The following is a 71,316-nucleotide window of genomic DNA, read 5'->3' on the forward strand; positions in this document are numbered from 1 at the left end:
GATAAACATGTATGATGCTCCTTTGTATGACATTATGATGATGATGAGTGAGTTATTAAGAGTGAATCTGGTATGTGTTTGATGTGATTTCATGGATTTCGTTAAAAGATTTTGTAGTGGTGTTCAATAGTACAATTTATTGATGTAGAATTGCTCCAAAATGGGAAATGATTTAAACCCTCTTAATACCCATCTAGTCTTTAGTACGTCGATGGTCATGTATTGACCATAGATATTTAACGGATTAACCTTGATGTGTGATAGTTTGATGGAGTGGTAGATTGATGTGGACGAATTGTTTCACCACACACAGGACAAGTCCTCCAAGAATACAAGGTCAAGAATACATATATCCAAATGGAAGTTTAGGAAAAATAATTGTATGACTTAGGATTAACTGTTTATATCCCTAAAGACATCAATTCATATATCCAGATAGAAATTTAGGAAAAATAGTTGTATGACCTAGGAATAATTTAATTGTTTCTATCTGTTGTATGTCCAATTCTATAAACATGGTATATCTTGGTACACTAATGAAGTGCAAGGAAGTGATGTTGAAATTCAGAATTAGATAGTTAGAGTTTTAATTTGGTGTAATAGTTATCTTTAAAGTATAAAAGTAACTGTATGAATATTTTCAAATTACTCTTACAAAGGTAAAATATAACTGCAATATTATATACTTATGTATTTATTCTCAATGAAAAGTTTATCCTCTCATTTCTTAATATATGATCTCTCTTGTAGTATACTATTAAACCGGATGTAAGAATGTGAAATTTTGTTATTATTTTTTACAAAATAATAAAAATAATAATAAAACAAATCACCAAATTAAAAAATAAACAAATATCATAAATCTTATTTAAACCTTTTTTTCTTAGCATTTATACAAATAAAACTAAACATTATGCTCTCGTACACTAAAATGACTCATTCAGCATAAGCATATATCAATTGTTTCTATTAATGCTTACATTATTTGTTTTTTAAAGTAACCAATTTGTCTTGAATTTGTATTTTTCCAAAACTAACACAAACATAATAAAATATATGCTTAAAGTTGTTCTTAAACATTTTTTTTTCTTTAATTTTTATAGTGGTCCTTCTCATTTTAATATACTTATTACTTTCGCTAATGTAACCAAGCTGAAAAAAAATATTGATAAAATAATTTCAACATCCAAAAAGCCTAACATAAAAGAATGTATTTCACAAAAATACCTATTTTGATTAAAAATAATAAAGATGTTTTGGAAAATAAAAGTATTAATTCTAAAGAAATTCTAGATTGAAAAGATAAATCTAATAATCCAAAAGTTAATCATGCCCAAAACAAAACAACATGGCCATCCAAAATCTCAAATGTACTCGGTGAACCATAAATTCCAATGTTTGGGGGTATTCTTTCAACTTGGTCTCCACCAAAACTTACTCATGAATAATGTGTACCACTCCAAGACAATCCACAAACATAGCAAAATTCATGGCCACATCTGCAAAACAAAGGAATTATCATGTAAAAAGGTCATATATTGTTGTAATTGAATTTCATTTAAATCTGCATGATATATGTGTACATCCATCAATTCTTTCTACGTAAATTTTGCATTTTGAAGAATAAAAAGTATTAATCCTAAAGAAATTCTAGATTGAAAAGACAAATCTGAAAATAATCACTGAATAAACTACTAATGGTTCGGATAAGCTTAATAATCCAAATTTGAACATACTGTAAAGAACAATTATGAAAATCCAAAATCTCAAATGTACTTACTGAACAATAGATTCCAATCTGGGGGGATTCTTTCAACCTAACGATCTACACATGAATAATGTGTACCACTCCAAGACAATCCACAAGCATAGCAAAATTCATGGCCACATCTGCAAAACAAAGGAACCATCATGTAAAAGGGTCATATATTGTTGTAATTGAATTACATTTAAAAGAGGAAATAATAATAAACATACATTCAAAATGCAAAAGAAAACTCTCATGAAAGAAAATAATTATTTAACACTACTAACTATAATTGGACAATCTTTTACAAGATTAAAATGGTCGTAACTACCATTTTTCTAACATATCATCGATCAACAAACATCCTTCAACACTCAACAAACATCCTTCAACACTCTACAAACATAGTCAAGATTCTCAAGTTCAGTATCAACATAGGGATAACACGAAAAAATCAATAATCCAAATTCCTAGAAAATGTTCTACTTTCATAAGATAAAAGAGTGGTTTGAAATATGTAAAACACAAACCTGCATGAAATACGTGTACATCCATCAATTCTTTCTACGTAAATTTTGCATTTTGGACATCTTCTCCAACGTTTAGTCTTTGCAAGTTCAATCACCAATGAGTCTCCGTTCTCTCCTTTCTCTCTTTTCGACATCTGAAACTCCACACAGTTTATTCCTGCATGCCACGAAACCTTGCACTGTGCACAAAACAGTCTATTGCAATGTGGACACTCCGATGAAGTCACAACTTCCCCTGCTTCACATATCATCATAGCTGAACAATCCTTAAAGGGACAGTAAAACTTTTGTGATCCAAGCACCACATTCTCACAAAGAGAATTTTCCCATCTATCAAACACTTCTTTAGGGATAATTGAACGACAGTTGTCTGGCTCTATAACCGCTTTACATTTTGGCTCAGGACATTTCACCATTGATATATTTTCCTGAATTTTCGCAGCAACATGTCCTCCAATGCAATAATCACAATAAAGGTGAGAACAGTTTCGGTTCCTGAACATTTCTTTCCCGGGCTTGGCATCCATGCAAATACCACAGTGTGCAAGGGAAGCTTCACCGATCTCTTTATGTTTCCTCTTGAGGTTTCTCGAAGATAAGTCACCGACATCATTTACATCCACTTGAACAGCTTTCTTTTCAACCATACCACTTGACATCGTGGAGGAGTAGAGTGCTTCTTGTAGTTGCAGCTCTTCAGCATATTTCTCATCAGAAATTGGAAATATTTCTTCATCATCGTAAAGTGCTGAAAAGTAGAAATCGTCGACCAAGTGATGATCTTCAGCAGTGGAAGGAAAATTCACAAATGAAGATGAGGATGAAGCTCCCTCCATTCCCTCACATGAAAATTTTTTCTAAAAGGAAAAGTTAGTATAAGGGATCTGTTGAAAGAGAAGTAGATGAAATGCAAATGCAAAAGGTGAACTGATAATCATAGGTATTAAACCAGAGGTGCCTCAAACAACAAATTTTCAGTCCACCACGAGACTCATAAGTTTTCCAAAATCTTATTCACAAAAATTAGCCACATGCAATTGGATTCGAGAGAAAAATATAGATTTGAAATGAAATCGAAATTTGTGCGGAATGGGGTCATCCTAATCCTCTCCTATATGAACAAGAGAGTATAAAAAGCCCCACTCTCCGTTTGTATTCAGTCAGTCTAAAAACGGTTATATAATTTCTTATTTAATCAAGTATAAAAGAACAGTCTATTAAGAAAAATCAGTTCTTTGCAACATATATAAGTTCTGTTCCGAATCTATCCAACTTGCCATGGTAGAAAATAGAATACATTGAACAAAAGCACCGACTTGTACACCAATCCAATGTTCTTTTCCTCTCAATTTAGTCAAACTACATCCCTTTTAAAAATATTAATATCACCTAAAACAATGTAACCAAAAGAATGTAACTAAACTTCATCCCTTTTAAAAAAAACCAAAGGTTTATGCAGAAGTGACTGGATTGCTTTAAAAATCAAGAAATTCAAGTATATATACCAAAACCCTAACGGTGAAACAAAGTTGAAAGAAACGCTAACCTGGTGCACGATTCTCCCCTTCTATCACTCGGTCGTCGTTATCACCGCTGCCTGCACCACTTGATCGTCGCTATCACCGCCGCCCCGTATCACCGTGCGCTAAAAATTAAAATGACGGTTACAGTATTAGTCAGTATTTTCAGTGTTAGATAGAAACTTTCTAACGTGTTTGGCAAGTTTTAGGACTAGGAACGGGAACCGGATATGTGGGAGATAATATGAAATTATCCTTCCAGTAAAATCAGGTATATATATATCTATATAGGATATATATATATCTATATATAATATTTAAATTTATATTATATATAAATTTAATAAGTATAAATTTTTTATTATGATATACTTTTTTGGCTAATGTTTGCATTACTATTTTTATTATTTTAATATCAATTAATTATTTTTTCCTAAGAAATAAATAGATCTACTTTTTTTGAAAAAAAAAATGTATGAATTATTTATTTGGATTCGATAAAGATTGATTTTGCTCAGAAGTATTTTTATTTAAAATAAAAAATTCACAATGAAAAATTAAAGGTTTTTTTCTTTTAAATCTCGTGAAACTTGAATGTTTAGAAGAAAATTTAAATATTTGAAAGTTTCAATGCAACACCAAAACTCACCATAATATTTATCGAAAATGCTTCGACTTATGAAACTCAACATGACAATTAATTATTCGAATATTATTATGTCTATGAAGCAAGTCATAATTTCTAATATTCTTCTGATTGTCAAGAAAGAATAAGATAATTAACAACTTTTGAAATTATTAAGAAAATAAAATTTGCAATTATCAAATGAATTCAAGACTTGCAATAATAATTATAATTTTTTAAATACAATCCTTAATTACCGAATAAGAAAACAATAATTTTCTGAACGTTGATATAATCATTACCTTTTTTTTAGTAATGTTTTAGTTTTTGAATGGACATCCAAAACGTTTCTGTGTGGCTCTTGATTTGACCAGAAAAAGACAGAACATACATACATTCTAACGTCGCGCTTTTGAGAGATACACAACGTTCATTTTTATTATGAACTTCCAAAATGTCTAACATAAAAGAATATATTTCACAAAAATACATATTATGATTAAAAAAGATAAAGATGTTTTGGAAAATAAAAGTGTTAACCCTAAAGAAATTATGAATTGAAAAGACAAATCGAATGATAATTACTGAATGGTTCTCATAAGCTTAATAGTCCAAATTTGAATATCCTGAAAAGAACAGTTACGAAAATCCAAAATTTAAAAGACCATACATGAATGACTATCCACAAGCATAGCAAAATTCTTCGCCACATCTGCAAAAAAAAAGGTATATATATTAATTGAATTATCTCATAGAAATTCATGGATGAAGATGAGATGAAACTCCCTCCATTCCATGAAAAAAATTCTGATGGAAAATTAGTATTCTGCATGATATGATATATATACATTAATAAAGGGAAGTAGATGAAATAGAAGGGAATGCAAAAGGTGATATCATATAGGTCTTAAATATTCGACTGTTTAAATGTTGCAAGAAATGCAACTGATGGAGATGTAAAAAGTCAGTGTTCGAATTAACAAAAAATAAAAACATAATAAAAATAAAAATAAACATATAAAAATACAGAAAATAATTAGAGTCCTTAAACAATAATACACTTACACATTATAAAATCATTACATTATGTTATACAAGAAAATAATATATTCTCTTTCCTTCTTGTTTGCTTATATTAAAAAGCAAAATGTTTATCTTCATTAAACATTAGCCCTATAAAGCTACGTTATATATATATTTTTCAATCTTCATAATAAAATAAAATTAAGTAGACCCAAACTTTCTATTTTTTCAATATGAAAAAGGTATTGCAATTGTTGCTATTTTTAGTGGCAAGAATGAAACAAAATAATATCAAATCTGCATCAGCGTCTTATAACAAAAGTCGTATTTACCATTCGTGAATCGAAAGAAAACAGACATAATTCTTTCGCTCCAAGCTCTACCAGAACCTCCCTACCAGTAGCTGCAGATGCTAAAACTGTGAAGAATTATCACGCATTTGAGCAACAAAACCTTCTTTACATCCGTACCAGTTTAACTACGGATAAACTATTTTTGAGATCTGTGAGAGAAAAAATGGAACTACGATCATGAGATAAGCAAATGATGCAGGGAAGGAAATGACCTGCTATAGGAGTCCAAATGCATATAAATTTAGGATTTGAGTAACTACTTTTGTATTGCTGAGAATGGGTCGTTATGGTATGCTGAATTGTTGTTGTGTTTGGTGTACGAAATACAGTTGTTTTTTTATTGAAATTGATGTTGAATTGGAAAAATCAAGAAAATGATCATTTGATCAAATTGATATTCAACTTGACATCTAAATATGTTTTAGAATCCTTCACCGAATTAGGAATATCAAATTTGTCATTGGTTATCCAAGAACAATTATATGAACTTTTGTTTTCTCATGTAGCGTTGAGGGTCACTAATAGGTCACTCTGGCCATGGAGTGTCATTTGGTTTTGACCTCAATATTCATGACGTTAAGTGGTGGTCTTGTATTGTTGGGTGTTCCCTGTTGTGAGTTGTGTACTTATGTTTATGTGTTCTCTTTATTTTTTATTATTTTGGAATTTTAATGATATTGATTTAATGTATATTTAAATGAAAATGTTGATGTTTTATGTATTTTAAATGCGAATGTAAGTATGGCTAAAGTATGATGGAAAACATGTATGGTGCTCCTTTATATGATATTATGATTATGAGGAGTGTGTTATTAATGGTGAATCTGGTGCATGTGTTCGATGTGATTCCATGGATTCGATGAGAGATTTTATAGTGGTGTTTAATAGTATAATGTATTGATGTAGAATTGCTCCAAAACGGGAGATGATTTTGACCCTCTTAATACCCATCTAGTCTCTTTGTAGAGAAGGGTGAAGTATGTCCTGGAAAATAGCAAGAGATCCTTAGTTTGATTATCATATATTAACCATAGATGTTTAACAAATTAACCTTAATATGTGATAGTTTGATGAAATGATAGTTTGATGTGGACGAGTTATTTCACCACAGAGGACAAGTCCCCCAAGAGTACGAGAACATTAATATATGTATCCAGATGGAAGTCTAACCCTTTGTTCACTTGAATGGATTTATGGAAGAGTTATTGAGTGGATTTGAGAGAATTTGAAGATAAATTTTGTTGTTTATTTGAGTGAATTTGGAGGTAAGTGAGAATGAATTTGAAAGCAAAGTTTGTGAGAATTAGTTTAGGATTTGATTGATGTGACAGATTAAAAAAATTTACTTTCAAATCCACTCTCACTTACCTCAAAATTCACTCAAACAAACAACAAAAAAATTTATCTTCAAATCCTCTCAAATTCACTCAATCACTCTCCTCCAAATTCATTCAAGTGAACAAAGCCTAAAGGAATATTACTTAGAATTGATTGCTTCTACGTGTCTTATATGCTTAATTCTATAAACATAGTATATGATTGTTTTTAATATATGTACCCTTTCTTTACTATTTGTTTTTCTTCTTGTTTTGAAAATTATCTTAATGGTGCGAAGGAAGTGATACTAAAACTTAGAGTTAGATGATTAGAGTTTTAATTTCGTATGATAGTACTCTGTGAAGTATAAAAGTATAAGTTAAGTGATAACTACCATAAACTTTTGTATTTATTCTCCATGAAAAATTTATTCTCTCATTTCTTGATATGTGATGTCTCTTTTAATTGAGATATACTATTAAACCGGATGTAAGAATGTGAGTTTTTGTTATTATTTGTAACACAACTATAAAATTTCATATCTCTTTCAACGTTAACAATAAAAAAACTAATAATAAAACAAGATAAGCCATCACCAAATTAACAAAAAGAAATAATTGACATAAATCTTATTTAAACTTGTTTTCTTATCATTTATACTAATAACCCAAAACATTATTCTCTCCTACACTAAACTGACTCATTCAACATAGGCATATATCAATTATTTCTATTAATGCTTTCATTATTGTTTGTTTAAAGTAACCAATTTGTCTTGAATTTGTATTTTTCCAAAACTAACAACACAAACATAATAAAATATATGGTTCAATTTGTTCTTAAAAAAAAAATTCTTTAATTTTTATAGTGGTCTTTCTCATTTTAATATACTTATTACTTTCGCTCATGTAACCAAGCTGAAAAAAATATTGATAAAATAAATTAACTTCAAAAAGCCTAACAAAAGAATGTATTCCACAAAAATACCTATTTTGATTAAAAAATAAAGATGTTTTGGAAAATAAAAGTTAATCTAAAGAAATTCTAGATTGAAAAGATAAATCTATTAATAATTACTGGATAAACTACTAATGGTTCTGATAAGGTTAATGATCCAAAAGTTAAAGATGCCCAAAACAACATGGCCATCCAAAATCTCAAATGTACTCAATGAACCATAAATTCCAATGTTTGGAGTATTCTTTCAACTTGGTCTCACCAAAACTTACTCATCAATAATGTGTACCACTCCAAGACAATCCACATAGCAAAATTCATGGCCACATCTGCAAAACAAAGGAATTATCATGTAAAAAGGTCATATATTGTTGTAATTGAATTACATTTAAACCTCCATAATATATGTGTACATCCATCAATTCTTTCTACGTAAATTTTGCATTTTGGGAAATAAAAGTATTAATCTTAAAGAAATTCTAGATTGAAAAGACAAATCTGATAATAATCACTGAATAAACTACTAATAGTTCTGATAAGCTTAATAATCCAAATTTGAACATACTACAAAGAGCAATTATGAAAATCCAAAATCTCAAATGTACTCACTCTACAATAGATTCCAAATCTTGGGGGATTCTTTCAACCTAACGAACTACACACGAATAATGTTTAGAAGTCCAAGACAATCCACAAGCATAGCAAAATTTATGGCCACATCTGCAAAACAAACGAACCATCATGTAAAAAGGTCATGTATTGTTCTAATTGAATTACATTTAAAAAAGGAAATAATAATAAACATACATTCAAAATGCAAAAGAAAACTCTCATGAAAGAAAAAAATTATTTGACACTAGTAACTATCATTTAACAATCTTTTACAAGATTAAAATGGTCCTAACCACCATTTTTCTAACATATACTCTCAATGGATCCGATCAAAAAACATCTATTCAACGCTCTACAAACATAGTAAAGATTCTCAAGTTCAATATCAACATAGGTATAACACGAAATAATCGATAATCGAAATTCCTAGAAACATGTTCTACTTTCATAAGATAGAAGAGTGGTTTGAAATATGTAAAACACAAACCTGCACGAAATATGTGTACATCCATCAATTCTTTCTACGTAAATTTTGCATTTTGGACATCTTCTCCAACGTTTAGTCTTTGCAAGTTCAATCACCAATGAGTCTCCGTTCTCTCCTTTCACCCTTTTCGACCTCTGAAACTTCTCACAGTCTATTCCTGCATGCCAGGAAACTTTGCACTGTGCACAAAACAGTCTATGGCAATGTGGACACTCCGATGAAGTCACAACTTCCCCTGCTTCACATATCATCATAGCTGAACAATCCTTAAAGGGACAGTAGAACTTTTGTGATCCAAGCACCGCATTCTCACAAAGAGCATTTCCCCATCTATCAAAAACTTCTTTAGGGATAATTGAACGACAGTTGTTAGGCTCTATAACCGCTTTGCAATTTGGCTCAGGACATTTCACCATCAATATATTTTCCTGAATTTTTGCAGCAACATGCCGTCCAATGCAATAATCACAATAAAGGTGAGAACAGTTTTGGTTCTTGAACATTTCTTTCCCAGGCTTGGCATCCATGCAAATACCACAGTGTGCAAGAGAAGTTTCACCGATCTCTTTATGTTTCCTCTTCAGGTTTCTCAAAGATAAGTCATGGTCATCATTTACATCCACTTGAACAGTTTTCTTTTCAACCCTACCACTTGACACCTCTTTATGTTCCAACTTGGGGTTTCTCAAAGATAAGTAACCAACATTCTTTACATCCACTTGAAAACCTTTCTTTTCAACCGTACCACTTGACATCTCTTTATGTTTCAACTTGGGATTTTTCAAAGATAAGTAACCGACATTTTTTACATCCATTTGAACAACTTTCTTTTCAACCCTACCACTTGACACCTCTTTATGTTTCAACTTGGGGTTTCTCAAAGATAAGTTACCGACATTCTTTACATCCACTTGAACAACTTTCTTTTCAACCCTACCACTTGACATCTCCATATGTTTCAACTTGGGATTTCTCAAAGTTAAGTAACCGACATTCTTTAAATCCACTTGAGCAACTTTCTTTTCAACCCTACCACTTGACACCTCTTTAGGTTTCAACTTGGGGTTTCTCAAAGATAAGTCACCGACATTCTTTACATCCACTTGAAGAGCTTTCTTTTCAACCCTACCACTTGACATCTCTTTATGTATCAACTTAGGGTTTCTCAAAGATAAGTAATCGACATTCTTTACATCCACTTGAACAACTTTCTTTTCAACCCTACCACTTGACATCCCTTTATGTTTCAACTTGGGGTTTCTCAAAGATAAATAACCGACATTCATTACATCCACTTGAACAACTTTGTTTTCAACCCTACCACTTGACACCTCTTTATGTTTTAACTTGGGGTTTCTCAAAGATAAGTTACCGACATTCTTTGCATCCATTTGAAGAGCTTTCTTTTCAACCCTTCCACTTGACATCTCTTTATGTTTCAAATTGGGGTTTCTCAAAGATAAGTAACCGACATTCTTTACATCCACTTGAACAGCTTTCTTTTCAACCCTACCACTTGACATCTCTTTATGTTTCAACTTGGGGTTGTTTCTTAAAGATAAGTAACCGACATTCTTTACATCTACTTGAACAGCTTTCTTTTCAACCCTTCCACTTGACATTTCTTTATGTTTCCACTTGGGAAATATAAAGTTAGTATAAGGGATCTGTTGAAAGAGAAGTAGATGAAATGCAAATGCAAAAGGTGAACTGATAATCATAGGTCTTAAATATTTGACGGTTATGATTTAATATTGAAAGAATCGCAGCCGATGGAGATGCAAAAAGTCAGTGTTGGAATTCAAATTAGTTTTAATGCTAATGAATGTGATATGAATACAGGAATATAAAGCATTAAATCCCATTTCTGTTTCCGAAAAGATCAAAGATACTTTATATTTTAGCAGAGAACTTCGCATGTGGTTTATCATATTTGGATCATGACGGCTATAGTATTATTAGTCACAGTCCTTTCAGTTTTTTAGATATAAACTTTCTATCTTGACCTACTTTTTTGGTCTAAGATTCAAGAGTGGTATCCAATGTTATTAATGGATTAAAATTGCCACAGAATGTGGCAACATTTATATTCTCCTAAAAAATAAATTTATAATAGCACGTATCAAATGATCAAAACAAACGAAGACTGCTGTTATTTGACTTGTTTTATAAAAGATGACAGAGTTTTAACACCCTCAAATCCATAAAGAGGTAAAAGTAAAGTTTCTACCAAATAGAGAGAATGAGTCCAAACTTATAGTAGACCCACAAGAACAGAAAAAGAAAAAGAAATGGAAACACGAAAACAAATAAAACTGCGGAGGAAAGTGCAGTTGCATTGAAAAATGAACGTGAGATGTAAACAGTTTTTGCAGGAAAAAGCAATTCATTTACAATGGTGATCCTCATTCAACAAACATAAATCTCTTCCTTCATTGGTGAATAAATAAATTTTGAGAGGTAACTATTATATTAAAATATGAAATGTTATATTAGAATATGACATGTTAGAGAATTCAATTAAAAGTTCATGAACCATCAATATGTTTAGCTCTAAGTAAAAAATTGATCAAGTCCCAAGTCATGAACTTCAATCCATTTTTCCTTGGACACGAAGGCAGCACCAGAGGTGCCTTAAACCACAAATTTTCAGTCCACCACGAGACTCATAAGTTTTCCAAAATCTTATTCACAAAAATTAGCCACATGCAATTGGATTCGAGAGAAAAATATGAATTTGAAATGAAATCGAAATTTGTGTGGAATGGGATCATCCTAATCCTCTCCTATATCAACAACAGAATATAAAAAGCCCCACTCTCCCTTTATCTTGATATTCAGTCAATCTAAAAACGGTTATATAATTTCTTATTTAATCAAGTATAAAAGAACAGTCTATTAAGAAAAATAAGTTCTTGCAACATATATAAATGCTGATCCCAATTTTTGCTTGCCATGGTAGAAAATAGAATACATTGAACAAAAGCACCGACTTGTACACCAACCCAATGTCCTTTTCCTCTCATTTTAGCCAAACTACATCCCTTATAAAAATATTAATATTACCTAAAAGAATGTAACTAAACTTCATCCCTTTTAAAAATACCAAAGGGTTATGCAGAAGTGACTGGATTGCTTTAAAAAAAATGAAGAAATTCAACTATATATATATATAGATAACAAAACCCTAACGGTGAAACAAAGTAGTTGAAAGAAACGCTAACCTGGTGCACGGTTCTCCCCTTCTACCAGTCGGTCGTCATTATCACCGCCGCCTGTACCACTCGATCGTCGCTATCACCGCAGCCCCGTACCACCATGCGCTGAAATTAAAATGACACCTCTAATGACAGTTACAGTATTTGTCACAGTATTTTCGGTCTTAGATACAAACTTTCTAACGTGTTTGGCAAGTTTTAGGACTAGGAACGGGAACCAGATTGCTGGGAGATAATTTCATTATATTATAATTATCCTTACAGTAAAAATTTAGCATATATATACTATATATATAAATTTAATAAGTATAGATTTTTTATTATGACATACTTTTTTTTTCTAATGTTTGTATTAATTTTTTTATTATTTTAATATCAAATAATTATTTTTAAAATAAAAATCTCAATAAAATATAATATTACTGTATAAAATACTAAATATTTAGAATGAAATTATAATTATATCAATTTTAAATTAGAATATCAATATCAAATAATAATTAAATAAAAAATAAAAAATACTATATATAATTATACATAAACAAATAAAGTAAACTAAATCGCAAAAAAATATATTAAATTATTAATAATTTAAATTTGACATAAATATTTCATATTTTAAATTTCAATTCATATAGGTCATATAATGATTTTAATTATTATATTATAGTAAATATAAATATATTTTTTTATATTAAGTAATAAATGGATGATTTATGTAAATAAAAATTAAATTATTATATTAAAATTTAAACTTAATTTTTTGTATTAAATTTAACATTGTCATGTAAAAGATTAAAAACATAAAAGTATAAAAAGAATAAAAATAATAAAATCGGTGACAAAAAATTTTAAAAATATATAAAAATTCATAATAATAATTTATTTAAGAAAATTATAAAAGAAAACCCTTCAGAATCTGTAACACTGACAATCTAAGACGGTTCTCTTGTTTAATTAGGTATTGGCTGTGCAAAATAAAATAACTTTGTATAGTATTTATTTTTACGTAAAAATTAAATAGATCTACCCTTTTTTAGAAAAATATATTTATGAAATTATTTATTTGGACTCCGTAAAGATTGATTTTGCTCAAAAGTATTTTTATTTAAAATAAAAAATTCACAATGAAAAATTAAAGTTGTTTTTCTTTTAAATCTCGTAAAACTTGAATTGTTTAGAAGAAAATTTATATATTTGAAAGTTTCAATGCAACACCAAAACTCACCATAATATTTATCGAAAATTCTTGAATTTATGAAACTCAACATGACAATTAATTATTCGAATATTATTATGTCTATGAAGCAAGTCATAATTTCTAATATTCTTATGATGGTCAAGAAAGAATAAGATGATTAACAATTTTTGAAATTATTAAGGAAATAAAATTTGCAATTATCAAATGAATTCAAAACATACAATAATAATTATGATTTTTTAAAATACAATCCTTAATTACCGAATAAGAAAACAATAATTAACAAAAGTCGTATTTACCGTTCTTGAAGTTCTTGAATCGAAAGAAAACACTTGACATAATTCTTTCGTTCCAAGCTCCACCAGGAACCACACTACCAGTAGCTGCAGATGCTAAGACTGTGAAGAATTATCACGCATTTGAGCAACAAAACCCTTTTTACATCCGTACCAGTTTAACAATGGATAAACTATTTTTGAGATCTGAGAAAAAATGGAACCACAATCATGAGATAAGAAAATGATGTAGGGAAGGAAATGACCTGCTATAGGAGTCCAAATGCATATAAATTTAGGATTTGAGTAGCTACTTGTATTGCTGAGAATTAGTCATTATGGTATGTTGAATTGTTGTTCTGTTTGCTGTCCGAAATACACTTGTTTTTTATTGAAATTGATGTTAAAGGGAAAAAACTAAGGAAATGATCATTTGTTCGAATTGATATTCAATTTGACATCTAAACATGTTTTAGAATCCTTCACTAAGTTAGAAATATCAAATTGGTCATTTAAATAAGTCCTTATTATCCAAGAACAATTAAATGAACTTTTGTTTTCTGATGTAGTGTTGAGGGCTACTGATAGGTCATTGAGCGCTGGTCATAGAGTGTCACTTGGTTTTGGCCTCTATATGCATGACGCTAAGCGGTGATCTTGTACTGTTGGGTGCTCCCTGTTGGGAGTTGTGTACTTATGTTTGTGGGTTCTCTTTATTTTTTGTTGTTTTGCAATTTTAATGATATTGATTTAATGTATATTTAAATGAAAATGTTGATGCTTTATAAATTTTAAATACGAATGTAAGTATGAAGGTAAACATGTATGGTGCTCCTTTATATGATATTATGATGATGAGGAGTGTGTTATTAATGGTGAATTTGGTGCATATGTTTGATGTGATTCCATTAATCTTGAGGAGCGATTTTATAGTAGTGTTCAATAGCATAATGTAATATGTAGAATTGCTCCGAAACCGGGGATGATTTTGACCCTCATAATAGCAAGAAGTCCTTAATTTGATTGTCATGTATTAACCATATAGATATTTAATAGATTAACCTTGATATGTGATAGTTTGATGGAATGATACTTTGATATGGACAAGTTGTTTCACTATACACTAGACAAGTCCCCCAAGAGTACGAGAACATCAATATATGTATCTAGATGGAAGTTTAGAAGAAATAACCGTATGACTTAGAATTTATTGTTTCTATAAATTTTAGATGTCTAATTATATAAACATGAAATATGATTGCTTTTAATACATTAAATTACATTTTTTTTTATTTTTGTCTTTCTTGTTTGTAATAATTACCTTAATATGAAGGAAGTAATACTAAAATTTAGATTTAGATATTTCGAGTTTTAATTTAGTACAATAGTCTTTGAAGTATAAAAATATATGTTAAGTGATAATCATAATAAACTTTTGTATCTATTCTCGATGAAAAATTTATCCTCTCATTTCTTGATATGTCATGTCTCTTTTAATTGCAATATACTATTAAATCGGATGTAAAAATGTGAGATTTTGTTATTATTTGTAACACGACTATAAAATTTCATATCTCTTTCAACGATAACAATAAAAAAAAACTAATAATAAAACAAGATAAGCAATCACCAAATTAACAAAAATAAATAATTGCCATAAATCTTATTTAAACTTGTTTTCTTATCATTTATACAAATAACCCTAAACATTATTCTCTCCTACACTAAACTGACTCATTCAGCATAGGCATGCATATATCAATTATTTCTATTAATGCTTTCATTATTTGTTTGTTTAAAGTAACCAATTTGTCTTGAATTTGTATTTTTCCAAAACTAACACACAAACATAATAAAATATATGGTTCAATTTGTTCTTAAACATTTTTTTTCTTTAATTTTTATAGTGGTTTTCTCATTTTAATATACTTATATTACTTTCGCTTATGTAACCAAGATGAAAAAAATATTGATAAAATAAATTAACTTCCAAAAAGCCTAACAAAAGAATGTATTTCTGAAAAATACCTATTTTGATTAAAAAAAGAAAAGATGTTTTGGAAAATAAAAGTATTAATCTTAAAGAAATTCTAGGTTGAAAAGATAAATCTATTAATAATTACTGGATAAACTACTAATGGTTCTGATAAGGTTAATGATCCAAAAGTTAAAGATGCCCAAAACAACATGGCCATCAAAAATCTCAAATGTACTCAATGAACCATAAATTCCAATGTTTGGAGTATTCTTTCAACTTGGTCTCACCAAAACTTACTCATCAATAATGCGTACCACTCCAAGACAATCCACATAGCAAAATTCATGGCCACATCTGCAAAACAAAGGAATTATCATGTAAAAAGGTCATATATTGTTGTAATTGAATTACATTTAAACCTCCATGATATATGTGTACATCCATCAATTCTTTCTACGTAAATTTTGCATTTTGGGGAATAAAAGTATTAATCCTAAAGAAATTCTAGATTGAAAAGACAAATCTGATAATAATTACTGCATAAACTACTAATAGTTCTGATAAGCTTAATAATCCAAATTTGAACACTGCAAAGAGCAATTATGAAAATCCAAAATCTCAAATGTACTCACTCAACAATAGATTCCAAATCTTGGGGGATTCTTTCAACCTAACGAACTACACACGAATAATGTTTAGAAGTCCAAGACAATCCACAAGCATAGCAAAATTTATGGCCACATCTGCAAAACAAACGAACCATCATGTAAAAAGGTCATATATTGTTCTAATTGAATTACATTTAAAAAAGGAAACAATAATAAACATACATTCAAAATGCAAAAGAAAACTCTCATGAAAGAAAAAAATTATTTGACACTAGTAACTATCATTTGACAATCTTTTACAAGATTAAAATGGTCCTAACCACCATTTTTCTAACATATACTCTCAATGGATCCGATCAACAAACATCTATTCAACAGTCTACAAACATAGTAAAGATTCTCACGAAAAAATCGATAATCGAAATTCCTGGAAACATGTTCTACTTTCATAAGATAAAAGAGTGGTTTGAAATATGTAAAACACAAACCTGCACGAAATATGTGTACATCCATCAATTCTTTCTACGTAAATTTTGCATTTTGAACATCTTCTCCAACGTTTAGTCTTTGCAAGTTCAATCACCAACGAGTCTCCGTTCTCTCCTTTCTCTCTTTTCGACCTCTGAAACTCCTCACAGTCCATTCCTGCATGCCACGAAACCTTGCACTGTGCACAAAACAGTCTATTGCAATGTGGACACTCCGATGAAGTCACAACTTCCTCTTCATCAGATATCATCATAGCTGAACAATCCTCGAAGGGACAGTAAAACTTTTGTGATTCAAGCACCACATTCTCACAAAGAGCATCTTCCCATCTATCAAACACTTCTTTAGGGATAATCGAATGACAGTACTCAGGCTCTATAACCCCTTCGCATTTTGGTTCAGGACATTTCACCATTGCTATATTTTCCTGTATCTTTGCAGCAACATGTCTTCCAATGCAATCTACGCAATAAAGGTGAGAACAGTTTTGGTTCCTGAACATTTCCTCTCTAGATTTGGCATCCATGCAAATACCACAGTAGCCATAGGAAGATTCACCGATCTCTTCCTGTTTCCCCTTGAAGGTTCCAAAATGTTGGTCACCGTCATCATCTACGTCCACTCTAACAACTTTTTCATCCCTAACACTTGACGTTGTGGAGGAATAGAGGACTTCTTGTAATTGCAGCTTTTCAGCATATTTATAGTTGTTCTTTGCAGCAACATGTTCTCCAATGCAATCTACACAAAAAAGGTTAGAACAGTTTTGGTTTTTGAACATTTCTTCTCTAGGTTTGAGATCCATGCAAATATCACAGTAGCCATGGGAAGATTCACCGATCTCTTTCTGTTTACCCTTGAGGGTTCTCAAATGGTGGTCACCGTCATCAGCATATTTATCATCCGAAATTGGAAATATTTCGTCACCACCGAAAAGTACTGAAAAATAGAAATAGTTAACCACGTGATGATCTTCAGCAGTGAAGGGAAAATTCATGGAGGAAGATGAGGATGAAGCTCCCTCCATACCCCCATGAAAAAAAATTCTAAAGGAAAATTAGTATTCTATATACATTAATAAAGGGAAGTAGATGAAATAGAAGGGAATGCAAAAGGTGAAATCATAGTTTTTAAATATTCGTCTGTTTAAATGTTGCAAGAATTGCAACTGATGGAGATGCAAAAAGTCAGTGTTGGAATTGACGTTAGTTTGAATGCTGATGAATGTAACATGAATATATAAAGCATTAATTCCTCTTTCTGTTTCCAAAAAGATTAGATACTCTATATATATTCTGCAAGAGAACTTGGCTTGTGGTTTAGCATATTTGGATCATGCTATTAGTCACAGTCCTCTCAGTCTTTTAATATAGATTTTGGAAAGATTCAGGAGGAGTAGGGATATGAGAGAACTACTGACTGGGGATATAGTGTCAGTATTGCATGAGTATATTCAAAAGAAAAAAAATTATCTTAATAAAATTTTTTTATTTCATCTCTATCCTTACTTTTTTTTATTTTTTCAATATAAGTTAATTAATTTCTTTTAAAACAAAGATCATCATTTATTTAACCTCAAATATTTAAAAAGAAATCATGGTTGAAAGATAGTAAAAATTATTTTTAACAAAATAAAAAATTTTCAAGGAAAAATAAACTAAAGGATAAAAAAAATAAAAATGACATTTTTTTATATTAAATAATAAATGAATAGTGTATGAACACTCAACTTGATAGTTCAAATAAAAAAAGTAACAATAAATAAAAACACAATAAAAATAAAATTAAAAATATAAAAATACAGAAAATAATTAGAGTCCTTGAACAATAATAATACACTTACACATTATAAAATCATTACATTATGTTAGACAAGAAAGTACTATATATTTTTCAATCTTCATAAAATTTAGCCCTATAAAAATGTGTATCTTCATTAAACATTAGCCCTATAAACCCACGTTATATATATTTTTCAATCTTCATAATAAAATAAAATAAAGTAAACCCAAACTTTCTATTTTTTCAATATGAAAAAGGAATTGCAATTGTTACTGTGTTTAGTCGCAAGAATGAAACAAAATAATATAAAATTTCCATCAGCATCTTATAACAAAAGTGGTATTTACCGTTCTTGAATCGAAAGAAAACACTTAACATAATTCTTTCGATCCAAAGCTCCACCAGACACTACAAAAATATTGGATTTTACCTGAGGTTTATTTCCGGCGGTTTCGGAACCCTCTGGTAAGTTTTGGCGGTTTCCTTGAAACCGCAGTTAAATTATAAATGTTTTTTTAAAAAAACCATTTCTACTTATTTTGGTTAACCTAATATGCCTTTCTCAGTGCGTTTTTATTTTCTTCACTGCCATTTTGAGTTCATCTAGTCATTTCCACTTCGACACTTCATTTCCATTTCGACTCTTCATCTTTGTCGGCATCATCTCCTTCACGCCGTCATTCACTGCGCCACCTTCATTAGATCTCCATCTTCTTCACCTTCCAGCCACCACCTTGCGCCCATATCAATCACCGTGAGTCATCAGAATCTACAACAACGCCATTTTTGTTCCCTCATTGAATCAAAATGCAAAGCCCTAAATCATCACCATAGTCTACGAACAAATCAACCACAAATCACAAATCAGCACGTGCAAAAACCCAAAAATCGCATTGCGCCACCACGAGCAGCATTGCGCCACCCAAACTGTGAAAACACAGTTCCGTCTTGAAGAAAAGAGGTTGGAAGGGTTTTCTTTTTCTTTTTAAAGGGTTTTTGCGACTCACCATTTCTTGCTTCTCTCAAAGTTTTTCATGGTTCTACCAACGAGTTTCATGACTTACCTTGAAATGGTGTCGTTGAAGTTAGAGGTGGAGGAACCGCTCAAGAAGAGCATGCTCCTCTCAATAAGCGTTTGAAACCTTCATCCGCTTCACAAGAGGTTTTTTTATCTTTTTCAATATCATTATCCTTTTTCTAAGATTGATAGATAGAAACCCTCGGATCCCCGTGAAATTAGGTTTCATAAGTTTCGCCCTTCCGTGGAAATGTTCGATATATTTTTGAAGTGACTGTTTGGAATGAATTCACTGCTTCACAATCTCTTTTCTATATAATAAATTTTTAATCTTATTGCTTCATCTCTTGATTCGTATATATATATATTATCATAACAAACCTAGCAGTGTATAGCTGTTAACCAAATGATCTTCTCTCAGTGGCAGCAAGCATGTCAAAGTTCGAGGGGTCTGATGCAGATTGAGCTGATAAATGGTGCTCCAGATCCAGGTGTTCAACGACCTGACTTCCCAATTGCTCAGCAAGGTACTATCACGCAATAGTATATCTGTTAATTCATTGATTTGATTTCTACTTATGGTTGCAATTGGCCGGACTAATTCTTTCTTGCAGGAATTGCCTGCAAATTCTGAAGCTGGAATTTAATGGTTCCACTTTAACCTAGAGAGTTTTAATATTAATCTGGAGCTTTTAAGAGTATTCGTTTTCATTTTTAAGTAAAATTTTGTTCCATTTTTTGCTTTAACGAACAACTGGAGTTTTAATATAGGATTTAAGAAATATGGTTTGACCAATGTTAATGTTGTTGTCTTGTGAGATTACTACAATGATGTCGTTGCCGTGAGCTTTGTTTTGAGTCTGATTGAATGTTATAGCTGATGTATTCATGGTCTTATAGTTTGAATCAAGACTGTTGTTGTGTTGGTATGAGTGAGGCTGATTTAATCATGTATTTGTTTGCATCCCCTGACATTATAGCCTGGAATTTGTTTTTGTTGCGATGTTTTGTTCTGGTTATGATTAAGTCAGATGTAGGTGTCTCTAATTATTTCATTCTTATGCAATTTTTCTTAAACTGTTATATGGAGATTTAGTTTCTTAAACTAACAACATACAAGTGGAGGAACTATTATAGTGGCAGAGACTTTTTATTGAAATTACCTAAATTCATATTTAATCAAATTTTCCTTCAAAACTATAACAGATTTAGACAATAAATGTATGGTGGAGTTATTTGTCATCCTATTTGGAAGTGTTTTTATATTTGAAGTATATATCATAAAACTTATATATATATCCTGCGAAAGTGACATTGCAGGCCCTGAGGAAGGCAATTTCTGTTGCCTTTTACAAAGATATGGGGATTAAACCTTCTAAGGTTTTTGTTTCAGATGGTGCATAATGTGATATTGCTAGTCTTCAGGTCATGTCTCATCCTCATTGTATATTACATTCCTATGCTAATTCTCACATTAATTACTATAAAGTGCTGAATTTGATTTCTCTCAATGTGTCTAGTTACTTATGGGTCCGAATCTGAAGATTGCCGTGCAGGATCCATCCTTTTCGGTATAGTCATTCATCTTCTTCACTTTATATAAGTTCTCTGGAATAACTTTTACAACAGTAAACATGATATAAGCTTGTTCTCATTGTTTGGTTACATTGGAACTCTATAAAATCTTCTTACTTATTCTTGTCTTATAATGTGCAACTTGTTTACATGTTCTGTTAAGACAGGCCTACATATAATGCTGGGAAGTATAAAAACATAGAATACATGACATGTGGACCTCAAACTTTCTTTACTGATCTGCTAAGCATTTCAAGGACAGAACTTATTTTCTTCAATTCTCCAAACAATCCCACTGGTCATGCAGCAACAAGGAAGCAATCTTGTTTCATGGAGCCAGAGAGGTATGCCACTGGTTCCTTTCTGTTTCATGTTGCTTTCACTAGCATCTTGTACACCTTATGTTTTTTTATTTTTAGCTTTGGCAATAATCATTTGTGGCTTCTTATGAAGGGAAACTAAGCTAGTACATATTTTTTTTCCCAGTGACATGCAACATTATTTTTGCATGACACTTTTTGCTTTGTTTCTAGCTTGTACTATTTTCTGTAATGGAAGCTTAACCTCTTTTTTTCCTTGTTATGTTCAGGTTGCAATTGAAGTGTCATTGTTCTGGAAATTTGCTGGCTTCACAGGTGTCCCCGCCTTTGTTAGACATGTAGTTATTTACTTGTAGGGATATAGATTAATCATCTTATTTGCAATATACAGACAAAAAAAAGACACAAATAAGAAAAGATTAAGCCAGATTAGTCCACACTACAAATAATATAAAAGAAATAATATTTTGAAACCATTATTTATTAAATACATCTATTATATAACTACTCTTTAAAAAAATACTATTTTTTTAATAAAATGTAAATGTATAAGGTTGTAGAATGAAAGTAAAGTAATGTAAGATAATTACAGCGTGTTCACATTTGATTTGAAGTTGATGAATCAATCAATTAGAGCATCCTACAGTATTTGGCCCTTGGCTTCCTTGGAAGCTGAAACGTAGCAAAGATGCTCCAATATTATCCCTTAATACCAAATAAATTGACATCGGTGGTATTCCATTAAAATATCAATAATAAAAAAAGAAAAAAGATATTGTACCACGTATTTTTTAATTATATTTTTACACAGGATACATGTTATTTCTTTATTAATTCACTTGTCACTTTATATACGTATTCTAAATCTAATGAAAAATATATATATATATTATGTTAAAATGTTGTAAAAAAAAATCTATGTTAATGTATTGTTTATCAATAAAAACTAACATATTTATATGTATAAATCAAAATAAAGTTACTCTTTATCTTTAGATTATAAGAATTTGGATAAGAAATGAATTTTCGGAATAACTTAATCTGGGTTCCAAAATCACTATTGCAGGTATAATTAATGATACTCGTTTGTTTGATTTTGTCTGCAATTAGTATTGATACATGGCTTGTGACTATAATCTCCATTGTTGAAACATTGCATGAAACGGATAATCTGCAATGTTAATTGGTGGGATTATGTAATTTTCATCAATTCGTACACTTTGAAGCCTGAAACTTTGGAATCAAAGTTGGATTACTAGTTGATTCATGTGTTTCGGTTAACTTGACTTTGCAGTGATGATATATCGTTGGAAGGACTAGAGCAGCGATGAAAATTTTAATTGCTGCTCCATTTTATATTCCTTGTGGTTAGTGTGAATATTTGATAAAAGTGTGGTTGTTTTACGCAGCTAATGCTTTTGCTTTTTTTTTGTTCCGATGATTAGTTTTAATATCGCTCATTTTATTACAGGATTATATTAAAGAAAGTGATAATCTAGTCTCTCTTCATGATCAATTTCGTGATTGTGATAGGTCACAGATGGAAACTCTTCTAAGTGGATTTCAGGTATGTTTTTGGCCAAGTAAGTTTTAACTTGAAGTTTGAATTTGACACATGAATTTCCCCTCCTTTTTATGAAGACTTCTCCTCATGAGAATGATTAGATTCACTTGATGCTTTAGTACTTATTTACTTGTTATTCATATGTAATAGTCATGTAACAAGAACTTGTTATTTACATTTGTTTTCTTGATTATGTGCAATGTTTTTAGGGTACTAAATTTCTATGTTTAATATTTGTTTATATTGTTTTAAGGTTACCTACAAGGATACGAGTGGGTCATCAAAGGATAAAAAGAGATAATGTCAAACGCAATAGAAGGACTCACCCAACAACTCTATTGGATTTTTAGACTTTAGAATATTTTAATGGAAATTTTTCAGTAACTATGTGAGGTTACTATTGTATCATAGGTTTTAAAGAGGACTTTATTAGTTTATTAGGTGTAATTAAGTATAAATGTAATGTATTATTTGAACAATTTGTTGTATTAAAACATGTTTACTATTTATTTTATAATATTCAATTTTAATTTCAAATTATTTGATTGTTTGATTAATATATTAAAGAGTTTTTATCATATAATCAAATAAATTATAAATAATACAAAAGAAAATCTACATTGCATTCCCGGCGGTTTTGAAACCCCAGTTAATTTTCGCAGTTTTGAAAACCTCTAAAAATACCGGCGGTTTTCTTCTAACCCTGCTTAGTTCCGGCGGTTTTAAGAAAACCCCCGTTAGTACCGGCGGTTTTCATAAAACCCCCGCTAAAAACCGCCAGTAATTTTGTGACGCTAGTTTTCCCAGTGGTTTTTGTAACCGCAGGAAATGTGTTTTCCGGGGGTTAAAACCCCCGGTAACGTCAAAAATAACCCCCACTAAAATTATAGATTTTTGTAGTGAGAAACCTCACTGTCAGTAGCTGCAGATGCTAAAACTGTGAAGAATTATCACGCATTTGAGCGACAAAACCTTCTTTACATCCGTGCCAGTTTAGCTACGGATAAACTATTTTTGAGATCTGTGAGAGAAAAAATGGAACTACGATCATGAGATAAGCAAGTGATGTAGGAAAGGAAATTACCTGCTATAGGAGTCCAAATGCATATAAAATGGACAGGATTTTATGCCAAAACGCTTTTCCTTTTATGTGCTGGGCAAAACCTATTTTGTTGGGAAGTTGTTGGGGGATTGATTTTTTCCATCACATATTTTATAATATTAAGTAGGATTAGAAGATTGAGATAAATGTGGAGAAGAGAATGGTAGTCATAAGAGAATAAATAGAAAGAAACTGGAACATAAAAGTGCTTATAATATTTTTTTTGTGTGGAAAAAACAAAGAAGAAGAAAAAAAATATAATTTATTTTATAAATTTTTTTTTTCTTTGATACTTTTTAGTTTATTTTTTGTTTATGATAAAATAATCTTTATTATTATTATTATTATTTTTATTAGTTTCTATAGTAATTCCATGGTAAGTTTAAATGTAGTCACCGTGCTTTATAATTTGTCCTTTTATTTATCTAATATAAGGCTGAAAAAAAATTTCGCATTTCTCAATATTGTCATAAGTCTACATTTTATCATGATAAATAAAAATATAATAAAATGCACATTAAAAACAACATTCCATTATGCGTTTTTCCCGTTACTCCTTCATTTTCCCTTTTCAATTTTCTGATTCATATTCTCTTACATGTAAAAGAATAACATAACATTATTAAATTTTCAATAATTTAACACGTACACAGAACTAGTTTCAGCATGTAGGACAACATGACATTCATAGACTAGAAATACAAACTTAAATAGAATCATTCAATTTAGTTGTAAATATTAAAAAATTAATCCTTAAATACATAGCATAAGACTAATTACCATTTGTATCTTAACCTAGTTCATGATCGTCGACAAATAATATCACTTTGCACCATTAGTACTCAAAAAACTCAAAATTAAACAGCTAAATTTATTCGAAAACTCCAACTATGGCAAACATAAAATATATATATAGAGAGAGAGAGTTAACACATGTAAACATTACACTGATAAACAATTGTATTCCAAATCAACTACAAGCTTTTGCTAAGAGTTGTTGACGTTAACATGCATGGTGCTGTGACCAAGAGGATCCACAAGCATAACAAAATTCCATACCACATCTACAAAAATCAACAGGTTGTTAGAACAGGATTCAGTCCAACAAAACATAAACATAAACATTTTCAAATTTTCACTCTCCGAACAACTGTTGTTTCTTTTCCGCAAAAAACAAGTCTTTTAAAAATAATGCAGCACAATCACCAACCTGCAAGAAATATGAGAACATCCTTCATTTTTTTCCACATAGAATCTGCATTTTGGACATCTTCTCCAGCTTTTGTTCTTGGCAAGATCCAGCACCAGCAGATCTTCCCTCCCTCTCTCATCATGCTCCAAGGCGTTGAATTCACTGCAATCTATTCCTGCATGCCATGAAACCTTACACTGTGCACAAAACAATCTGTTACAGTGTGGACACTCAGAAATAGTTACTATTTCTCCTTCATCACATATCATCATAGCTGAACAATCCTTGAAAGGACAGTAAAACTTTTGCGATTCAAGCACTACATTCTCACAAAGAGCATTTTCCCATCTATCAAACACTTCTTTAGGGATAATCGAACGACAGTTCTCAGGCTCTATAACCTCTTTGCATTTTGGCTCAGGGCATTTCACCATTGATATATTTTCCTGAATCTTTGCAGCAACATGTCCTCCAATGCAATCTACACAATAAAGGTGAGAACAGCTTTGGTTCTTGAACATTTCTTCTCCAGATTTCGCATCCATGCAAATACCACAGTAGCCATGGGAAGATTCACCGATATCTTTCTGTTTCCCCTTGAGCTTTCTCAAATGGTGGTCGCCGTCATCATCTTCGTCCACTATAACAACTTCTTTTTCAGCCCTAGCGCTTGACATTGCGGAGGAATGGAGGGCTTCCTGGAGTTGTAACTCTTCGGCATATTTCTCATCCGAAATTGGAAATATTTCTTCAGCATCGTGAAGTGCTGAAAAGTAGAAATCGTCAACAAAAGGATCTTCAGCAGTGGAGGAAACATTCCCAGATGCGTATGAAGTTCCCTCCATTTCAGAAGAAAATAGTTACATTCTCTCTGATATATATATATATATATATATATATATATATATATATACACACACACACACATTTATAAGAGGATGATGTGAAGAAGAGTAGAGGAAATGAAAACATAGAGAATGCAAAAGGTGAACTGATACTGATACTCATGGGTCTTAAATATTTGACCGTTTTATTTTAAATGTTGCATGCAAAAAGGCAACGTTGGAATTTACATTACTATGAATGCCACTAGTGTAACGAACACACTACAATAAAGCATTAATTTCTCATTAGATTCTCCAAGGAACGTAATTATTTGTAGACCTCGCACCGGGCTTATCAAAATTTGGTGAATCTGCTTCAAAATTTTAATGTTACTCCACTTTGATTGGAATAAGCTTGTTTTCAAGTTAAAATAAAAATTAATTTCTTAGTATTATATTTTAGAAAGATTTAAATATATCATTATTAACATTTATAAATTAAATTTCATTTATTAATTATAATAAGATAATTTAATATATATTTATAATAATTATTTTAATTTATTGAATTGAAAATATTATTTTGTATATATTGAAGTTGAGCGAAAGAATATAAAAATAAAATAGTTTCCTTTGTATTTTTATTTTTTATTTTTTTCTTTTTTTACTCTTAACAAGTGTATGTTGGTTTCATTAAAGGAAAATCCTTTAATCCTTAAGATCTCATCACAAAACTCTTAAGTGAAATATTATTTACTCTTAAGGTACATATCAAATATTTGCTCTATAGGTTTTCTTGATTTATTTGAGACATCACCCAAATATCTTTTCATATTTAATATATAGGTTTTGTAACAAAATATTTAATTTAATAAATGTTTTAATTTAATAGAAAATCATTAATATTAGAAATTTTCTTAAAAAATATTATTATTACATAATAAAGAAAATTAGTTGATTAAGGACCAAAAATATATTTTATCTGTTTACATTCCCTTACAAAAGTTAAATTATTAAAATTAATTAAAGAAATAAGACATGTTTTCCTCATTCACAGAGTGAAACGATGCGTTTAAAAGCGCGCGGAGAAGAGGAGATGGGCAATGGCGGTGTTGTGTTTCTGGTCTTTTTCCCCAAATCGTTTTAGGTTTTCCAGAGTTTCTTATCTACCGTCACATTCCTCCATTTTCCATTTCGGTATCTAGCGAAATCAGATCAGTATCGTCCACCTCTCGAGATTTGCTACGATATTTTTTTCTTCAATTTATATTAACTATGGAATGGATTTTTTAAGTTGTTGGTCTATGTATAATTTGCAGCATCTTCTGTCGAAATTGTATAGAACAATAGATATTTTTGTTTTTATGATTGATTAGTTGACTAATCGGTTGCTAACAACTCTTCATAACCATGTTTTTCGGCATCCAATTTTCTTTGAATTTGCTTATTCTGGAAATAGAGTTAGATAGTATCGTGAAAACACTTTTTCTTAAGTTAAAATTTGATTTCCCGAATCATTTAGATTATTACATAATATTGCTGCTCTCTGCATCATCCTGATATCATTGTCCAGATAGTTAGTTCATTGTTTTTCATTTGGTTCAATGAATATTTTAATGTTTATATAAAGAGGAATGTGTCGTGAGAAGATGGAATCTGATAATGATAAACACAATGCACGAAGGCGGTGGAATAAAACCACAAAACAAATTATTCTTCAGTACAATTCTGTCTTATTCTATTTTTATTTTTTTTTATTTCTAATGGTGATTCTTGCAAAGTGATATTACAATACCAGATATTTCATTTCAACCACTCAAGCAACTATAATGGGCATAATTAGGAGTAGCTTCCTTTTCATTGCTGGGACGACGGTTGGGATTTACTTGGTTCAGAATTATCAAATTCCTAATTTGAGGAAGCTAGCAGACACTGCCTTGGTACATGCAAAGCAAGTTGAGGAGAAATATCGAAAGTCTAAGAAGAAGAAGGATGACGATGATATGATTAACCATAAATAGAATCATCACCTCCCCAGTCTGGAATTAGGTTCTGATTTAGTATCTTTTGAATATTTGTCCTGCATCTTATAGATCATATGATCTGGTACCCTTATGGAAGTGTTCTTTACATGTACAAACATAGAAATTATGGGAGATCTTTGTAGAAGGAAGTGTTATTTACATGTACAAACATATTATTAAATCCTGGAATTAGGTTCTGATTTAGTATCTTTTGAATATTTGTCCTGCCTCTTATAGATCATAGGATCTGGTACCCTTATGGAAATGTTCTTTACATGTACAAACATAGAAATTATGGAAGATCTTTATATTAGGTTATACTCTAATTCGTAAGTATTAGATAATGTTAGCTCCACGAGAAGTGTTATTTACATGTACAAACATATTATTAAATCCAATTTTCTAGTTGTTTTTATTCTTCTGTCTTTTGTTGTCCCAAGATTTGATTTAAATTTTGAAGTTGAAGAAGTGTTTGAGTTATACTCTAATTAGTCAGTATTAGATAATGTTAGCTCCACGAGATGACAATTAAGATTATTATTTTGTTCCGTTGTTCTTGGTAAGATATCTGCTTTGGATTTCTTCTTTCAAAATTACTATATAATATGGATTGGAAAAGTGAAGTTCCTGGCTGGTCTAACACTGACCGAGATTTAAAGCTAAAAACACTTTCATTATATCAGTGGGTGTTTTCTCTTTGGATTTTACATTTGCCAGCTGAACATTAACAGTGAAAGGTAAACATAAGTGAAATGCCATTAGTATCTGGCTGTTGTGGCATAGTGGCATAATGGACATGGAGAGTTACTACAGTTGACTGGTTTGTTCTAATCCCACCAAGTGTAATATAAGATTTGCTTATATTTGCAATAAAATAGTGTTTGAGATTGAACTACCGTTTCCTTTTCTGCTCCCAGTTAAATGTATTTAACTGGATAGAACGGGTTTGCGATTTTCCAATGAGCGGGCGAATCTTGATGTGGCTGTGAAGCTTGTTATGGCCACCGCCACCCAACTCTGTAGTGATCTTATTCGTTTTAAAAGATATGAAACTTCATATTAACATGGCATCCCTCCAATCCTTAATTGGTTTAGGGGGTCCTCTATTTACATAGTATTTATTTTACTGTTTTTTAATTGACGTGGGACTTTAGACTCATATTTATATACATGAGTTTGCATAGTGATTAAACAATATTCCTGTTTCAGAAGTAATTAATTTTGACTAGATATAAAAACTTTTTGAAGTATTTATAATCTCATATTACCCTAAGTAAGATTAGTCTAAAAAAAATCATGTGATATGAGAGTAAAATACACTTAACGAAGACCGTAATAAGTGGCCACCTATGAGCATAAAACCCAAACTCGCTGATCAATCATCCATTGAACAGACAATAAAAAAAAAAAATAGGGTAAGAAGAATTATTGAAGGCATTTTCCCCAATGAGTTTGCAAGAATCTATTCTCCAATTGGTATGGGAGGTACTAACCCTTTTAGCTGGAAGCACATTTGGAAGAAGAAATTTCATACTTTGTTTTTTAATAGAGGGTGAAAACTGAATTGGGCTCTTCTTCTTGGGGAGGGGTGAACAAGAGGGATGTCATTCTAATATTCTTATTCTCATTCTCAACAATTCCAATTTTAAAAGGAAAAATGACAATCACATTAGTTTCAATCATCAAGTTTACACTTTAAATGCTGTGTTCACTAATATAATTTTATAAAATAAAAAATATCTTTTATTTTTTGTGAAGTTCGTGGCAGTTTCATATCCGTAGATATTTATTATGAGTGGATAGTAGATAGTAAATATTTTAATATTTATTTATAAACAAGAGTATTATACTTGAGTATTTATTATTGTAAAAAGTTAAAATTTAATTTATATTTTAAGTTAAATTTAATTTATATTTAATTTAGTTTAATTTAATTTATATTTAATTTAATTTATATTTATTTATTTTAGAATTTTATTTAGATTTTATTTTAAAAAATTATAAAATGTATTTTTCTAAATATTTGTGGGTGTATACATATTTTAAAATATGCACGAATATGTTTTAAATGAATATCCAATGGATGACTGATTTTTAACAATAATTTTTTTATGGTCAAATTTTCTTTTGTGAATACAAATGTAAAAGGAGAATACATATAATTTAATAAAATAAAATAAAATATTTTATTTATAATGTTTTTGTTCTCATTTGCAAATGTTCAAATTGTAAATTAGTTAGGAATATAGTTAAAATTACAATTTGAACAATATAAAAAGTAAATTTTTGATATTACTATTTGCTAATTAAACTAAAAAGTCACCTTTTTTTTAATATAATTCAATATATACACACAAAAGAATCTCTCCTTGACACATACTAATTAATGAAATGAATCTTTTAAAATAATGAAACTATATATAACTTTAATATTATCTAAATAAAGTAGTTATATATGCAAATAGTATCAAAAGGTTTTATACTATTATCTTTAATAAATTACAATAATAGTATTTAGTAATCCAATACAAAATTGATTAAGAATTCAAGTTGAAAGTTCCACCTAACTAACTAAAAACAAATAAGTTGAATGATATACATAAATAAATGAATTCATAAATTAATTATTTTAAGATTTTGAGTTACGGTATCTTAAGTTTTTATACATAAATTTATTTACTACTTATAGTTTAATTCATTTTGGTGAGATTCAACCATGGTCCAAGTGTTCTCTTCAAGAAAACTCACATTGAAAATTCTTTTATTTTAGAAAAATATATTCTATCACGATATTTTATAATTAAGTTATACATTATATATAGGGGTTTGCTAATACGCGTACGCCTGTTTTTCAGTTGGTACATTTTAGCAATGTGTACCGGTTTTAGTAGACAAAAATACCCTTATATTGCTCACCTCCTTCATTCCTCTCAACTCTTTATCTTTCATCTCTCTCACTCTAACATTTTCTCTGTCATCCTATGGTAGCCCAACTGAAAAAAATCAGAAACACTAACAATCTTACAAAAAATGATTTTATAATGAGTTTTCATTTTATATTGTCATATAATTTTATCTAATTTTCACAAGCATAATGACATCCGAAGGAATTGGTAATTGGCAGGGTTTTTTTGAGATAATGATTAACATATGCAGATGATGAAATTACATAGGTCAGTGAAGATGGTGAAATTGAAGATATCTTGAATTAACCTTTGCCTGAAGGTGAATATGTCAATGACTCAACTCTTACAAAGGCAAATTGTTTAACGACAAGTGTTTCTGATTTTTTCAGGTGGGGCTACAGTAGGATGACAAAGAAAAGGTTGGAGTGAGAGAGATGAAAGAAAAAAGGTTGAGAAGAATGAGAGAGGTGACTAAGAGTTTGGGGTTCTTATGTACCATGGATATACACACACAAATATATCATGGATATACACACACAAAAAATCAACGTAAAGTAAAACACAAAATTACTTCCACTTAATTCATTTGTGAAATCAACATATTATCGTTATCCTTATAAAAATATAGGAAGAATAAAATTATAAAAATTAAGTCAAACATAAATAATGTTATGATTAAATGAACCACTTTCTTTCTTTGTTCTTGATTTATTTAAGGAGAACGAAAATTTCTTCAAATAATGGTATCGCTTTGAGATCCCATTAAACTTAAAAAACAAACTTCCTTTCATATTTTATCATTGATTGAAAGATCTAGCTCCTCATAATTACACTAAAATAAAAAAAGGCAAGAGGGCGTATTAATAAAATATATAATTAATATATAATCTTCACTTAAATCTAACGTTTTATTTGTAAATTCTTTCTTGATTTAAAGAATAAATAATGACTATTAATGATCCCATAATAAGAAAACAATATTTGCATTTGGTTATGTTCCAATATTTCAAAACAAAAATTCAGGACAACATATTACAGTATATTAAACAAAAAAGAAAAAAATATAAGAATAGAACAGAAGATGTTTATTGAACAAAAAAAAGATGATTACAAAATACATACCTATAACAGAAAAAGAATAGAGAGAAAAATAATAAACATATATAATATAGATGAAAAAAATTATGAAAATTAGTTTAATCAGCACAAATATAATTATAATTAGATGAATATCTTTCTTTGTTCTTGATTAATTAAGGGGAACAAAAATTCCTTCAAATAATAGTCCCGTTTACAGATCCCATCAAACTTCAAAAATAAACTTGCTTTCATTTTATATCATTTATTGAAAAATCTAACACTCATAATTACAATAAAATACGAAATGTAAGAGGCTTATTAATAAATATATAATTAATATGTAATCTTCACTGAAATCTAAAGGATTGTTTGTAACTTTCTTTATTTAAAGAATAAAGAACGTTTAACGGAAAAAAAATCATATTTGCACTCGAATATGTTTCCATGTGTCAAATAAAAAATACTAACAACATATTACAAGATACTAAGCAAAGAACAAGAAGAATATGAGAATATAACAGAAAATGTTTATTGAATGAAAGAAGATGATTACAAAATACCTCAGCAAGGAGATTATACAACAGTGAAGGAAAAAGAAAATGCTAAATCTAATCACAATAGAAAATAACTATAACTGAAAAGAATCAACATATCTAATGAAAACGCATGTAAAAAACTATAATCCACACTCCTTAAAGAACGCTTTGGGAGTTTCTTGATGCCATACTTAATGGAAGACTTATTTCTTTCTCTTGCAACAGTGTGATGAGATTAAACTTAAAAGTTTCCAAAGAGGTCTTGAACTCTTCAAGATCTTCCAAAGACATGTTTTGATGGGAGAGATTCCACCAAGAATCAAAACAAGAACGACTCTTTTGTGCTTCTTTCAATTCTTCCAATTGCTTGTGCTTTTCTTTCAAGTTCTTGTGCACATTCTCATATTCAAGTCTTTGCTTTTCGTTATATTCTTGCTGGTCCTGTGTAACTTTGCAGAGTTCGGTAAACCCTCCGCTGACGTAGCGATAGAGAACGGCGTCGGTATTAGGATAACCACAGGAATACACGTTGCCATTTTCAGAGGTGATGATCAAAGCAGTTTGTGCTTTGCATAGAAGAGAAAGTTCAGTGAGCTTGTTAAAAAGTCCTAATTTTCGTTTTGAGAAGGTGACGCATCGTCTGTTTTTCTGTTCAACTTCTTTGATCTCAATCTTTCTCTTTCTTTGATTTGATGTTCTTCCATTGTTTGTTGTAGAATAAGGAGCCATTGCACATAACACGGATAACAAACAAATCACAAACCAAAGAATGAATTACAAAATGTTTTGGTGCCCTTTTATAATGTCCTAATGAGAGTTGTCTAAACGGGCCAACCGGCTCAACCCGGCCCGGCCCATCAGGATTGGCCCCTTAGTGAGCCAATCCAACCCGATTCATTTATTAGTGATCGAAAAAATTTAAACTCGGCCCAACTGACCACAGGTTGGTGGGTTAAACGGGTAGACTCACTGACTCACTTAATTATAATTTTTTTTAAATCCAAAAAAAAATTACAATTTTTTTGTAATTCAAATTTAAATAATTTCACTCTAAAATAATATTAAACTCCAAAGACAATTCAAAATAAAAAATTAACATACAACTCAAATATAGTTGAAAAGCAAACCTAAAAAGTTTATAATATTGATAATTTTTGTGTCATTTATCCATTTATAAGATTAGAGACTTAAATGGATGAATTTATAATATTTTTGTCTCTTGAAACATCCTTTTTCTTTATTATCATTTAAATATAATAATAAAAATGTTAACTAATAATATTAAAATACAAAATAATAAATAAGTAAATTAAAGTAGTTGGGTTGATGAACCGCATAGGTTCAAGGGTTCTAAATAAGTCAGGTTGAAAATTGGTCTGTATGAAAAAATTAAATTTTTTAGATTAATTAATCAGAAATCAAAGCAAGATAAATCAGTTATTCAGAAAAAAAAATCTAAATATACACTAGAAGAACAAATATTGCTAGTTTCTTAGTATTGTTTATAAATAATAATATTTTTTTGACTTTAGATGTCATGAGTAGCTTAAAATTAAAGAAAATTATTTATTAGGTATAAAAAACTTTTACATTTTATAAATTTTCATTTTCAAAACAACTTGTATTACTGATCTATATCAAAATAATATTTTTATTTACAACCATTTAAATTATCATTTTGAGACATTTTTCATATTTAAAAATGATCAAAAGCACTAAAAAACTCAGAACATGTTCTCATAATTAATATCAGAACATTTTTGAGACATTTTTCATACTTATTATGCACAATTCAAGCCTTTACTTTTCAAGAAATTCTTGTGTTCCTGTTAGCTTCTAACTCTACATTGTTGGGACATCTTATAAAGAATTATAATGCTATCCCAGAAAGTCAAAACCGTCAAAACTTGTTTGCTTTTTATATACATTCTTATTATTTATTAGTTGAAGAACCTAATTTCTTTAGTTAAAGATGATTTGTACTTATATGGGAATCATGAACATATATTAAAGAACCTTCATAATACACATTTCAATAAACAATTAATTTCAACTCCATAACCCATGATTAAACATTCAATTACACCTTATTCTTTCAAAAACATATTAAAATAAAGTAGAAAAAATGAGTCCAAACTTATTTTCTATGACAGAATTTGATCGACTAGATGTGGAGATAACTCAGTTAGGATCTTCTATAAACTTCATGATCATCAAAAAATATGGATGAATGAAAAAACTCAGAGAGAGAAAACTAAGAGACAAATTTTTAAAAAATAAAATATATTTTAATAATAAAATAAGTTTAAAAAATTTTATTTATACTATTAAATTATTTTAAAATAAAATATTCACTCTCATTAATTTGAAAACATTTATCAACTTTAATACATTATTTTAAAGATTTTACATATATTTAAGATTTTATATGATTTTAACTTGAAATTTTCATTGAATCATATTAACGAAGATTCCTTTCTTTTAATTTTTTTTCAAGAAAATTTATACATTTTTCTAAAAAAAGATTTATACATCTATTATTTAATGTTTTAAGTATTAATTAATGATAAGAGTTTCTCACAATTTACACCAAATTAAATTTCCTTTATATATATATATATTTTAAATAACTGATAGGTTTTGACGCAAATAGTCCGTATTTTTTTTATAGTAATTAATTCTTTTTTGTCTTTAAATTTAATTAATATATAATGATTTTTTAGTAAAATAATTATAATGATAAATATTAATTTTATTTTCATTTTTTTCTTTAAGTTATATTTTCATATTTTTTAGATTCGTGATCCAAATTAAGATAACTTATTCTTTTAGTAAGTCAATAGTTTAAAATTAAAAGAATTCAAAATGAAATAATATATCTTTTCTTCAAAAGTTAAATCTATTGGTAGAACTAGGACAAATTTTATTCTTTAAAGTTTTAGATTTTTAAATTTAAAATTAAATGCGAAAGAAATAGATATTTTAAGATTTGATATGATTTTAGCTAGAAATAATGAATATGAGTAATTTCTTTAAATATTTTTTAAAGGGTTAATACATGATTTATTTAATATATTAATTGACATAAAAGAATCACAAATTTACACACCAAATACAATTTCTTTTTATACGGTATCAGTTACTTGAAAAGGAAGTAAAATATATATTTTATAAATATAATTGCATGATTTATTTGTTTAGTTATTTTTTGTTATTTTTTGTTATTTTAAGTGCTTATTAATATTTTTTAAAGTAACTCTTTTAATACATGTACCACTCTACCTTTGCTGGCCATGTCATATTATAAAACTATTTAAAGTAATTCAATTGGCTAACCTATACTATAATTTAAACAATTTACCACTAGTTTATTTATGTTTAATTTTCTTAATGCACGTCTTATCTAGCATTGTATAAGTATTCGAAATTTAAAACAAAAAAATGTTGTGATAATATGTTTAGATTTTTTTTATGTAGCTAATTGTAGATGAAATATTGTTTTAACCAACTTAGAATATAAATCATCTACTAATTCAAATTACCCACGTAAAATTATTAATCAAGTAACAAACTTTACAATATTAAGCATCCAAAATATCAAAATCAACATCGGTTCCCAGCTAATATGATTATTTCACTACATACGATTTTAACCATTCGGTTAACCTAATTAGCCAACACAGATAACATAACTAATTAATTGAACAAATCATATTAATTATCCATAAATCCAAAATAATGGCTACAAATAAAGCATTACTCAACACTTCAAAAAGCGTGATAAATAGGATAATTATATGCAATATAAATCCACAAATTATGACAGCTCTTTATAACGTTCATATTAAAACCCACAAACTAACGACTTTTTTTTAGAGCAACCCCTATTCATTATAAACATCCATGCCTCTCAATTTGATTTTTATTTTGAAAATTTTGATACAATTAGATTATTTCTGTTTGTAGTTATGACTTTTTTTTTTAAATATTTATTTATAAAAAATAAAAATTAGTCATGTGTCAAGCTAAAATCATGTCACATGATAGTGGTAGTTTGATGTGGCAGAAGTCACTCTCACCCGGTATCATTACCTTAATCTTAATTTGGTTTCCGAATTTTTATTTTGTCTCAATTTAGTTTTATTTTTTTTAAATTATGTACATTTTTCCATCTCTAAATTGAAACCAAATTTATTTTTTTATAAATATTATACAAATATTTTTATTAAATATTTTGATTAAGATTAAATTTATTTATATTTATATTTTACATTGAACTTTATTTAACATTATTTAGAAATGTTAAATTTATTTATTTTAAATTATTATTTAAATTTTACATTTAAATTTATACAATTTTTATTTTTAAACCAACTAAAATATTTGTATATAAATTATTGAATTTTACATATTTAAAAATATATAATTATTTACGAGAATTGAAAAAGTTGATAAATTTATTTTATTTTATGAAATGAAATTGATAGACAAATTTAAATTAATTTTGTTGAAATCAATTTTGAATTTTTTTTTATTAACATTACTTTTTATTAAAAACTTTAAAACAATTTTAAATAAAATTCAATAAAATCTAAATTTAAATGAACTTAATATTACTAAAAATATAAATTTTAAAAATATTTGTATAACATTTATATAAATTGTTTTAATTCAGAGATAAAACAAATTGTTTAATTTTAAAAAAGTTGAGATCAAATTAAGACAAAATAAAATATTATAAAGACTAAATTGTGATTAAGACAATGACACATGACATGATAGTGACACGTGTGTCGTTGTCATATATTACATCTTGTCGTGACAAAACATCAATTTGACACACCATAAATTTTAAATTTTTAAGAAAGTTAAAATTTAAAATTTAAGAAAGATAAACCGATACATAGTATCTCTTTAACGTAGTAAAGTACTAATAAAAGTAACATGATTGAATCAAAATTTTTAAAATAAAAACCAAATTCAGAAAAAAAAAAAAAAGTAGGACTGATTTGAAATTTTCATAAAAATATAACAAAGAACATGATTTAACCTAAAATTTAATATATATCTTTTCAAGAAATGTCAAACTATATATAAGTATTAATAGAATATATAAATAACATTTCCCACCTGTGTTTTTTTAATATGAGTTAGATTTAATAACAAAATTTTTGTACTTTTCAAGTAAACAAGTGTTTATTTTTCAACTAGAAGTCAATAAATTCGTTCTCCTCTTTATTGTTTTCTCCATTAACTTTTTTTTTTCTTTATTTCTCTCTTCAATCCTTTCTTCATCTATTTAATTCAGTTCTTCTATTTTATTATTTTAGAACTAAATTCGCATTAGCTTTCACTATACTTACTCGAAAAATAATAATTTAAAATTGAAAATAACCGCTTGACAACTATATAATAATATGAATGGATGATATGACTAAAATGAAAGAATGTTTGATGGACATTCAAGATATTGATAGACACTTCAACTAAAACCTAAAGAGAGAAAAGAAATGATAAATTTATAAGATATATAAAACAAGAGATAGAACTAAAATAAATAGATATTATTAAGTATTTTTCTTATAAGAATGTATATATATTTTTGTCCAAAATAAAATCATCATTTAATTGTAAATTGAAATTTAAGATACCTTTCCAAAGCAATAAATAAGGGTGGCCAGTGTGACTCAGCAAAAATAGGATGTAGTCAAGTCTGTTAACATTTTCCTTAAAATATTTCTCTTCTGTCACTTTCTCTTCTCTCATTTCCATTAAATACAACTGATCCATAAAAAATAAAATAAAAATATCTAATTGATTTTTATTATAAACATTTTATTAAACTGAAATAATCTAACACAAACTCACTCTCGATGAGAAATCTAACTTTTATAAAATCGATTAATAGCAAAAATATCTTGATGGCAGTCCATATCAGTGTTTAAAGCTGGGTCCAATATTTATTATTCCTATGCAACAGTTCATGTGATAAGATACTCATTAAGGAAAATCGAAGGGCTAGAAACGGAATTTAAAAGCGTATCCTTATCCACCATTTTGCTTACATAAAAGAAAGTACGTCAGGGTAGAACAGCCAGCATAGAATATTCATAATAATAATTATTATTATATTATATTTATTATTCTAAAGATTAAACTAAATAAACTATATAAGAATATTAATATTTCTTCCAGTTAAAAAAATATTGAGCAACACGTCACATCATTCTGTCAAAATTCTCAAAAACAAAGAAGAACTGTATAACATGTTTCATATAGTTATGCAGCAAATCTACAAAAATTATTTCCAATGCTTTTCATTATACTGATAAGGATTTTGTTCAGACTCTAGATTTGAGTCTCTGCATTCGAAGGTCCTTCAGTATAAGGCGAGTCTCTTGACGTGCCTCACTGCAACATTGTCTGTAAGATGCTACCATTTGCTTGGTTGAGCTTTCTAATTCCTTCATCTCATCCAAAACTATTTGTCTGTTGCGGCACTCTACACTGCAGAAACCTTGATCCCCTCTGCACAAACATCGTATCACAAATCAAAACACATCCTCGTAAAATCACTATGCTAATTCCAATGTTAAAATAACTATATATGTATATATATATATACCTGTACATGTAAATATCTTTGTCTGGACTGAGCTGCTTATTGCAGAGATTGCAAGTTTTAAGGAAGCAGAATTCTTGAGGGATGGAATACTGGTTTGGCTTTCTCATTGCAGATTTCAAGAGAACGTTTGATGTGGTCTTTGAGCTGGTGATTTGAGGGAGAAGTCTCAGACCAACATCCATGCTGCTACTCTCGAATGATTTCTCATGCTTTCTTCTTTTGTTCATGTGCTTCAATTCTTGGTGTTCCGCTTTGAAGGGGCTGATGTTGATGAACTTTGGAAGCATGGTGAGTGGAGAAATAACGCAGAAGGAAAATGGAATATAGAGGAGAAAGAAAATGGAAGTGGATGAATTGTTGAAAGGAAGGAATGGCTGATATTTAAAGGAAGCATGCCCCCACAAAAAGGGCATTGCATTGCAGCATCACTCATGTTTTACTGTGTAAGTTATACAACACGTGTTTCATTAAGTTACATTAGAATACAAATATTTTTATCTGAGATTGATGCAGGCTTTTACAGCATGCTTTTCCATAGGTCAAAAAAACGAAAAAGATGACAAGAGGGAGCATAAAATAATGGAGTAGGTGGTGAAATTATGGCTTGTGTCTATTTCTGGTGTTTGTATTATTGCTTTTGTTTGGCCCACTGGGACACGGCTGAGAGATGCTGACAGAGATTTGTTTTTATAATAATAGTTTGCAATATACACACATGAAACTTGTGGTACCAAAGAAGACATGATTTAATGTATGGTTAAAAATTAAAAAACATTTTTTTTAAAAGCTGCATATTTGATAACTTATTATCGGTCTATTTTAAATATACGAATCAATAAAATAAAACAGTGATACTTGATTTATTATCTTAAACATAGAGATTACACGTGGCGCTGCCTCAGCCGGACACTAAACCTTGGAATCGCACCATTGTTGCAAAGAGTTCTTATATATTCTTTCCGGTGGGAAAGGGAGAATGGCAATAGCCACTGACCATATATCTATGAATAGAATATGTACCATATGTATTGATGGAATATTCAAAGGTTGTGCCATTAATTTGCATGGCTGAATAAATCAGTAAAACATTCTTTTACTTAATGAAAAAAAAAACTGTCATATGAGTGTGTTATAAATGAAAACAAAAATCTATAGCTTTTTTCTTTTTTACATCAATCTAATCGCTTTAAATTATTAAAAAATAGTGATTTGTATTTTTGTAGAGAAACCATTTTTAACTTTTGAGAAGTAATGCAATCATCAATTTGAAATCTTTAAAATTAAGCCTCTGTTTCACTTTTAGGTAGAGTGACATTTGATTTTCTTTACTGAGTATTAAGTGAGTTATTTAGCAATTGTAGCAATCCAGTGGATATATATAAAAAAAATCAATGTACTCTCTAAACACGTCAATAAATAATTCTTAACCTCAAGCTATAATAAATATCTTTAATTTTTCTAACATCATCTATAAACATTTAACAAAAATACAGTTGAATGCTTCTAAACATTTCCATTGAAGGTATTGTAGCAACAGAAATCGTGACGGGACGACGAATTGAAAAAGTTTAAGAAAAAAGTTTTGAGAGTCATCACCATAATTTATTTTGGAAAAACTATGTAAAACCATAAAATAACACATAGTCTACGAAAACTAAATTTTAGGTTTGGAAATCGGTTACGCATGTATAAAAAAGTATTGCCCAAAAAGCAGTACTTTTAATTAAATGTATAAAGTTGATGTGGTTTTCCAAAATATTTAATTTTCCCTAAAAAATAATTATATAAAGAAACTAATAACAAAATATTTTTTTGTTTTATTAGTCCGACAAATATTGACCTTGATCCTATGTATATCATTTATGATGAACAATCAGGGATCACGTAGTTATCCTACGTATATCATTTATGATGAACAAGATGAACAATCACGGATCACGTAGTTATAGTAAAAAAAAAGTTTGTTTAACAAATGTTGTCATTTTTTTATTTTAAAGATTTTGTATTCTTTTATTTTAAGAATGGTGAAAAGGAAAGAAACTGGCCATAGGCCGCGGTACTTATACCTTTTATTTTATGATTTATTATTTTTTTTAAAAGAAAATACTTGATAAGAAAATATTTTTTATTTTTGGAATAAAATTTAAAAATAAATATCACGTGATGCGAGAGATGTAACCAATACGAAAAGAAACGAAGGAAACTATTCTTTTTATGTTAAAAAAAACGTTATTTGTGTGTAGTAAAATAATACGTTTAGAAAAAACTTCAGAGTACAATCAAAAGAGAAAAAAGAAAGGTGTAAAGGTGACATACCTTTTAAGCTTTGGGTACTTCTCTAATTCTTCCTTGGTGGTTGTCGTTGACAGAATTCTTGCATGAGAACTTATATTTTTCTATACTTTCTTTCTCTCTTTCTATCTCTATTATTTCTGTGTGTCTCTCTCTGTATTTTTTTCGTCTCCCTTTTTTCTATCATAGGGTGCGTATTTATATACACAAATTGTAATATTATGGTAATCTTGCCAGGGGAAAAAAAAGGTCTTGCAAGAAAAACAAATCAAATAATATTGAAGACATTAATTATAATTATTGTCAGCAACTTTGTCAATTTTTAACATTCTCTTATCTAAAAACTAATATTTCAAAAATATTTTCTAGTGATGTGTCTTAAAGATATGCATAAAACTCTTGGACTCTTGGGCTAAATTAAAGTTTGAAAACTATATACACTTTTTAGGAAATTTATTTTATCTTTTTACCCACCACTAATTATTCTTTTATTTTGTTTTAATCTTTATTGATTTACCCGGACAAAATTGGGTGTTGACAGATACATTATCAAAAATCTACGTAATGAACATTTTAAGTCAAGTTATAATGATAATGACTTAAAATGTTAGTTATAAAATGTTGACATTACTATCTTTTATACGTCCATTTGCAAGTCATCTGAAGAGTTTTGCATCATTTGGATTACTCAATACCCATGGGACACAATATCTTCTTCGCATCATAATTGTGTGTTGGCAATGTGTTACCTTCAGGAAGCAGTTTTGTGAAACTTTTATCAGTCCACCCATTTCTCCTTCAATTAAATAATTTTAATATCGTTGATAATCGAGTATACTTCACTCATTTTGGATATAAATAAAGGTTTTTCTGCATCACTGCACAAGTTGCCATAGACATGAGCATGTCGGAAGGAATCATTCTAACATCACGTATCATGTTCTTTAACTGATCACCCAACTCTAAATCAACTTCTTCTACTTCTACTCGAGACTCAGTTACACTTGGCATGTTTATTAATTCACCATGCCAAGTTCACTTTGTGTACATCTTTAGGAATACATCACAAAAGAACATGCTCCCACTTTAGTTGGAAGTTTTCACTCATTAAAACAATCAACACATGGACAATAGAATCTTTTGTTATTGTCTAAAACATTCATCTTTACAAATTCAAGAAATTATTCTATTCCACTCTCATATTCATTTGTTGTGCGTATCAAATCCAATTCTGATCCATTGGTATATGTAAACAATTAATTAATGAATTTAGTTCAATGTCTCACTTCAAAGTATTTAAAAGACTAATATCTCATTCATAAATAGTCCTAGTAATTAGGACTCATACTTATCTCCATTTTTCTTTTGCCTAGAATTTATTTGGTGATCACCATAAAAAATCCACAACCTATGGCATTCTATTCAACGAAAAGAAAAAAAATCAAGATAACATAAATTATTATTCTATCTCACTGTTTACTAATCAGTTCTAACATAGAAGATAATCACACTAATTGGGTAATAACACCAATTGAATGCAATAACATAGACATAGAAAGCTCCAAACAATGGAGAACATCACAATATTGATTTTTCCTCACAACAAATACAATGTAAGAGTAAATATCAAACAACGCAACATCATCAACAACAGTAATGCAGGTTCAAAATTTACCTGTAACCATAATAGGAAGATCATAAAATAACACGAGAACCGTCAGCCACCCATCACACCATGACAACTTGAGCAAAGTGGCAAAACCACAACCAACCCATCGCGCATTACAGTAGCAACAGGAAAAATCCATGACACCTTCACCACAACAAGAACCACGACAACCCAACCATCTACTGATGGACACACCATCATCACCCACCACGACAAGAAGCACAACCACCAACGACAGAGCAAGGAAGGAATGCACAATAGTAACGACATCCACGACAACCACCGACCAACGAAAACACATCCACAATAAAGAACACTCAAAGAACCAATGAAGCAACCCAAGGAAACATAACAAAGCAATTGGTTCGCGCAACAAATGAAAGAAAGACGAATGCAGGAAGAAACGAACCAGAAGGAGAAGCATAGAGAAAGTTGGGGGATTTCGCGAAAATGAAGTGCAAAAGGAAGAAGAAGATGAATATTAAACATCCTATACCGATTATAGTGACTAACTAATATAGAAAGTGTTCCCTAATATTACATTTTTACCACCGTGTCACTTTCTATGCGGGTTATAAGTTTAACCAGTATAAAAAAATGACTTTTATACTGAGTGCAATGACTTTTATACGTAATATTTAAAATTTATTAAGTTTTGCACCGTGCCACTTTCTATACCAATTTTACATCCAACCATTATAGAAAAGTTTCTTATATTTATCATACTGTCATCACGCCATTTTTTATACTTGATATATTATCATCGATATGAAAAATTGTTGTAACAAGTATTTTTTGCGCTAATGTACAATTTAAATGAAGACGAATATAATATTTATTTCAATATTACGTACATTTTAAGTTACAACGGTTTACTTGAGTGTCTTATTATAATATCATCATTTTACACTATGTGTTTTTAGTTTATTTATTTGTTTGTTATAACATCTTAATTTTGTTTTAGTTAATGGATATATTATTTATTATCATTAATATTGTGTTAGTAATAAATTATTTTCTTATTTCACTCTATTTATTGTAATGATTTAAACTAATTTCGCCATTCAAACAACAACCTTTTACTCGTTTTAATTCTATTTATATTTCTAAAGGTGATTAATTAAGGAGTTTGATATAAATAGTCAATATAGTAAATGTTTTTTTTTCATAATAGGTTTATTTTTTATAAATATGATATAATTTTATCTTAAATTTTGTATGGTCCTTTTTATTTTTTTTCTTTCATTTTGTTTTATTTTTTAATAATTTTTTTATGTAATGTCAATTAACATGAACTTATTTAGAATGCTGAATTGAGATATTATCTGAATTCAATCCTTGAAATTTTTTTTTATCAAACTTTACTTTTTTCTCAGTTGAAAAAATAAATTAAGACGAATGAAAGCACTGATTCACTCATGTAAAAACAAATACTTAGTTATGATTTTGTAAATATTTAATCAGTCAAGTTAATATAATTTAATGTTATGTTTACAAGGGAAGTTTTACAAAATATTTCATTTTTATAAAGAATTTAAAATGTTACATAACAAAATACTCGTTATTTATATAGAAAGATTTTAAAAGAAATTTAAATTATAATAAATGATTAAATTATTTTAATTATTTAAAAGTGAAGAATTTTAAAACTTAAAAATGTAAAATATTATACCCTACCATTTTTATATTAAGTATTTATCATAACCGATGTTTGATATTAAAATTTTAACTTTTAAATATATATTGGATAAAGGAGAATTTAAAGTACCTTGTGTAGATTAGAAATTAAAAATTTTAAAATTTTAAATTAATTTATCCAAACAAAAATTATAAATATAATAAAGTTAAATCAAAGTAATTTAAGTATTTTTAAAAATTTTATATTTTTCATACAAACACAACTTAAAGTAAAATGTGTTTGATTTTTTCAGTCAAAATATTATCTAAATCTTTATATTTTAAAATCAGGCCTCGTACGTATTTCAAAATTCAGTAAAATTGTTCCTTAGCTTTATTTGTTAAGATGATAAATGCACACACTAACCATGGCAAAAATCTTAGTCACAAATACTATAATCTTACTCGTAGTGACTATGAAAACCTAAATAATAAGCATACGTAACATTCCAAAATATAGCATAATTATATTATAATCTATCACAATTAATTATATATTGGATCAATTATCCATGAGCTGTTAAAGTATTTTAACAATAAATTTATTAAAAATAACTATAAAATTAAAACTTTAAGAAAGTAGGTACAAAAGGTATGAACAAACCGATCGGTTATACAATCCACGGTATAAACCGAACGGTTTACAAAATATAAACACTAAAGTTGATGACCGATCGGTCCTACTAGACTACAAGTTTAACATCTTCCAAAGTCTGCTCCACCGAACAATCATCACCTTCTACTCACATCCACAAGATGATCATTGCAATAGAGAAAACGTCTGAATCGGAAAACATAAGACAAGACAGGAAAGTAGGGTAAGCTAGAGTAATTTAATTAATCAGATACAACATATAATTCAAACACATACAAGAGTAAGTAAAGCCAATTACATAAATCATGCAACAACCAAACATACATTCTCAACAATGACCAAACATATGATATAAGCACTGACCGACCACTTTTACTCTGAAAGTCCGGACTGTATGAACTGTGTAGCTACGACGTTTTTGCACCCGGATGGTGTAGTAGCTGGGATGCCCTCAACAGCTACCACCGGAGTTAGTCCGTTATACCTCGTCCAAGTTACACTTATGGACTAGGACTTCCTGTCATTCTCACACATGAGTTACTCCTCTCTACGTGAGAATGAGTAATCACAGAATATCAGGATGAACGCCAGCTTAGCAATACCCACAATCATACTCTACAAATCCCAATACCATTTCTGAGATATGGTCATATCTATATAATACAATTCACATCATACCATAATGTCATCATACTTCTTCACTTATATAATTCCAAACAACAGTAAAACACCACCACCCTTGAGAACGACCAAACAGAACGATCCATAAGTCTTAATGAACAAGACCGGACGAAAAATCACTACCCATAAGATCATGATCGAGCGGTCATTTAAAGAACAAGACTCAAGCATGAGCCGAACACGAGTTTAGGGTCGAACACTAAAAGAAACAAATATTATCGCCTTAGATCGATCACTATTTACTTTGGTTGAACACTATCAGCTTAGGCCTAACACTTAGAATTTAGACCTAACCCAATACATACCGAGTGCTAGTACAAGAACGAGCACTACTGAGACCGAGCACTTAGTATAAGACTGAGCACTACTGAGATCGAGCGCTTAGTATAAGACTGAGCACTACTAAGACCGAGCGCTTAGTATAAGACTGAGCACTACTGAGACGGAGCGCTTAGTATAAAACTGAGCACTACTGAGGTCGAGCGCTTAGTATAAGACCGAGCACTACGGAGATCAGTATGTGACCGAACGGTCAATAACAATTAAAACTTATATTAAACCGAACACTGTTTACATTCAATTGTTATGTCTAGACCAACCACTACATTCCCTAAATATCAATACAAGACAGATCGATTATCAACTAAGGATCCTCAAAGTAAACTCTTAAGAGACCGATCACCAATACAAACCGAATACTAGTAAGAACGAGCGCTAACCTATTATGACTATTATTAAAAGATAATACCTACCCTAAAACTGCCGAGATCAAAACGAATACCTTTAAAACCGAACGTCAATACCACACTTAACCAGATTATCACTACGAAGCTGAATACTGTTTAAACCTGATACCAGACCGATCATTCTATACCGATCGCTAGATTTTCTACAAAACTTACAGAACCCATTAACCACCTCACATGTTTCGTTCAAACATAGAGTATTTCATACAATTCAATCAAACATACAATTGTTCATATATGCAACCGCTCAAACATAGATTCCAAACACAAACACAAAAAACGTAATTAAATTACTATCTTCCCTTACCTCGAAACCCAGAAAACTTCTATGCTTCCACCGTATTGCCTACACTGTCAGTAACTTCTATAACCTCCAACAACTGCTGATTGGTGAAAATGAACCAATCATATATCCAAAGACAGAAGATAGATTCAGAAAGAGAGTTTGATGAACACATGCAAGCTGAACAGTGCTTGCATCTAGCAGAAAATGCATAAATCCTAAAAGGACGAAGGGGTTTAACTTACCAACTCCAAAACAATAACTTAATCGGCTTAAAATAGAGAGCTTGACACCCAGAATACTTAGGTGTTGCCTGAATGATGATCGGAAGAAGAAAAAGGTAAGGATTTGTATAGAGAAGGAGAAGAAATTTAGAGAGAATGAGGAGAATACTGAAACTCAGAAGGTTGAAAAGAATGAGTGCATGCAGAAAGTGAGACAACATTTGAAAAATTTGTTTATATACTACCGTCAATAAACTGATCGGCCACTCAGCTCTGCACACCTGTCTTCCATTTTTTAAATTTCTAAACCCTTACACCTATACCTGGATTCCACTATTTACTGAATTTAAGGGTCCTGACACCGTCAAATTTATTTTTCCTTAGTAGCAATGAAATTCCTGCGCATATATAAACTGTATAGAAACCCATGTTACCATTTGCAAAATGTTGTTCTCTTAATAGAATCTGTTAAAAAAATGTACAAAATTTGATATATTAATACATATGATTTATGTTATGAAGAAAATTATAATATCTCATTTCTTTAATAAGTTTATATATTTAATAATATAATTATAATTGATCATAATACCATTTTTGAGATACAATATACAATGTTATTCATTAATCATATTTCATTTCATCACGTAAATCAAGTTCATATATATTTCATATTCAAATCTATATATTTTAAGTACCATCACTTTAACATGACTCAAGTGATAACTATAAACTCACGCAATATACAAAAAATATATATAATAACTTAAATATAAATTAATACAATTACTCACAATCAAATTCTAACATGTTGCAATAATTACATTAGGCCTATTTTGCACCTAAAAATGTACCAACTAAAACTAAAAATTTCTATTCAACCCTCACATTAAGCTAAAATAAGCTAACATAATAAGTTATTTCACTAAAATTCCAATATTTTAATTTAAAAAAAATACCAATTTCAATCCATAATATGCACTATGTTATCAACACATAAATAATCTCTATGAACAAATGTATGTTGTTAGCTCTCATTATATAGATATAGTTTATTTTGCAAAGGAAAATATTTTCAATATTAAAAGTGTTTCCAAAATAAGATAATAAAATGTTCAAATATAACCAAAATCTCCAATTATTTAGACACCACTCCAACTTCTAAGTTGATATCACCGAAAAGGAGAAGAAAACTTCCATATACAAAGAAAAAAAAGAAAGAAAACCAAATAATATCAAAACAACGAATTTACCTAGATAAAAAATTTTACCAGCTTAATTTAATCAACTTATAACAACATACTAAAAATGCAACTTATCGTAAAAAGGATAAACTCTCGGTCTTAAATTTTAAAAAGTATAAAATATTTAGAAGTTTAACTAGATAACATTTTAAAAGAATTGAAAATTGAATTATTTTAATTTTATTTATAAAAGTTGCTTAAAAAAACACTTTCATTTTCCAAATTAAAGTTATATTTCTTAACCTAAATAAACTAACTCTTACCTTGTACAATGTATAAAAAGTAACAACAAATATCACGAGTAATACATTCGCTAGATGAATTGAGAAAAATAAATTTGTCCGTTAAATAAATTTGTAGTATTTTTTAAATGGAAATTAGTATTTTAAGTTTTTGTTGTTTTTTAAATGTAAAATTTAGTAAAATACATCAATGTAATTATATTAGTTACTTTTAACTTAACAATATTAATATACTAATCTTATAACGGTCATATTTCGATATATTTGTAAATATTAAAATAATTATATACCAACATTCAATGAAATTAGTATAAAATCTAAACTAACTTATTTATTGGATATTAAATATTAAATTAAAACATTCCGAAGCATCAACCGAACCTATTTAACCATATAATAAAATAATTCAAAGGTCAAAGTAATGAGCCGACCAAAAAGGTACGGAAAATCAAGTCTTTATTGTCACGTGATAGAAAAAAGAAATCTCATATAAGCATACATAAGGCGTGTACTAATTCAAGTTGCTAAAATAAACAAATGCTGCCGAAATATTTATTGAAACGTGGGATTGTGTTTTACCTGTTTCTTTATAAAATTAAGTTGAACCTAATTTTAATGCAATATCTTTAATGGATAAACGTTATTATTTTGTGCACTTAAATTAATTAAATACAACTATAAATTTATATTAAAATATAAAATTTAGTAATCTAATGTCCAGATTTTATGTCTATTTTTTAAAAGTAGATAGTTGAAATTTTAAAAAACTATGATTTTCGGTAAATGTATAATTTTGGAAAGATAAATGTTGTTGTGGATAAAGAAGATTTAGGCGTCAATACTCTTATTAAAGAGTTGGAGTTGATTAAAAATTTAAGAAGTTTAAATTCGTAGGTTTTTGTAACTTCAAATCACAATGTTGTATAATATAATTGTTATGATTACTGACTGAGTTTCTAGATAAAACGAAGGAAAAGCAGTTCACGATTCGATTTGAGAAATATCACACGACCTTTTTGGATATTGATCAAATTAAACAGCTCTCTTCAGGGGAGATGATATCTTAAAGTTCAGAAAGAAAATATGTATGTTAAAGGATTGTGAATTAAAATATATAGTGTTATCTCAGTATCATAAAATTAAGTTCAATTTACATTTAAGTGTGACCATGTATCAATATCCTAAAGTCTTATTGGTGGCCTTACATGAATAAAAAGGTAGTCAAGCTTGTAGTTGTTTTCAAACATTAAAATTATTATGTTAACCTAACTAAACATTCCATTGTTGATGAAATAATATCCTCTAAGTTACATGACTTAAACTAAGGAGAGACTTTTAAATGAGTAGTGGTTTATGAAAATTTGATGGTGTAGAAATATGATGCATATATGATGATTTTAATATGATGATTTCTTAGTTACGTTTGAGTGCTCTTAAGAGAGATTGGATAAACTCTTAAAGAATAATGACTATAGGAAGCCTAGAAGCGGTAATATAATGTTGATGACCTAAGTTGAGTAGTATGATACAAAATTAACAACATAACTTCACTAAAATTCAAATGTGATTTTTATTGGAGGAGACACTTCTATTTATAAACTTAGGTAATTTTAAAGGTGTCTTCAAATTGTAGAAGCAAAACCCTAATACTTTAACTTGAAGACCCTATAAAAATTCTATCCATTAGGAGGAGGACACATGACCACTAATACTCTTTATTACGAGCATGACACATATTCACTACTAAAGAGAGATCATTTTCATTAGGAGCATACCACGTGGTCATTACACTCTCAAGAAAGAAAGACCAAGAACCCCTCAACCTTGGAGAGCAAGCCTTCTCCAAAGGCGCATGTTGACTTGGTAGTTAACCACAAAATGCCCCTATCTCTAGGTTATTTCCAAGCCCAAAAACCTTACATTACTTGATCCAAATATGGAAACCTAGATAACTTGATCCATTATATAAGACCTAAAAAGAAATATCCTATAATACTAGATCCATAATACAAGATCCAAAATAAACATATTCTACTAACAACTCACTCGTGACCCATAATGATAAGAGTTTGGACTCACTTTTTATAGATGATTCTAATTTTTCTTGTATGTGTTTGATCATGACTAGGAGGTATGCCATTAAGTATGGAGGTGATATAGTATCTTTATGAAATTTCATATTGACTTACCATACCTTGAGGAAGCATGATTCAACTTGGGTCATAATGGAAAAATTGCCAAAAATTGCACACTTTCTACTTATAGTACTAGTGCAACAAATACTTTTTATGCCTATTTAAAAATACTTTTTATGTCGGTTTTGAAACTAATATAGATACACTTGACAGAGAAAGTTTTTATTTTTTATGTTGATTTTGAAGCAATTGACACAAAAACATTCTACCAAATTCTCCATAAAAAACTCTAATTCCACCATTTCTTGTTACATTTAAACCCTTAATAATGAGGCAAAATCTCAAACATTTCATCAACTCTTTATCGTTTCCCAACTTTTTATTCGTTTAAAATTGGCACTGCACAAACTTTCTATGCGGATTTTAAGTATAGCTAACATAGAAACTCTTTTACTTTATTATAAAATTATCATCATATAATTTATTCTAGTGTGTAAATTATATCCTGACATAATAAATTATTATAAAAAATTAATTTTGCACTAATATAAATTTAAAATTTTTTATAGAAAAGTTAACTCAAATTTATGATGAAATAGTTAAATTATATGATATTGCCAAAAATCCAAAATTTACTTATAAGTTTTGACAAACTCTGTAGGATAGATGGTAAAATTACACCAAAATTAATACAGCAAACAAATGAAAATATTAAGATGATTAATGAAAGATTGAAAACATCTCCAAATGGATAAAATTTGTATACAAATGATATTTAGAATTCCATGAAGTAATCATATATTTACAAAAGTGGATGGTATAAGAAGAACAATCAAATAAAATATAAATTGAATCCAAAATTTATAAATCCTCATCAAATCAAATGTTCATTTTTTTTGTTAGTTTATAGCTTAGAAAAGAATAACATATAGTCTTATTATTGTTTAAGATTTAGAAAAATAATATGTATTTTACATTATGTATTACTGTTGAGTAAATATAGTGTTTGTTTTTAAAATTTGATTCTCTTTTTTAATATTTGTTCCTATAAGTAGCAACATTTTTTTAAGAACTTCAGCTGTGGTTACAAGTATATATTCGTCTCTATTAAATCAATTTTAAAATTCTATTAAAACTATAAATATTAAAAGTTCAACCACATATTATAATTTTAGTACTAAAAGATATATACTAATAATTTTTAATATGTAAAATATGCTTTATCCACGAGAGATAAATTTTATAATATATATTAGTTTTGCATGATAAATATTAATATATAAATGAACTTTTTTGTAAAATTTTAAATATGTTATTATATTCTAAAATTGTATGCTTAAATACAATAGTTTTAATCCACAGTGTGCATGCATGATGTAACAATGCTATTCAGAGTTTTTTATTTCTTTACTAATCTAACATCAATTTTAAGTTAACCATTTTCTCTCATTCTAGTATAACTTTTTTTTATGTAAATTTATTATCTAATCAAATAAAAGAAACCGAATAACTTTTAGTTAATTAGTATTTTTATTTAGAGGAAAAATGACACTCATTCACAATAAAAATCTATATTTTTAATTTTAATAAAAATTGTCATAAATTTATTAAATTTATTATAACTATTATAATAAGATTAGATTATAAATAAATGTTAAATATATTATTTTTATTTAATCTTTTTTTTAGTTTTATTTTTAATAACATTAGTATAAAAAAACATAGATGACAGAAGTAAAAGATTGTATATCTTCATGACACCAAGAAACATTTGGCATTATGGTATATGTCCATGATCTGCAAAGGCCAGTTTATTTGGAATCCCAAGGCTAAACATAAAGCAGTGGTTTGTTAGTTTTTATATAATAATAACAACAAATTATTTACTAAAAGTTGTTATATTTACTATGATTTTTTCTTAGTCAATATGTAATAATTTTAATTTTTGTGTGTATAAAAATTTATCTCTTTAATTTGAAAAGAAAATATAAAATTATTTTCCAAATAAGTCAACAAACAACTCAAACTTACCAACCGCACTTCTATAGAACTAATACAGTGTAATTTTGTAAAAAAACTAAATTCGGAAGCAGAACGACGCCGTCTTAGTCTTCAGAAAGAACAACATGAGAATATGTGAATCCCGAATCCGCATCACGTTTTCCCAATCTTCTTCTTGTTCAATCTTCATCTTCCAATCCCAATCCATCCATCGCGTTAGGGTTTTAATACTTGCAGTTCCTCATCCTCTTGTTCTCGCGCACTGTCATTGCCGTGCCTTCTCTCCTCGATCGCCAACTATCTTCGTCCCTCCAACTATGCAACGCACCCTCGCAATTCCTCCGTAGTTTTGCAAAACAGGTTTTCTTCGGTGCAGCAAAGTGCGTAACTGAGTCCCGTCGGAGTCCAACTTTACACACCAGAAGTTTCTTCGTTTTCTCAGTGTGAGTGCGTCTCTGAACGGTTTCCCGTTTAGCTTGAACAACTATGTTTCCTTTCCATCCGCATGGAGTTCCGAAACACGCATGCACTCTTCTCGCTGTAACCTGTGGGGCTAGTTTTGCCGAACACATGTCCTCACAGAATCAACACAAATATCCTTTCCCCGAGCTAGTTTCAGCAGGGCGTCTTGAGGTATGCAGGATTAACGCGTTCACATTGTTGTAATGTAGGTTTTGGTTTGATGTTGGGGCCACGGGAATAGCATGATGTGGATGTTTTGTTAATGCAGGTTCAAACGCTTCGGAATCCAGATAAGGATCAGTTTAGGAAAGTGCTGGAGTCGTATCAACCTAATTTTGTTTATTTGCAAGGAGAGCAGCTAGAGAATGGCAGAGTTGGTTCACTGGTTTGGCAAGGATTGGAATTATCGACTTCTGAAGATATCACAGAGCTCTTTGGTTCCACATTGCCCACGGCTGTATGTATTCTGAATTTTTAACTTTTTGACTCTGTGTGTGTTTTCTTGATGATGCTCTAGGTTACATGTATTAAGGTCATTGAAGAAAGTGGAGAGCTTGTAAAATTGTTAGTTTCTGTGTCTACTTGCTTGGTTATATTATGGTGACTAATAGCCTTGGAAAAAGAAGGAAAATATAGGAAGTAGATCTGCATACTGTTAAGAATGTAGGAGAGAGAAAGAAGGAAAAATAAAGGAAGTAAAAATGCATACTGTTAAGAATGTTAGAAACTTTCCTCTATATTTTCCTAGACCAGTTGTATGGCACATATATTTGAACCACCAGTATTGGACCAGTCAATGTGATATCAAAGAATTTAGACTATGGAAACTTGGTGATGTTGGGAGAGTTTTGACAGGGATCTGGGTATTATTATTATTATGTCATTTTTTTATTATTATTACTATTACTATTATTATTATTATTATTGTTGTTGTTGTTGTTGTTATTATAGGATGACTAAGTCTCACATTGAGTAATATGGGATGCTTGGTTGGTTACTTAAGTACTTGTCTATCCCCTTAACAACTAGCTTTTAAGGGAAGGTTTCCCAAGTTCTTTGGTGCTTATCCCTTTATTCATGAAATTTAATTGTCTTTCTCTCAAAATTTTGAGCTCTAATTCAGTCTATTTCTTAAGACATTTTTTTTGGCCAAATAATTGTCTTGATCTTATAAAAACTAATATGGTTCATCTGATTTACATTTGTTCCCCTCAGTTGGCATTGTGGGTATGGTATTTCATTTGATGCAATTTCATTGATTTCTTCAGGTTTATTTAGAAATACCAAATGGTGAAAGTTTTGCAGAATCTCTTCATCTTAAGGTAATTTTGTCTTAGTTGCTTGTTAAAACTCAGGTATCAATACTCAACAAACTACAATTTTTGAAGGATGATAAAAAGCAAAAGAACCCATTGCATTCTGATAATTCTATGGTGAAAGTTGGCTTATTTAATTGGACTGACTTTGCAGGGAGTCCCATATGTTATATTTTGGAAGACTGCCCTTTCTTCTTATGCTGCCTGCCATTTTCGTCAAGCATTTCTTTCAGTTGTACAGAGGTATGATATTTTTTATTTTATTGCAACTTGCAAGCATGTGGTGCATTCACAATGAAATGATTTTATGTCCTAAATCCAATTGTCCTACTGATTAAAGTCATATTGATGGATGATTGCATACGTGTTTAATGATGCTTCCAGTTGTGGCTCATCCATGACAGGAATACTTTCTTGTGAACTCTGGAATTTTTCTAGTTTATCAATTGTTAAAGTAAATCTTTGAAAATTTTACTAATATTTTTGCTTGAACTATGAAGGGCGACACTTTGCACAGTCCTGTGTGCCACTTTTTTTCTCATTTTCTGTGTTAATGCAATATTTGAGACCCTTTATTTTCTTCGGAAAAGGGAGAAATTCAAGTAGTGGATTTTGGTAAGATTTTGAAGGCAGTACTTAACATCTAGTGCTGTTTACAAATGTTTTGCAGTTCGTCTACACATACGTGGGATGCTTTTCATCTTGCACGTGCCTCTTTTGAACTTTACTGTGTCCAAAACAACCAAGTACTTTTGACTGACAGTCATGGTGCTCTTAGTGAGATGGGGCCATACCTTCTTGGTGACTGTCTCAAAATCAATGTTGACCCTCCAGAGATTGATGAGGAAGATGATGACGAAACTTCCCCAGGCACTCTGCCTGCCATAAAGATACATGAAGATGAAGTGAACTTGAGGTTTCTTATTTGTGGTGCACCTTCAACTGTTGTAAGCTTCTTTTGAATTCTACTTCTTATTATTAGTGTGCTCTAAAACCACCTTTAAACTTTGATGCTAATTTAATGAAAAATGTTTGTGGTAACTGTGACATTTTGACATGCCCCCAAGTACATATGCATGTTGAAATAAGTTTCTCTGTTGTGGAACAAAGCAAAAATATGTTTACCAATTTGCGACTGACGAAAGGATTGTTATATAACAATTCACTTAAATAAACACACCCATCCACACTAGATATCATTTATCGATTACTCATGGCTTTTGTTTCTTTCCAGGACGAGACATTGCTGAGATCTTTGGAGAATGGACTCAGAGCTCTCTTAACTATTGAAGTACGTTGACTTTATGTTTAGTTAAAATATCTTACGTGGATGATAAAACTCCATGTCAGCAAAATCTTTATATGTATAACCTTTCTCATAATGTAAAACTTAAAAATTTACTGTTAATGAATAAGATCCACTGTTTTCCCCCCTTCTATTAAATCTGGCGTATTCTTTCCTCAGGAGCAATTTAAGTATAGTCTAATAAAATGCAACTTCCCACTGTAATTTTAGTAGTCTTTTACCCTCTCTTGTTTTGTAGCTTTTTGCTACAACGTTTACATCTGCTTGAGATGGTCTCTTGGGAGGTTTTCTCAACTTTTGTATTTATCTTTTCAGATCCGAGGTTGCAAGCTCCATGGCAAGTTTAGGTATGTCAATATAACTTGCGTATGATTTATACTCATACATTTGATGGCTTGAAAAGTGTTTCTCATTCAAATTCCTATATTTTCATGGATATTCACTGGGACTTTATTGAACTGATGAATATGATTTGCCACCATGTAATATATCTTTTTATCCTATGGTACAGTGCCCCACCACCACCTCTTCAGGCAGCCACTTTTTCTCGGGGAGTTGTGACCATGCGATGTGATATATCAACTTGTAGTTCTGCACATATCTCACTTCTGGTATCTGGCAGTGCACAAACTTGTTTTAATGATCAGGTACCCTCCAACTATCTATGCTACTGTTTAAGTATTATTGATGTAGCCAAGAATAAATACTATTTGCTCTGATGATATATAATAATTTTTTAGTTCTAATCCTACATTTCTCTCATCAACTTTTTATAGGCATAGATACATATATTGTGTTTCTTAATGTTGGAGTTATAAGGTTATATATATATATATATATATATATATATATATATATATATATATATATATATATATATATATATATCAAGATGTTTTTTAGTACTATTTTATCATTTTCTTTATCATTAAATTGTCCAGTGACTAATTTGCCAAGCATCAAGTCAATAATTTTATATATATACATCGTGCAAGATAATATATACATCTTGCAAGATACTTTTACCTGTTGAAAATTTTAAATTCTTATTCTTTGGTCTATTTGTTTTACTTTTTAGCTCTTGGAGAGTCATATAAAAAATGAGATAATTGAGAAGAGTCAACTAGTTCATGCACAACTCAACAATGAGGGAAACAAACAGAATATTTCTGAACCTCGCAGATCTGCTTCTATTGCCTGTGGAGCACCTGTATATGAAATTTGCATGAGGCTTCCTCAATGGGCTTTGCAGGTTTTAACATCTTTCTCCTTTCTCCTTCTTTATTATAATGTTATCTTTGTTAGTGTCTTATTGCTTAAAGTTATTATTTCTCAATGTCTTTCCTTCTTGCTAGTTTATACTTGGGATTCATCAATGCTTTAATCATTGCTTGTTGTTCTCTTGTGGGATTATCTAACCTATATGTTAAAACTTTATCCTGCATTTTCTGCTTATAATACGTTTCATGTCCAATTTTGTACTAGGAAGGATTAGATAGTAGTATTCCTGCCTGGCATCTACCTTTGTTGTAAAGTACCCTGAATAACTGCTTTTTCTTTCATCTCTTCCCCCTTTCAAATGGGAGTACCAAGTTCTTTAAATATGCTGCTGTTTAGCCATATTATAATGAGAATGGTTCTAAGATAACCAAGGAATTTCACTCTGGGATTTTTCATTATGATTTTTTCAAGAAGTAATCATTGTCCCTACTAATCACACTGTTTTGACCTACCTGCGTAACCTGTTTTCAAATTGGATAATCTACATTTGCATGGCTAATAATCTAAGATAACCAAAGATTTGCACACTGGCATTTATCGTTTTTATTCTTTCAAGCAGTAATCATTGTCCCTACTAATCACACGGTTTTGACATATCTGCTTATCCTATTTTCAAATTGCATAATTTACATTTGCATGGCTAATAATGAACGAACTCAAACAGTGACAAGGACTTTTTCATAAATACATGGATGTTAAGTTCAGTATCCAAAGTTTGCATCCTATAAGAATTGGAGTTGTACATTAGGCATATTCGTTGTTATTCGGATTCATAATTGCTTGTCTTGTTGCTCCCTTCAGATTTTGAGACAGCTAGCACCTGAGGTTTCGTATCGAAGTTTAGTTGCACTCGGTATTGCTAGTATTCAGGGGTTGCCTATAGCTTCTTTCGAGAAAGATGATGCTGAGCGTCTACTTTTCTTTTATCAAAATTGTGAGAAAGATAGTGGTACAAGCAAAAATAATATAATATTTAGCAATCCTCCTGGTTGGTTGAAACCACCCCCTCCTAGAAGAAAAAGGTGTGAACCAAGCCAAGGGGCTAGCCCTGGTGTTCATGACGGTGTCTTTGCAGGGCACGGTGCTGTTTGTAAAGTAAATGAAGAGGAAAAGGATAGAAAAATGGCGAATGGCATTAGCACCCCATTAACTCCTGCTAGACAGAGATTAAAAGTATCTGCAATGAGGCCAATCCCTCACATTCGTCGCCATAGAATGACACCTTTTTGTGGACCTTCTGAGACAGACGGTTTTAATGGTGCCCAAGTTGAGGCTAATTTGCCACTTGTTGCCCCAGCAAAGCGGAGTACTGGGTCAACATCTGCAACACACAGAAAATCATTTTCAAGTGCAGCTCAATCTAAGCAGGTTATTTCATTGAACCCATTGCCTCTTAAGAAGCATGGTTGCGGTAGAGGCCCAGTTCAGACGTGCTCTGAGGTTAGTTTTCCTTTGTCCATTGTTTTAAGATAATTTGATGAACTGTAACCTATGGCTACATGACAATTTTTTATTCAAAAATTCTAATTATAGGGATTATTTCTTTTAAATATATACAACTCGAGTATTGTGCTCTGTTTTGATTTTGAATATAGCATTAGCTTACTTGAGAAAAACACAGAGGAATTAGAATGAGTTTTAGAGTGTGTTTTCCCCTCTTAGGATTTCATATTTATAATAACCTGTCATACATAAGATACAATGTATAAGAGAGAAGAGAATTCGAAAAGATACACCTAGGAACTAGGTCTAGCACAAAACACACAATACCTACAATAAATCCTATTCAAGACTATTTATTGTAACAATCTTCAAATAGAAACGTCTAAATTACTACATAAGTTGATGAAATGGTTGCTGTCATCCAGAAAAGAGAGTTTTCTTATATGGTTTTAACATTGATGTGAATTTTAATTGCCTATCCTAGAAGGACGATCTTCCTTTTCTAATTAATGATCTTTTTGGATCAATATTTCATAAAAGAATGTTATTCTAAGACCTAAATATTGCTAAATCATACTGGGCCAAGGGCCAACTGATATACGATGCAAACATTCAATGACAATCTATATTTAAAAAGCAAAAGAAAAAGAAATCTCTTGCTTTTCGTGTTTTCCTTTTAGTGATTTTTGGTCTGCATTCCATGAAGAAATTTTGTCCTAATCATTCCTGTAACTTTCTTTATTAGGAGGAATTTCTTAAAGACGTCATGGAGTTTCTAATTCTCCGGGGACATAATCGCCTAATTCCTCAAGGAGGGCTTATTGAGTTTCCTGATGCCATACTCAATGGAAAACGTCTTGATCTCTACAATTTGTATAAAGAGGTGAGTTAATGACTCTATTCTTTCAGAATGATTATGGATAAGTCTTTTTTTTTGTATATTTTCTTTCTCAATTTGTTGGTCTTTTTAGGTGGTTACGAGAGGGGGATTTCATGTTGGCAATGGCATCAACTGGAAGGGGCAAATCTTTTCAAAGATGCGGAATTACACAACTACCAATAGGATGACTGTAAGTTCTATGCGTTGACTATATACCTTGAGTAGTTCATTTGGTCCCAAAACTGAGTGTTGCTTGCACCCTACCTTAGACGGAAAGAACCTTAAATTAATACTTTCTTTCTTTTACAGTATTCTGTTATGTTCCTCATTCCAAAAACTAAAAATGGCGCAATCAGTTTATTTTATGGGTTGGGTCTTTGACTTAGACGTTGGTTTAAGTACTGATAATCATATGTTGCTGGCTATGCCTCTGTTATAGGTTCTTTAAAACATTGTTAGTTATATTGGCATAGAAGTTAAGATTGCACCGATGAGAAGTTCTTTGACTACTGAAGAAATTATGTTCTGACTGAATGTTTGTTTATTATGTGAAATGAACTGGAAGCTAAGGGTTTTTGTGCCTTCTTCTACAGGGTGTTGGAAATACTCTGAAAAGACATTATGAGACCTACCTTTTAGAATATGAATTAGCGCATGACGATGTGGATGGAGAATGTTGCTTGTTGTGTCACAGGTTTGTACTTAATATTTTTTAATCCAATGAAGCTATGCAGTCTCATTATTTTAAGAGTCCTAATGTATCTTTCACTTTATGATTGGCAACCGTAGCAACAGCTAATATATAATTTTTATGTACACTCATTACTGCTAAACAGTAGCGCAGCTGGTGATTGGGTGAATTGTGGCATATGTGGTGAGTGGGCCCACTTTGGCTGTGACAGAAGGCAGGGTCTAGGCGCATTTAAGGTACTACTTCATCACATAGAATTATTGTATATGCGATTAGTCTTGATGTTATAAAGAGAAAAATAATATCACTTTGCTTTTAATTATATTAAGGTTCTTGTCTTTAATTGACAACTTTTGCAGGATTATGCAAAAACAGATGGGCTAGAATACATATGTCCTCATTGTAGTGTTACAAATTTCAAGAAGAAACAAAATGTTGGTAATGGGTATTCTCAAGGGTCAATGCCTTCACGACTCCTTTGATGGTTTCTTTTCTGGAAGAGCAGACAAATTACTTACCTGCTTTGCGGATTTATCTGTACTCTATGTTTTAGATAGATTAGTAAAATATAGGAGGAAAAAAAAATTAAAATTAGGTCAATCAACAGAAATGTCATTAGGATTAGGCGAACCCCTTTCACCTTTGTTATTAATTAAGGGGAACAAAAATTCCTAATTCAGATAATGGAACTCTTACCACTTTCCGATCCCATCACATCAAACTCTCCATTGTGAGTTCAGAGTTAGTTTATTACGAGTGTCCTATTGTATTGAAAGGAAAATGTGTATAGACTTCTGCACTGAGAATGTTTATATGATTTAATTAAGCATATCATTTTCAAGTCTTTTTATTATATTCAAATACTACTTGGTTGTCAGATTTGATTGAGTGATGTCAAATAGAAAAAAATAATTTATATAATTGCTCATATAATTGCGTTCTGTATACGATCTAATTGCTCATATGTTCACAACCAAGACAACTTTTGAATACAGAAGGAATACTTTTTTGGGAAGAGATTATTTTGATAAAAAGCACTTTTTTTTTATCAAAATTAGAATAAGCACCTCGTAACATAATTTTAAGACTTTTAGTTTACTTAGAATCACTTTTAATTCTACTTTTTAAGTATAAATTATTCTGTTTTGAGAATTTGCATTTTCTTTTGTGAATGGGCTGTCTAATGAAACTTCAAGAACAAACTTGCTCTTTTTTTTTTATCAAGAATTACATTTTATTGAAAAATCTACCGCCTTTATAACTCCAATAAAAAAAGTAACATGCTTATTAAAAAAAGGATATAATATATAATCTTCACTTAAAACTAACGTGTAAATTGTAACTTTTTTCTGTTTTGAAGCATTATTATTATTATTATTATTATTGATGACGAGACGATGCATCCCGTACTAACTAAAAAAGAATAAACTTACTTTTGCCATTTGCATTTGGGATATGTTCTAATGTTTCGAAACACATGTCAAAAACAATATTTTGTAAACATTTCCTAATATTTTGATACGAGCTGCACAATAGAAAAAAAAAAATACCGATTCTCTTTGTCCCTGCAATCGAACAGAGAATCTAATTAGGTCGTTATATTCAATACGACAAGGTGTTAAGTGGGTAGTTATACTAATTGTACAACGTGGAGAAGTTTATATTTTGGCCTAATTAATTTTGAAATAACTACTTCTAAAAAGAATTATAAAAAATATTATAAATTAAAGGGTTAAATATGTTTTTGGTCCCTTGACTTTCAGAAAAAATTGGAATTAGTCCCTCTTCAAAACTTTGGACTAATTTAATCCCCAAACTTTAGAAATGTGTGAATTTAGTCCTTTTAACCAAATTTTGTTAACTTTATTTGATGTTTTAAACGCATTTATCAGTGAACATTGAAGCAAAAATATGTCAAACGAGATAAACAACTCAAATGCTATCATGAAACGCACTTAAGACATCAAAAATAAAATTTAGTTAAAATGACTAAATTCACACATCTTTAAAGTTTGGGGACTAAATTAGGCCAAAGTTTTGAAGAGGGACTAATTCCAATTTTCGCTGAAAGTTAAGAGACCAAAAACATATTTAACCCTAAATTAAAAAGGCTGAAAATAACATCTCAAACGTGAATTAATTAAAAGAATTGATTTATTTAGATTATGAAGTAAAGTTGTTTCTGGAATACCAATTTGTTTCTATAAAATTGATTTTGTATCTCGAATCAATCCTATTTACCATGAAAGGTTTCTTTTAAACTTTTCTCTCCATCAATCAATTTTATATTAAGTGTCTTTTTTGTTTAATATAGTAATTTGTTACGAGTTGTAATCAATCTCGCCCTAATATTTTTAAAATTCTCAATCAACGTGGTCCTTTCTGAAAATTTGGGAAAGTTAGTATAGAAGATTCTAACTCAAAATACTAAAATTACACGGTAGCATTTATAATGTTTTTTGAAAGAAAAGAACATTCTCACGAAGGAATTTGATTAGAAGTAGTTAAGAAAGGAGAAAGAAGTTATCAAAGCATTATATCAGATTCTATCATGGCGTGGATTCAACATAAATATTCCTAAGGAATAACTGCTTGAGTTAATGTTCCTTTCTGAAAACACCACACACTCACTCATTTCTCTTATATAAGATTCATTCTTCCAAACCAATCCTTCATCCTTCAAAAAACACATTTCTCTAATTTCTCCTTCACTTTCTGCTTTTCATGGCCAACATTATTGTCAACCCTTCTTCTTTCCTTCTCAGGTTAACCCCACCACTCTCATCTCTTATTCTTCTGCTTTGCATCACTATAATCCATTCTCACAAAACTTCAAGACAATATCATAAATTTTTTGGTGTTATAATATATATATATATACACATTTCTTTAACGATTTTAACTATTGAGAAAGAAGTTGTCCATAGTTTATTGTGTACTGTTTTTGTTTTATGGTATGCAACATGTTAAATATATGAAGGCATTAATGGTGCAGGAAGCGATGGTGTAGTGTTGTAACAGAGAGTTTGAGGATGCAAATGGAAGGCAAAAGAGTGAAAGGAAAAGCAAATAAAGAAGATAAGTTTTGGATGAGAGATCCAAAGACTGGAAATTGGATTCCTGAGAAACATTTTGGTGAAGTTGATGCTGCTGAGCTTAGGGAGAAGTTTCTGCCCAAACCACACACTAAATCTACCGATCAACTTAACTAGAATCTCATTCAAACAAAAACCACTTATATGTAATAAATATATGTTCTTCATGGTCTCGCTTACCTCTATAATAAGTCAATTTCATCATCATTAATTGTTCTCTATATCCAATAATTCTATATTTACTTCGTCTCTTAACTTTTCATTGCATTTTTTAAAAATAAAATCTTAATATAATTTCAAATTTTAAAACAAAAAGTACCTTTAATATATATAATGTATAACTCAATTATAAAATATCCTGATAGAATATATTTTTCTACAATAAAAGAATTTTCAATGTGAGTTTTCTTGAGGAGAACACTTGGACCATGGTTGAATCCTCACCAAAATGAATCAAACTATAAGTAGTAAATAAATTTATGTATAAAAACTTAAGATATCGTAACTCAAAATCTTAAAATAATTAATTTATGAATTCATTTATTTATGTATATCATTCAACTTATTTGTTTTTAGTTAGGGTGGAAACTTCCAACTTGAATTCTTAATCAATTTTGTATTGGATTACTAAATATTATTATCGTAATTTATTAAAGATAATAGTATAAAACTATTTGCATATATAACTACTTTATTTAGATAATATTAAAGTTATATATAGTTTCATTGTTTTAAAAGATTCATTTCATTAATCAGTATGTGTCAAGGAGAGATTCTTTTGTGTGTATATTGAATTATATTATAAAAAGTGACTTTTAGTTTAATTAGCAAATAGTAATGTTAAAATTTTACTTTTAATATTGTTCAAAATGTAATTTTAACTATATTTCTAACTAATTTATAATTTGAACCTGAAAACACAAACATTATAAATAAAAGATTTTATTTTATTTTATTAAATTAGATGTATTCCTCTTTCAAATTTGTATTCACAAAATAAAATTTAACCATCCCAAAATATTTGTTGAAGTATATTATAGAATTTTAGTGTAAATTTGGTAGTGACTATACGTATTTAATCCATTGTTATCCGTAGCAAGCATCACACATTATAGTTAATTATGAAGAATTGTCTCACACTCCTACCATTTATAGGAATAGGAATGAGGGTTGAGCATAGATAATGTCTACTTGCTACCTCATCCATACTAAAATAATCTTTCCATTATCCATCTTGTTATTTATTGGATATTCGTTTAAAAAGTATTTACACGGATAATAAAACTCATAGATACCCACGAATATCTAAAAAAAAATATTTTATAAATTTTTAAAATAAAATCTAAATAAAATTATAAAATAAATAAATAAGATATAATATAAATTAAATTAAATTTTGATTTTAATTAAATTTAACCTAATACAATATAAATTAATTTTAACTTAAAATATAAATTAAATTTTTATTTAAACTTTTTGCAAGTAATAGATATCTACGGACACTAATAATATAATATTCACGTCTAACTCGTTTATAAATAGATATTAAAATATTCACTATTTACTACCATTTATAATAAATATTTACGAATACCAACTCTCCGTCACAATAAAATATATTTTTCATTTTATAAAAATATATTAGTGAACACAGGATTTAAAGTGTAAACTTGATGATTGAAACTAATAACGTGATTGTCATTTTTCCTCAAAAATTGGAATTGTTGAGAATGAGAATTAGAATATGAGAATGACATCCCTCCTGTTCACCCCTCCCCAAGAAGAGCCCAATTCAGTTTTCACCTTCTCTTAAAAAACAAAGTATGAAATTTCTTTTCCAAATGTGCTTCCAGCTAAAAGGATTAGTCCCTCCCATACCCATTGGAGAATAGATTCTTGCAAACTCATTGGGTGAAAATGGCTTCAATAATTCTTCTTGCTCGATTCTTTTTCTTTTATTGTGTCTATTCAATGGATGATTGATTGCAGAGTTTGGGTTTTATGCTTCATAGGTGGCTACTCATTATGGCCTTAGTTAAGTATATTTTACACTCATATCACAAGGATTTTTTAGACAATCTTACTTACGGTAACATGACATTATAAATACTTCAAAAAGTTTTTATATGTAGTCAGAATTAGATTCTCTGTTACATTAATTACTTCTGAAACAGAAAATTTGTTTAATCACTATGCAAACCCATGTGTATATTGAGTGAATGATGGTTTATGAAATTAACTGAATTATATTAGTTTATTAAAATTAGTTTTGACAAAAACAAGCTAAAGTTTTGATTATAATTAAAATATATATTTATTTTAAAGTAATTTGTGATAAAAAAAACTCCTCTTTTAAGACCATGTATATCTCTATCCGATATAAATTTATGTGGAAAAGAGCCATTTAGAAAAACAAATATTTCCTAATCCATTTTTATTTATTGTCTAGTGAAATATGCATTTAAAACATAAATGTGCTTACGGAGTTGAAGTACTCCTCAAAATACGCATTAACTTTGGAAGGACTAAAGGTTGTGGCTTCATAAAAACCTGTTAGTCAAATTCGGTATGATAAAAAATTTATGCCTTCAAAATGTAACAAATAGAGGTGGCAGGGTGAAAAAGAGAATCTTCAATCAAATCAAGGTAAAAGTGAATAAGATCATCTAAGTAGAAGGAGTCTGGACTCGAAATCTCATAAATGGAAATTTTTAGAACTCAATCAAGTAACAATATTAGTAAATAAGTAAAAAGGATGAGGGAAAGATTGTTAAGATTCATTCAAGTCTCAAACATCACATGAGATAAAAACTTGTGGAAAATGACTAATATCTAAAAATGAAAACTCCATAGACCAATTTAGGAAGAAATTGATATGTTTAAATGTGAGTCTAAAGTCCCACATCAATTAAAAATCAGTAAAATAACTAGTATGTAAATAAAGGGACCACATAAACCTATTAGGGGGATTGTGGGGATTCAATGTTGATACGAAGTCTTATATCTTTAAAAACGGGTAACGGGTTACTCTAAGAAGGTCAACTAATTTAGACTAATTCGTTAGGTGTCTGACGTGAATCAGAGATCCTTGGTTACACTGAACATGCTAGTGCATGTCTTGTTACAAAGTTATGTCATAAAACACAATCTTGAAGTGAGGCGAACAATTTAAATGAATGGAAAGATAGTTATAAAGGAATAACTACAAGTATAGCTGGATGAGTTCATCACTAACAACTGATGGAGTAAGAACACCTAAATCAGTGAAAAGCAGAGTGAGATACTGTGGAGGAGTATAATCCCGCGCAGAACATTCAACCTCAACCTTGGATGGAACAGGCACACCAAAATCAACAGGGCGTAAGGCAGGGGCCAAATCCTTTTGATCCAGAGGGTAAAATCGAGCAAACTGTCAATTACATACAGGTATGTAGCAGGTCCATTACTAATCGAGTTTTATTTTGATACACGGTAATTATCTTATTCTAACAATCAATTAGACAGAATTTTATACCCAACTTTTAAGGAAACTGTCTATTACAAAACATGATAATCTCACCATTGTTCATACATGGGAACCATTATTGGGTGACTCTTATAAATTCCACTTTGAGCAGAAGAAGAAGCATAATGTTGAATTAAGTCTAAGAGGTTCTCATACGGAATCAACTGATTTTTTTGGTTAAGACTCTTTTCTTATAACTTCTTATAACATACTGTACTAATAAAACAAGCCAAGACTCGTGACACTCTTAATCAATGGCCTAAGTCATTAAGTCATAAAAATTACCGTGTTAAACAGTAGTGTATTCTAATCAAATTCCTATTGATCAATATAACAACTACGCAGAAAAATGGAATCAAAGCATACCTTGTAACTTTCAGCAGCCACATAAACTGGCTTGTTCATACTCTTAGCCACCATTGCAATTTGGTAAGTTCCCATCATGTTGATTATACCACCACTTTCAACAACTCCATCTGCCCCAACAAACACCATGTCAACCTCATCCATAGTATAAGCCACTGCAGAGTCTATAACAAGTTTCACAGTCACATCAAGCTTCGCCAGCTCATTGGAAAACCGCAAACCCGTTCTATCTGGTCTCCCCTCTAAAAATTAAGAGTGATCCATCAATTCCATCCTTAAAATATTACCCTCTTTCTTAGTTACTCCTTAAAAAACTATTTAGCTAATTCAGGCAATAATAGAAATCAAGCTGAGTAGTAAGCTCAAATACAAAACATTCTTCAAATCACTGTTTGAACTTAATCAGAATACAATAATTAAGAGATTAAAGCGGTAAATATATTTTCAAAACTAAAAAACCTCGTTGCTTTAGAGAGAGCAGAACCTGTGCACAAGACTCTAAAGAGCTTGTTATTCTGTGCAGCGAGTTTGAGAATCTGAAGCACGACTCTGGAGAAACCGTGAACAAGAATTGTGCAACCGTCGAATATAAAATCCTGGCTCAGCATTGCAATGATTTCGCGAGCCTGAAAAAGGAACCGATTGAAAGAGTGATGATGCGAGTGAGTGAAAGGGGGGTGGGGGAGTGATTGAGTGAGTGAGTGAGTGAGTTACCTTGAAGGAGATTTCGCCGAACTTATCGGCGCGTTCGAGCAAGCGAGACTTGGCGGAATTGAAGTCTTCGTACTCGAGAGCGGAAGTCCTGGTGACGTATCGCATGAAGAGATCGCAGGCGGCGGTTAAGGAGATTGAGGTTGTATCCCAACACTGTGTGCAGCGTAACACCGGAACAGAATCGGTTAATGATAATAATCACAAAATCAATTTCAATGAGAAGAGAAGGGATGGGGGTGGTTACTTTGAGGGAATCAGAGGCGCTTTTGAGTTGGATTTCGAGCTGCATCATGGTGGTGGCCTTGCTGGAGCGGATAACGGCGGCCAAGGCACGAATGGCGGCGACGGCCTCCGCCAAATCGGGGTGCTTGCGCCAGGTGTCGAACTCCTGGATGACGGAGAAGGGTTCGTCGGCGTCATTGTGGGAAGGAGGAAGAGGAGGAGATGGAGGAGGAGGAGAAGGGGTACGAGGGACAGTGGCGGACTGAGCCTGAGCAAGCCAATCGGTGCTCACTACCCCGAACTGCACCGCTCTGTTCTCGTAGTACGCTGATGTCTTCCGATTCTCCATTCAATTCCTCCTCGTCTCACTTCCTGTAAATCAGCCAATCGGTTATTTTATATTACTTTTACACTTTAGAAATTATTTTTAATTAATAAATCAAAAACAAAATCCAGGGTGAAATAATTATATATTTTGTTGAGAAATATGGTGAATGTTGATATATTATTCACTTCAAAAGAGAATAATCCTCCTGGAGAATTGATAGTTTTTAGACCAATATCTCCTTTTTTGGAAGTAACAAAAATCATTTAATACGTTCCCTTAAAAGCATCTATATTTATGATGAAAATAAAAATATCAAGAGATTTAGATGTTTAAATAATTCAATCGTGAGAACATAATTCGACTCAGTTTACTGTCCCATCTTAAGCCTCGCATTGACTTAATTTTGTTACAAATGATCACACAAAATAGGTCAAAAGAATATGCAAGCTAAATTAGCTGTTCTCCTAAAGTTTACTCCAGCAGCTCTGTGAGAAACACTTAAAACTCTTTCCTCTCTACCCTTTTCTTATACCATATTGTATAGTCACCTGGAAAATTTTTCAGAACCGAAATTAGGAATGAAAGGAACTGCTGACATGTATAAGAGAGCAGAACTGAGAATTAGATGAGACTAAAGAACAAGATATGTTTTTCTCTTGAAAAGCATTTTATTACCATCCCCTCAAGAAATGGCCTATTGCCCTTTTGCCATGTTCTCGTCATACCACAGCCTGAACTCTATCCGTGGCTTTGGAAAGAGAATTTGATCCCATGTGCCAAATAACTGATTTAGGAAAAGCCGTGTCTTATCATTCATCTGTAATTTGTTTCCATGTTTACCTGAGGCCAGAAACTAATTATATTCAATGAACTGTGCCGGTGTATTGAATAAGCAGAGTATAACTAATATTGCAATCACATTTCAAAAGTTACACAAAGTGGATTAGCAAAGAACTTGTCCAGATCTTTAGTTTATCATCTCCATTTTCAAAATCATAGTAACACACAGGATAAGGTTCAGATTGGTGGCACTCCCATTGCTCCTTAACAAAGGCTAGTATCCATTATTTTATAATGATTTTAATCGTAAAGAGTTTCCTGCCATTTCTGATGCCTTCAAACCTAGTATCACAAGTTGCTGGGATCAGAATAGGATTTCCGGGATTACTTGTAAACTCATGGAACTGGCAACCTTTCTCAAAGTTCTAAATATGCAAGGTTATCAGCTGGGTTGTGCCATGTGGAAGAAAAAAATGCATCCCACGGGTCTTTTTATAGCACGATATATACTTTCTCCTGTTTGACAACTCACAAGGGATACTCCCATCCCAACTGATTCATCTCCCCTCTCTATCCAAAAGCTCAATTTTCATTGCCATGTTCGGAGCTTCCAATTCCATGTCTTTGCATTTTGGTATGTCATTCATGCTCAGGCATTCCCTTATCTGATTCTTTTCTCCGTTACCTTTTTCAGGCTTAGCTTCATTGAAGCCTTCAGGCTTAGCATTCAGTTTTGATGCCTGTGCTCAGGTTCATTGATGAGTGGCAGTTACACTTTACATGTTCTAAAAATCATCTACTATATTACTAAGCATGACCATTTTATTTTATACGCAGCCTTTCTGAGTTAACATGGGTAACATTTGAAATATAGTGCACTTCCTTTAGATATATTTTGACAATAAGTTTAATTGCGTTTTCAAATCACATGTCAAATCGCATGCTTCATGCTCTTCTCCTCTTCAATCATATACTATACAGAAAAATATAATGAACAGGAACCAAATACTGAAACATGGCAACACACAGTTAAGAACTTATATTCAAAGAAGGTTGGGGAACCTTCAAAACTAACATCCACCCAATAACCCAGAAACAGAAACTAACTCATACGAGAAATCCTAAATAACAAGCTAAAAGATAGATCAGGTTTAAATCCTATTTTCCCCCATTTTCCTATAATACATTTTGAAAGGTTTAATTGTATTCAGTGGTTCCTGATATCTAACATATGTAAACTAAACCTCACCAACTACCAACAAACAAATGCCAAATATTAAGCAGTGATGAATAAACAAACAAGAGAAAACAATAGCTGGAACAAACCTTGCTCGTTGCAACCAAACACCAAAGATGGAAGGCTATAATTGGAGGCATCGTAGTAGAAACTGGGAATCAGCGCCTTAACGAACTCATGGTAAAGCGAGGAAACATCTATGCCATCCTCCACCAGGAAGGCGAACACGTGATCGGAAGCAGCACACCAGGCTTTCAACCAAAGGGCGTGCAGGCCACATTGCCCGTCCTATAATGCACAACCTTTTCATCGATCGCGTCCACGAACTCCAAGATCTGAGGCACCTCTCGGAGCTTATTCGGAGGCGGCGAGGGAGTGGAGGCACCGGGAGAGTGCGGCGAGGCGGTTGAAGA

At 30.2% G+C, this 71,316-nt stretch overlaps 10 protein-coding genes across 12 annotated transcripts in view; 3 read left to right on the forward strand and 7 right to left on the reverse strand.

Moving 5' to 3' along the window:
* Positions 1 to 1,338: 1,338 nt before the first annotated feature.
* Positions 1,339 to 3,978, reverse strand: LOC148200826 (E3 ubiquitin-protein ligase RSL1-like). Its single transcript, XM_088111444.1, has 4 exons — positions 3,824 to 3,978; positions 2,278 to 3,134; positions 1,781 to 1,890; positions 1,339 to 1,499 (listed from the first exon to the last, which is right to left on the reverse strand). Exons 2-3 carry the CDS (start codon positions 3,111 to 3,113, stop codon positions 1,818 to 1,820), a joined length of 909 nt encoding a protein of 302 aa, XP_087967570.1. The 5' UTR covers positions 3,114 to 3,134; positions 3,824 to 3,978; the 3' UTR covers positions 1,339 to 1,499; positions 1,781 to 1,817.
* Positions 3,979 to 8,157: 4,179 nt separating this feature from the next.
* Positions 8,158 to 9,789, reverse strand: LOC148200827 (E3 ubiquitin-protein ligase RSL1-like). Its single transcript, XM_088111267.1, has 3 exons — positions 9,172 to 9,789; positions 8,682 to 8,792; positions 8,158 to 8,401 (listed from the first exon to the last, which is right to left on the reverse strand). Exons 1-2 carry the CDS (start codon positions 9,696 to 9,698, stop codon positions 8,720 to 8,722), a joined length of 600 nt encoding a protein of 199 aa, XP_087967393.1. The 5' UTR covers positions 9,699 to 9,789; the 3' UTR covers positions 8,158 to 8,401; positions 8,682 to 8,719.
* A 6,683-nt stretch (positions 9,790 to 16,472) lies between these two features.
* Positions 16,473 to 17,967, reverse strand: LOC148200828 (E3 ubiquitin-protein ligase RSL1-like). The gene is made up of 3 exons (XM_088112266.1): positions 17,826 to 17,967; positions 16,940 to 17,630; positions 16,473 to 16,586 (listed from the first exon to the last, which is right to left on the reverse strand). Exons 1-3 carry the CDS (start codon positions 17,965 to 17,967, stop codon positions 16,514 to 16,516), a joined length of 906 nt encoding a protein of 301 aa, XP_087968392.1. The 3' UTR covers positions 16,473 to 16,513.
* A 2,179-nt stretch (positions 17,968 to 20,146) lies between these two features.
* Positions 20,147 to 23,728, forward strand: LOC148200829 (uncharacterized). The gene is made up of 6 exons (XM_088113060.1): positions 20,147 to 20,267; positions 21,261 to 21,311; positions 21,479 to 21,659; positions 21,905 to 21,950; positions 23,107 to 23,202; positions 23,453 to 23,728. Exons 1-6 carry the CDS (start codon positions 20,147 to 20,149, stop codon positions 23,498 to 23,500), a joined length of 543 nt encoding a protein of 180 aa, XP_087969186.1. The 3' UTR covers positions 23,501 to 23,728.
* Positions 23,729 to 25,304: 1,576 nt separating this feature from the next.
* On the reverse strand, positions 25,305 to 26,338 carry LOC148200830 (E3 ubiquitin-protein ligase RSL1-like). The gene is made up of 2 exons (XM_088112334.1): positions 25,512 to 26,338; positions 25,305 to 25,365 (listed from the first exon to the last, which is right to left on the reverse strand). The coding sequence occupies exons 1-2, from the start codon at positions 26,336 to 26,338 to the stop codon at positions 25,305 to 25,307; spliced, it is 888 nt and encodes a 295-aa protein (XP_087968460.1).
* Positions 26,339 to 27,567: 1,229 nt separating this feature from the next.
* Positions 27,568 to 28,659, forward strand: LOC148200831 (uncharacterized). Its single transcript, XM_088114145.1, has one exon. It carries the CDS (start codon positions 28,147 to 28,149, stop codon positions 28,336 to 28,338), a length of 192 nt encoding a protein of 63 aa, XP_087970271.1. The 5' UTR covers positions 27,568 to 28,146; the 3' UTR covers positions 28,339 to 28,659.
* Positions 28,660 to 33,019: 4,360 nt separating this feature from the next.
* LOC124843911 (agamous-like MADS-box protein AGL29) lies at positions 33,020 to 33,592 on the reverse strand. Its single transcript, XM_047320747.2, has one exon. It carries the CDS (start codon positions 33,590 to 33,592, stop codon positions 33,020 to 33,022), a length of 573 nt encoding a protein of 190 aa, XP_047176703.2.
* Positions 33,593 to 39,021: 5,429 nt separating this feature from the next.
* On the reverse strand, positions 39,022 to 39,865 carry LOC148200832 (FCS-Like Zinc finger 17-like). The gene is made up of 2 exons (XM_088114668.1): positions 39,489 to 39,865; positions 39,022 to 39,391 (listed from the first exon to the last, which is right to left on the reverse strand). Exons 1-2 carry the CDS (start codon positions 39,773 to 39,775, stop codon positions 39,205 to 39,207), a joined length of 474 nt encoding a protein of 157 aa, XP_087970794.1. The 5' UTR covers positions 39,776 to 39,865; the 3' UTR covers positions 39,022 to 39,204.
* Positions 39,866 to 53,377: 13,512 nt separating this feature from the next.
* Positions 53,378 to 61,535, forward strand: LOC124822968 (AT-rich interactive domain-containing protein 4-like). The gene is made up of 15 exons (XM_047295077.2): positions 53,378 to 53,910; positions 54,008 to 54,196; positions 55,008 to 55,061; positions 55,210 to 55,298; positions 55,726 to 56,002; positions 56,290 to 56,346; positions 56,677 to 56,708; positions 56,873 to 57,008; positions 57,440 to 57,613; positions 58,444 to 59,082; positions 59,831 to 59,968; positions 60,057 to 60,155; positions 60,559 to 60,659; positions 60,802 to 60,892; positions 61,016 to 61,535. The coding sequence occupies exons 1-15, from the start codon at positions 53,764 to 53,766 to the stop codon at positions 61,136 to 61,138; spliced, it is 2,346 nt and encodes a 781-aa protein (XP_047151033.1). The 5' UTR covers positions 53,378 to 53,763; the 3' UTR covers positions 61,139 to 61,535.
* A 5,042-nt stretch (positions 61,536 to 66,577) lies between these two features.
* The window catches only part of LOC148200833 (uncharacterized), a 4,801-nt gene continuing 62 nt past the window's right edge, over positions 66,578 to 71,316 (reverse strand). The window contains exons 1-6 of one of the 3 annotated variants that reach the window (XM_088114475.1): positions 70,993 to 71,316; positions 68,581 to 68,930; positions 68,337 to 68,489; positions 68,107 to 68,248; positions 67,623 to 67,864; positions 66,578 to 67,130 (exon numbers count right to left, since the gene is read on the reverse strand). The exon at positions 70,993 to 71,316 is cut by the window's right edge and continues 62 nt beyond it. In XM_088114475.1, coding sequence (XP_087970601.1) covers positions 66,954 to 67,130; positions 67,623 to 67,864; positions 68,107 to 68,248; positions 68,337 to 68,489; positions 68,581 to 68,907 — 1,041 coding nt within the window. In that variant the 5' untranslated portion in view covers positions 68,908 to 68,930; positions 70,993 to 71,316 and the 3' untranslated portion in view covers positions 66,578 to 66,953. Of the gene's footprint in view, positions 67,161 to 67,622; positions 67,865 to 68,106; positions 68,249 to 68,336; positions 68,490 to 68,580; positions 68,931 to 70,992 lie in introns of all 3 variants that reach the window. The other 2 variants (XM_088114476.1, XM_088114474.1) reach the window with 2 other exon arrangements.

The sequence above is a fragment of the Vigna umbellata genome, chromosome 4, assembly GCF_029865625.1.
Source record: "Vigna umbellata cultivar VRB3 chromosome 4, Vumbellata_1.0, whole genome shotgun sequence".
Classification (NCBI taxonomy): domain Eukaryota; kingdom Viridiplantae; phylum Streptophyta; class Magnoliopsida; order Fabales; family Fabaceae; genus Vigna; species Vigna umbellata.

What these genes read in the sequence shown, in the direction of transcription:
- LOC148200829 (XM_088113060.1), top strand. Translation starts at nt 20,147, where the DNA reads ATGATCTTCTCTCAGTGGCAGCAAGCATGTCAAAGTTCGAGGGGTCTG. An exon ending in CTTCCCAATTGCTCAGCAAG is followed by an intron (nt 20,268 to 21,260) that starts GTACTATCACGC and finishes CAATGTGTCTAG; the next exon opens with TTACTTATGGGTCCGAATCT. An exon ending in TGTTTCATGGAGCCAGAGAG is followed by an intron (nt 21,660 to 21,904) that starts GTATGCCACTGG and finishes TGTTATGTTCAG; the next exon opens with GTTGCAATTGAAGTGTCATT.
- LOC148200828 (XM_088112266.1), bottom strand. Translation starts at nt 17,967, where the DNA reads ATGGAGGGAGCTTCATCCTCATCTTCCTCCATGAATTTTCCCTTCACT. An exon ending in GGATGATAAATATGCTGATG is followed by an intron (nt 17,631 to 17,825) that starts ACGGTGACCACC and finishes AATATGCTGAAA; the next exon opens with AGCTGCAATTACAAGAAGTC. An exon ending in TGTACACATATTTCGTGCAG is followed by an intron (nt 16,587 to 16,939) that starts GTTTGTGTTTTA and finishes TTTGTTTTGCAG; the next exon opens with ATGTGGCCATAAATTTTGCT.
- LOC124822968 (XM_047295077.2), top strand. Translation starts at nt 53,764, where the DNA reads ATGTTTCCTTTCCATCCGCATGGAGTTCCGAAACACGCATGCACTCTT. An exon ending in TTCCTCAATGGGCTTTGCAG is followed by an intron (nt 57,614 to 58,443) that starts GTTTTAACATCT and finishes TGCTCCCTTCAG; the next exon opens with ATTTTGAGACAGCTAGCACC. An exon ending in TCTACAATTTGTATAAAGAG is followed by an intron (nt 59,969 to 60,056) that starts GTGAGTTAATGA and finishes TGGTCTTTTTAG; the next exon opens with GTGGTTACGAGAGGGGGATT.
- LOC148200831 (XM_088114145.1), top strand. Translation starts at nt 28,147, where the DNA reads ATGGGCATAATTAGGAGTAGCTTCCTTTTCATTGCTGGGACGACGGTT.
- LOC148200827 (XM_088111267.1), bottom strand. Translation starts at nt 9,698, where the DNA reads ATGGATGCCAAGCCTGGGAAAGAAATGTTCAAGAACCAAAACTGTTCT. An exon ending in TGTACACATATTTCGTGCAG is followed by an intron (nt 8,793 to 9,171) that starts GTTTGTGTTTTA and finishes TTTGTTTTGCAG; the next exon opens with ATGTGGCCATAAATTTTGCT.
- LOC148200826 (XM_088111444.1), bottom strand. Translation starts at nt 3,113, where the DNA reads ATGGAGGGAGCTTCATCCTCATCTTCATTTGTGAATTTTCCTTCCACT. An exon ending in TGTACACGTATTTCATGCAG is followed by an intron (nt 1,891 to 2,277) that starts GTTTGTGTTTTA and finishes TTTGTTTTGCAG; the next exon opens with ATGTGGCCATGAATTTTGCT.
- LOC148200830 (XM_088112334.1), bottom strand. Translation starts at nt 26,338, where the DNA reads ATGGAGGGAACTTCATACGCATCTGGGAATGTTTCCTCCACTGCTGAA. An exon ending in TGTTCTCATATTTCTTGCAG is followed by an intron (nt 25,366 to 25,511) that starts GTTGGTGATTGT and finishes TGATTTTTGTAG; the next exon opens with ATGTGGTATGGAATTTTGTT.
- LOC148200832 (XM_088114668.1), bottom strand. Translation starts at nt 39,775, where the DNA reads ATGCTTCCAAAGTTCATCAACATCAGCCCCTTCAAAGCGGAACACCAA. An exon ending in AAAGATATTTACATGTACAG is followed by an intron (nt 39,392 to 39,488) that starts GTATATATATAT and finishes ATGTTTGTGCAG; the next exon opens with AGGGGATCAAGGTTTCTGCA.
- LOC124843911 (XM_047320747.2), bottom strand. Translation starts at nt 33,592, where the DNA reads ATGGCTCCTTATTCTACAACAAACAATGGAAGAACATCAAATCAAAGA.